At 42.2% G+C, this 71,791-nt stretch overlaps 5 long non-coding RNA genes across 7 annotated transcripts in view; all 5 read left to right on the top strand.

The window, feature by feature from the left end:
• Positions 1 to 8,076: 8,076 nt before the first annotated feature.
• On the top strand, positions 8,077 to 17,944 carry LOC311433871. Its single transcript, XR_014691014.1, has 3 exons — positions 8,077 to 8,312; positions 8,478 to 8,574; positions 17,871 to 17,944. It is a non-coding gene; the product is annotated as an uncharacterized lncRNA (long non-coding RNA).
• Positions 17,945 to 20,390: 2,446 nt separating this feature from the next.
• On the top strand, positions 20,391 to 44,211 carry LOC311433869. Its single transcript, XR_014691011.1, has 3 exons — positions 20,391 to 20,551; positions 42,067 to 42,293; positions 43,960 to 44,211. It is a non-coding gene; the product is annotated as an uncharacterized lncRNA (long non-coding RNA).
• LOC311434697 lies at positions 26,262 to 32,972 on the top strand. The gene is made up of 3 exons (XR_014691655.1): positions 26,262 to 26,368; positions 31,175 to 31,328; positions 32,869 to 32,972. It is a non-coding gene; the product is annotated as an uncharacterized lncRNA (long non-coding RNA).
• A 3,920-nt stretch (positions 44,212 to 48,131) lies between the features above and the next one.
• On the top strand, positions 48,132 to 53,971 carry LOC311433868. The gene is made up of 6 exons (XR_014691010.1): positions 48,132 to 48,335; positions 48,944 to 49,117; positions 50,513 to 50,690; positions 51,371 to 51,509; positions 52,206 to 52,351; positions 53,847 to 53,971. It is a non-coding gene; the product is annotated as an uncharacterized lncRNA (long non-coding RNA).
• Positions 53,972 to 61,011: 7,040 nt separating this feature from the next.
• The window catches only part of LOC311433895, a 22,378-nt gene continuing 11,598 nt past the window's right edge, over positions 61,012 to 71,791 (top strand). For 2 of the 3 annotated variants that reach the window (XR_014691043.1, XR_014691045.1), the window contains exon 1: positions 61,018 to 61,141. This is a non-coding gene — a long non-coding RNA (uncharacterized lncRNA). Of the gene's footprint in view, positions 61,142 to 71,791 lie in introns of all 3 variants that reach the window. The other variant, XR_014691044.1, reaches the window with a different exon arrangement.

Here is a 71,791-nt window from a genome sequence, read left to right as displayed (position 1 = left end):
TGGTCAACACTACTAAGAGCCCAGGAATGCCATTCTCTTCACCCCCGCCCTGGCAGGATCCCAACCCGCTTGCAGCAACATGCCAAAAAATACGCCAAGAAGGCTAAAATAGGGCCAGATCCTCAGCTGGTAGAAACATGCTGTCAATGTAAACACTTCTACCGTAGGACCGAGGAAGATTCAGGAGAAAAAGCAAGCTTCAGCATTTTAGCAAATGCTCCATCAAGGACAGCCTCATCAGATGTGTGTACATGTCCCGTGGCTGCCCACTTGCTGGCTGACATAAAGTCACACATGGCATAGGACCCACCGGTGGCACAAAGACAGAGTGCCAACCTTTCTTGGGCCCATCAAAACTCCTGTTGCCAGAAAATGAAGTTTGCAGCTGAACAAGGATGTTCACAGGAAAGAGACTGAACTCTTGAATACTTCTTGGGTTTGGAACTTTTCATATGATAGCTGAAAATCTCAAAAAGTTTTCTCTGAAAACTGGAAAAAAAAAAAATCAATTTGTTGGTAAATTTTGCCCATAAGGATCTGATTTTGGCATCTCTGCTGAAAATGTTATCCTTCTGGCAAAATTTAACTAAAAATTTTCAGTCAATGAAAAGATTTTTCCATTTTTTTTCTTGTTAATAGAAATTACACATAAAACACTCATATTTTTTTTTCCCATGTTTATGCTGCTGCATAACTAAATAGTTACTGATACAGGATTTGTTTTGTTTTGTTTTTTCTCTGTTAACTTCATTAGCCATAGAACAGTGGACTGTAAATCCCCATTTCCCTGCATTTTGCCAGCAGTGGAACTATGTTGCTCAGAGTGGAGATAAAATTATATTGGTTACAACAGCAGTGCAGCACACTGATTTCCTGAACTATTCAGGTTTGATGAGCTTTCACATCCCTGACACTAGAAGTGTTTTTGGTGGTATTATTCCCATTAGAGAAGGTTATATCTTGGTGGGGTAAATTCCAGCATTTCTCCAGAACCAGCTGTGTGCAGCTATCCAGCTCCCAGACGTTTTGTTCTATCCACATAAGTTAGGAAGAATAGAAACGCATGCCTGATTTTATCCGTTTTTCAGGTGATGGTATCTCTCCAGGTTTTGATAGGTCTTGGCTAGCCACCAGACTTTTGGGGGTGCTGTTATTTCCTTGCTTTTCCCAGAAGAAGAGAAGCCACATTTGCCTGCCAATTACCAGATTATAGCTCCCACGCAAATTATGGATACTGCAAAGTGTGAAGAAGCAACTAAGTCACGGTGCAGAAATAAATGCTAACATGGGCCAGAGCTGACTGGAGGACTGTCCCCGCTACAGCCCAGCTCCCAGCAGCCAGGGCCTCACTGCAGAGCTTCAGGTGCTGATGGCCCTGAGCTGACCTGGGCTGGTTGTAGAGCATCTGCTATGGCCTATTGTGCTCTGAGGTTCTGCAGCAGAAACTCATTTCAAGAAGTTTTTCTTCTTGTTGGCAATACTACATGTATATACATTGCTCTCCAGGCTTCACAAAGGACCAGCGTGCGGTTCTTGCCTCTCTTTCAAAAAGGCTTTGAACTGCAGTGAATCATTTAATGTGGTGTTTGAGCTCCATGCTGCATCTGATCAGAGAATCCTGGTGATGACTGACAATCAAACAGCCAGTAAAAGGAGGAAAATGGTAGTTTATAGTTCTGTTTAACCCAGAGATTTCTTGTAAGTCTTGGCTTCAGCTGAGTTAAACACAGCATGGAAATAGTAGTTGTCAAGCTACCTCACCATCTCCAGTCAAAACCAGGAAGATATTTTATATTCGTATATATAGGAAGTATTACTTTGCTGAGAAAAACAAAACAAAACAAAAAATATATTGATTAAACTTTTTAAAGATTGAGGAATATGGCTTTTGGATTATGACCAATTCTTGTTTTCTCTAGACCAATTTTATCCTCTGCATCTCAACACCACTATTCCCAGTTTTGTGTAACTCAGAAAGACATCTGAAATGTCAGCAGTGTGAGCAAGAGGTGAGTTGGTTTGTATAGATCTCACCATGGCAAGCCCTAATTTTTTAATTAAAAATTGGATCTTAATGCCAATATAATGCAGTACTCAGTAATACTGCTTTCTTGTTATGGTTTCTTGTTTTCAAACTTGTGGGGTAGATAGACGCTGGTCACATTTGACAGCATTTTTCTACCATCGTGAGGGCTGGAAATGTGTTTATTTGTTGCAATCATAGCTAAGATTCTTACATAATTATGTGTCTCTCTTTGGTCATAAGTTTTAATGCCCTGGGTATATTAGCAGATCACAAGAGGTTTAAAATGTTAACTTTTGCTTAATGCAAAACTACCACATTTTCTTGAAACTTCAATCCCCCCTCCTTGGTTCAAAACTAAGATTAAGTTATTGTAGCTCCCCTAAAGATAATTAATTTGCTATTCCTATCGAAAGAAACTCTGAGACTGCAAGCCGAAACATTAATACTGAATTACAGAAGACGTTCCTCAGCACTAAATCCTGGTTTGCATTGTGGCTTTGTGAAAAGGGGGAGGAGAATGGCTGCCTTTTGAAGGAGATGACCAAATTTCTTTTGATCTGTTTTTAAGAGTGCAGAACTTGGTCTAAAGGCCATCCTCAGGCATCACAGACATGACCAATGAAACACTGCTTCAAAGGGTGTAGAAGATAAAATTATAGCATTGCTTCAGATCCCTGTGCACTGAGTTATGCGGGAATGGTTTGCTAAAACTCATTTTATGTCGTCTTTAAATTAAAAATAAATACAAGGATGGATTATTTGGCAAACTAATTGAGAATTTTTCTTTTGGGCAATTCCTATGTATACCATGCTTTCTCTTTAGCTCTTTTTGAACTTCAGACAGAGAATTGTAGATTCTTGAATACAGAGCCTGGAATGACTCTCTTCTAACCTGTAGTGCTGGTCTCAGGTCCCCCAAAAAGCATCTAATACAGCTCCTGCACTGAGCCCACTAACATGTGGTGGACATGATGCCTATCTTTTAGGAAGACAGCCAGCTAGATGGATGGAGTCCAAATGAGGGAAATTCCGCAGCATCTCTGATAATCTGTTCTAATTTGGTCATATATGGGGCTGTTGATATCCAGCTAAATTGGCTAGTCTAGCATTAAAATGCATTATCTTTGTACCTAAACAAAGTTGTTGACATAACAGTGCTGCTAAGCTACCAAAACACCCTTTAACAGAGAAGAAAATTGTTGTATCTGAAAGTTTCTTCTAACCTGAGTACTAAAAGTTGATCAAAACATGATATTAGGAATAATTTAAGTGATTTATAATGAAACCCCATTGTTCAAGTTATAGGATTCTCCACATATCAAAATCAGTTTTATCTCATAACATCAGATTATTTTTCTTATTCAACTTCACTTATTGTCTTCAGAAGTGGATTGAACATGGATTGAAACAGCTACTTTGATTATTTTAGTTTTAGAAAATTCTGACATTTCTCATCTGCAAAAGCTTTCCTGTTAGCGTTGCCACCCTCTTCATCACAGCGGTTTGGTCTACTAACTGCTAATATGTACCATTCATAGACCTCAAGGAGCTGCAGCAAGCTGCTTTAGCACACTGTGCCTTTTGTAAACCAAAAGCTGGGGTCTCAGCTGGTGTGTACTGAATTAGACACAATTAGAAATGCTTTAATTGAAGTCAACAGAGCTACCTAAACTCACCACATTTGAAAACCCAGCATAGACTGAGCAGCACTTGCAGTTAACAGGGCTCAACTGCTGATTATGACTCATGTGCAGACTGAGAAAATAGGGAATTTTTAAACAATATCCCTTTTTGTGTTGCAAGCAGGTCAAATGCTGTCCTGCTTTTACGATCCTATGGGGAGATGGAGTTTAGGAACATACAAAAGCCTAGAAAAAGAGTTACTGTTGAGGTCACATTTTCATACCCACATTATTGAACTATACCTTTGAAAGACAAAAGAGCAGGCGATGTCCTAACATGCAGTTGTTGCTTAATGATTGTGTTGTCGGTCTGGAGAGGGCGGAGTGGTAGGTTGCTTAACAGCTCTACATTTTCCCATGGTATAATACTGGTGATATGGTTAGCTATAATTAAAGGGTTATATAAATGAGCCATTGGGAAACAAATTAATTTATTTCCTTGGTGGGGCTAGTTATGTAATTTGGGGCTTACACGTTGCTCTGCTTTCTCTTTGAAGCGCTCAGCTCCCCCCCAAACCCGGTCCTCCTCTCCCAATTGTTTTAAAATAATTTCAAAACATGTCAAAGGAATGCAGATGTTAAATGCGCTGCAGCTTGAACTTCCTTGAAGCAGCAATGCCCTTAATGAGAAAAAGCTGGAGAGCAGAGTGAGACCTGGCTTGTAAAACAGCTTTATGGTATGTTTAGTACTTTATCAGGAAAGGCCTCCGAACAGACTGAGCTGAGCGGCACGTGGTGCGGGGAGCTGTCGGTGCCAGTGGGCCACTTCTTGAAAGCAGCACAGACCTGCTGGCCTGCCCCCTTGAAGGCAGAGGAGGATCTGTCAGATCTCATTTGGGGCAGCTTTATTGATTTTGGTGGTGCTCAGCCTTTCTGTATTTACTCGGTATCTGGCCCAGTGCTGGGGATAGCAAAAGGAAGGTTAGGCTGGTTCCTACCCCAGTCAGAGAAATTGCCATTTACCTAGGAGATAATAAGATGCAATTAAAAGCCCAGCTTTAAAAGCAAAGCATAACACTAGTTTTTCCTCTCATAAACTCTTATGCCTGTGCTTCTTTTATGAGCTTATAACTAACATCATTAAACTACATCCCATTCTCTGAGCAAATCTTTATTTAATTATGTCTTTTATTTTTCTCTTTCTCTTCCCTAGATATGTAAAGCCTTGAGCATTAGAAATTTGAAAACAAATTCCTGAAGTTTAATTTTGCATACAAAGCTGTAGTACAGAAAACAAACAATTTCCATGAATGCTATTTGTACTAAAGGCTATATGAGTTTCCTGTAATAGACACCATTTTGGCTTCACAAGAAAATAAAAGAGGAAAAAGTATCATTAAAATGTCTTGACATAAAGACCATGGCTACACTTCAGACAACTCTTCCGGGCCCCAGCTGTGAGAGTCAAACAAGCTTCCCCAACTGAAGGGAAATGTACTTCTTTGATAATTCTAGTGTTGAATGAAAATACACAAAGCATTAGATTAGCTGTGGAACATGCTCCCTGCCTCTCCTCCTCTGACATACATGCCTCGTGGCAAAAGGTCTCAACCCTAACCTCTAGGACTTGTGGCTGTGGTAGGACCATACTGATGGAGGGGAAAGGCAGCGCTGGTTTTGTTGTAAAAGATTTTAAGATTTTCATTCTCGGGATAAATCCAAGTCCCAGCTGACTACAATAGTTTCCTTTTAAGCTTTTGCTTAATGTAGTGCAGTAACTTCACAGCATGTGCCTTAGGAATGAACACCTACCAAAACTGCTGATCGTGTTTATCTTACACTACAGGGAAGCCACTGATCAAAGCAACGCATATTTTAATCAAAACTCTTCCTAAAGTGGCAGCTTCCACTGCCAGCACACTGCCAGTGTGCCTCTGCTAAGGCTGCCCAAAGAAGAAAGAAAAACAGTCCTCCAATTAGCAGCAGTCTGGGGGAAAATTTGAAGCCCTCCAGCAGAGCTTTGCATCACTGAAGTGCATAGCAAGTTGAAGTCTAGGGTACGGTTAGACTGGGGCCCAGAGTGTGTTTATCTCTCCCTTACAGATTTTGGAGGGAGGGAATCTGGATGCTTGCTCATAAGTTGTCTGTTATTTTAGCATTTTGAAGACAAATGGCTTTGATTTTCAAATCCTAATAACAGACTGCAAATAAGAAGAGGAAATTATTGTGAATTAATTAATAGGACCATGTTGGTCTCGGCTCTTCTCAGGGGGTTGGTTAGTTGTTAAGGGAGCTTCCTACTCCTTGCAGTCAAGGTTAGGCACTGTGTGTGAAGAACAAGAGGTACGAAAGTTCAGTTCCTGATTTTTCTATCACTTTGTAGTACAGCTAGGCCCACAGCTCTGGTGTCTAAGTTTGCCTGTGCCCAGAAGTCACCTTGGCCAGCTGTTCTCGGGAGAGAAGATTTTTTGCCAGTTCATCCCAGTCCTCTCCTCAAGTTGAGTGTGTGTCCCCATTGTTCCCTTGCTTAGGTTTCCAAAAGGGAATATGAAGAAAGTTAGCAGTGTCAATAGTGGAGCAAGGCAAATGACAAATTTTAAGGCATTTGAGGGAATCAGATTGGGACTTGGGAGTTCAGAAATGGTGGTTTCCTATAAAACTTGTAAGTAAATTTATACAAATTGCTTAAACTTTCTGTCCTTGATTCTCAAAATTACCTAAACATCTGCATCAATCCATTTCTCCTCAAGAAACAACTTTAATAATAGTTAACTTCAATCATGCACTTGTGTCCCAATTATGCTAATAGCACTCAAGCACGTACTTGAGCATTTTGCTGACTAATGTTCTTCTGAATTGCAATTGCAGTGTCTTCCATTTCCAGGGATGCTGCACTTCCCCTGGAGGAGGAGAGCATATTAATGTGGCCGAGTAGCATCTACAGGACTGTTTATGTTCATTAAAACATGTTCGGTACTTTCAAGAAACAGACCTTATCTTGGGGTCCAATGGTACCTTTTTTTTGCCTTTTCTTTTCTTAAAGAAAACAGAAAATTTTTAAGTAAGCCAGTGAGTTTGTTTTTTTTTCAAAACCAAACCAAACCATGTTTATGATTGGGCAACACTGTGTATCTCTAATTGAAAAAAAAATGAAATATTTTTTAAGTTACTGCTGCAAGAAAAAAAGAAAGTCTCAAAGTGCTAAACATGCTTTTTATTTACATTTTGAAACTTAAAATGACTTTAACATTTTTTATTGAAGAATCTGGAAAATAAAACTGCTCTTTGTCTTAGACCTCATGGGTCACATTTCAGTATAGACTAAATTTTGCTGCTGACTTTTGGACCCCTGAAGATGCTGCTGTGCTTGGACTCTACACAACTCTCCTCTTACAAGAAGAGTAGCATTGTAAGCCATATGTACAATGCGTTTTTCTATTCGCTGTCGAGAATCTACTTGCAAAGGAAGAGCCAAAAATATTTCGAGCAAGGTTCTATTAGTTTACATAGCTGATTAATACTCGAAGCACTGTTTCTTTGTTGAAATAGTATCCACTATCCATCACAACAGCCTGCCTAAGCTGTAGGGTAAATCACCCTCTTGGCAGCCATGTTGTTAAAACTGAGCCTCACACTGAGGCGAGAAAATAAACCAAAGACCCTTTGAGGAAATTTTTGAAGACTGTAAACTTAATATCTTTATTATTTCTTGCTACAGCTGACTGGGTCTCCAGTTTTGTATGTCTGTTGAAACAACAGCACCAGCAAGTTCGCTGCTGCTGATCCTCGCTGTCACACAGGAGGAGCCTGCTGGGGCAGTGAGCGGTGGCGTGGGCTCTTTTGGCAATTCCCAACGAGATCTGAACTTTTGATCTTCTGACCTCTGAAAGGGGGCCATTTTAAAATTCACAACAAATACTCCACACCTATTATCCATGGGCAGATGTGACAGTGACACAGATGAGCCGCTGCCTTCCTAGGCAGTAATTATCATGCTCCTCTCATTGTGCAGGTGGCACACAACACGAGAAGATGCACCCTCAGGAAATGTTAGCCACGCAGGATGGGTCATAGTCCATCAGCAGTAACCGAGACTCCCTCTGTGGAGTGCAGGTAGGCCAAAACAGAAACAAGGCAAAGAGCAAAGCAGTTAATTATTCAAACTGTCTCAAACACCTCTATTAATACACAGCACATCAGGGAAGAAATGGGTACTGATTATAGCAAAGTCATTTGCTTCCTGTAGTGCTTGGCATTCCTTAATATGTATTGATGTTTTTGAATTCTGTCCTCAATTTCAGCATCAAAGAGTAAATAGTCCAAATATCGCCAGATTTGGTCATTGAACATTATCCTGTTTAACCTGCCCAACTCCCTTTCTTAGTCAGATAATGTTTTGTTTTCAGATGCTGCATCAGCAAAGGTCCGCAGAAAAAATGGTGCTTGCTGTAGAGTCACATCAGCCTCAGCTAGAACTGCATGGAGCCAGCTGTGGGCTAGCAGTGATCGCCAGGGCTGCATGACCACGAGTGACATGTGGGCTCTGGACAGAGAGACCTGAACAGCAAGCAAATGCTGTCCTGATATGCCACGAGTGAGAGAAGCTCAGCACCCAGTGAATGTCATTGCAGTGGAGACCTGGCAGAAGTTGTCATACCTTGAAGGTGATATCTTCCCATGGCAGGCTCAGGTAAATGACCAGGACACAAGTCTTCAGACACGTCTAGTAGTTCTGAATGCTGTAATGTTTTGAAATTAATTTGCCAGACGTGGTGAACCACAGAAGGCTGAAATAACCTTTCTTCTTTATTTCCTTAAACTTGGTACAGGCCTTCTCTCTTTGTCTCCTTGAATCTTCCCAAGAGATCCAGCCTGGCCACACTGGCTTTGTACTAACTGATGCCTAGAAAAATATAGAAGCACTAAGTAAGTATTAAGCTTTTCTTATTTCTACATCAAAGATATTTTCAAGTCACAGTTATAAGTCTCTGTTCCATTTGCCCTGCCTTATATTTCCAAGAGAATTCCACACCAAGTAAAACATTGATTTATTTAAAATACAGCTAATGAGCTTTCTTTGTCCTCCCTCTCATGGTGGAAAATCCCACCTGATCCCTAATTAACAAATTGATTTATTAAAAGTGTAGCTAATGACCTGCTTTTGTCCTTTCCTCTGAGCTGCAGAATCCCACCTGATCCCAAATTGATCTGACCACATGGGCAAAGCACTGCCCATGTCTGGTGGCCTTCCTTCCTCATGCAGGCTAGGCAGCCAAGAAGCACCAGCCAGAACAAGGGGAGCAGAGCAGCACTTGCATGCCAGGGCTGGTTCACCTTGGGCTCAAACTCTTGTAAACAGTTTGTGGCAAGCCTAGCAGGGTTTGGAAGTGTGTGTGGGCATAACAAGAGCTCACAAATACCACACATCAACAAGATCTGACCTTGGACTTGAACTGATATGGATATATCTGCAGGCAACACGAGGCCATTACATCTTGGTACGTAAACACTGAGGTATCCTTGGCCCTCTTCCCTGTGGTGTTCTGCAGAAACAAGCAGTGGGTCATTCACTATAGACAATGCCTCCAGAGACAGGAACTGAAAAATAATAGGCTGTTTTAGACGACGCAAGACAGAAAGATGTTGTTTCTGGCAATAAAGACAAGTGGTCACAGGTTATGTGAATTTCAGGCATTAAAAGGAATGGCAAAGAAATACCACAGATTGGTGTGCCAGCCAGATGATCTCCTTGTAGCATGGTACAAGCAGCAGGGCCCCATCCCATGCTGATAGCTGCAGCATCTATCTCCTTTTTCTTTTGACCTGGCCCTTCAGCCTTACCTTTTCTATGGGCAAGAAAAAAACAAAATCAGGTTAAATTGAAATATAAAAAAAGGTATGTCAGGTACTACTTGTCCCTTCTGTTCACAGACCTTATCCTTGAGACTGATAAGAACTCCACGTGAACACTGGTAACTCAATGAGCTCTTGAAGCTCTTTCTGACTAGCCTCCCTCACCAGCATTATGTACAGCAGCCATGTTCCAAAGAGACCTGAACAAGACCCAGAGCCTCTGTAAGGGAAATACTTGAAGCAGTGTCTGAGATAAAAGATCTGAGGTGTCAGCCAGCCTTACAAGAGGGCTCTCAAATTTCAGGATATGGGTCTGTGTCAAAGTTCATGGTGCTCTAGCATTCCTTGACAAGTGCTGGTGTTATCTCTAAGGTAGATGTAGTCTGGGAGACTACATCTTTTTGTCTTTTTGTTTCCCAGTCCCTGACTCAGATGTCCAGAACAGAACTGTAGTACGTCTGGCTCCATCACTTCATTGAGACCTTCGCTTCATTTGGCCAATGTCTCTTCTCAGTATCCTAATAGTGAGATCTCTTAGTTAATGCTATCCACCTTCTAATATCTCCCTTCCAGTCTCCTAGACCTTCACAGGTTTATTTCTTCAACATCTGTAGCTGTATTGCAGTTAGCAGTTGTGTCTGTTCCCCCACGCATTAGGAAAAATGCCACAGTCTAAATATAATTAATGACAGTGGGAAAAAAAAAAAAAAAAAAAAAGTGAAACAACCTATTTTATCTACTTTGTCGCATAGCTTAGCACAGTTTGGAGCAGGTAAGGAACTTCATTTTATTTGCAAGCATGCATAACAGTAACAAAAGCCACTGCTTGTTCTATCATACTTATTTTTGCTACCCCTGCTCCAAAAACAATCTGCACACATCATAGATCAGATAAGAGAGGAAAATGCATTTCCCATTTCATAGGGGAATTTAGGCACTTGAATTCCTCACACATTTGGCGTAATGTCTTGTGCCATTAGGACCTAGCTTTCATCTGCCTGTTTGCCATCATATATCCTGCAAGGTTCCCAGCTAGCTCTTCTGGCAGGTAGCTTTTTCAATGGAAAAAAAATGGTGAAACGAAGAGCAGCCTTTGTATGTAATAACCCATGGTTAGTCAACACGAGACCTGGGAGCCCCGGATCTGCGGCTTCCTTGCCTCGGGGTTTAAATCCATATCTTGTGCCGAGCTGTGGGCTAGGCTAGGATGGGTGTTTTTCCCAGCTCCGTCATGAGCTGTGCCACTGTGCTGAAGAGGTGAGTAGAGCCAAAAAGGAAAATTAATCATGGGTGATGAGGGATGCTGTCTGGGAAAGGAGGCACTGGCGACACTTTGTTTTGGTTTCTTCTCTCAGACTGTTTACATATTTTGTCTGAGGATGATTATGCTTTAAATTCATAATCATTTTCTGGAGAAGGAACTAGAGGCAGCTAGAGCCATTCCTGGATTCCCTTCCCCTCTCCTTGAAACCTTATAAAGATCCCAGGTGCCACCACCAGACACTGCTTGTATGTAGGCAAGGAGCCTCTCAGGTGCTTGAATTTTCACCCCAACCTCTTTTACTGTATGTGAAACACTCATCTGTTATTACAATTAACAAGGAATAAGCTACAGTTAATTTAAAAAGTCACCAAAAGCATGAAAGAAACTGTCCCTATGAAAATTTGTTTCATCAGTTGCTCTCCTCTTCCCTTAACTTCCATCACCCTATTCATCTCACAGAAATGAATTACACAGAAAATGTCAAAGGAAAAACATGACTGCCAAGCCAGTCACTCCAGGTATTATCTTATTAATCTTAATTGATGTTTCCTTGTTTGTCTCTTTTATTCTTCCTTGCTGCAGTTTTGCATAGCTTTTTCTAAATTCCAGGTGGTAAGCCCAGAAAAAGGCACTATTTATTATCTGACAAACCACATCTTAGTAGAAGATTGCCTTGGGCATAGTTAATACTGTATCAATGAGAAATTGTCCAGAAGAACATATAAATAATAACCAGTAGCTTTAAGGTAATGAAATATTGCATTTCTTCTTAATTTTGTTTCTAGCAGCTTAGTTCCAAGAATACGGTGTCTTTATCAGACAAACAACTCTACTCAGTCATACTGACTTTTTTTTTCAGCAATGGTCAGTATCTGATGCTTTACAGGAGAGTACATCCCTGCCATACTGGCAGCATCTATCTAGGTGATATTGCAAATCTCAGCAGTGGCAAGAGACATCTTTCTCTGGGTGGCAGTGGATTACAACTGAATGATGTTTCTTCCTCTCTTTTTGCTTAGCTCTAAAACTAGATGACACTGAGACAAACTTTTCTACCTGAGAAATTGCTTCTTACAAAAACTGGTTTCAACATTTTTTGTTTGTTTGTTTGTTTTGTATTATTATTATTATTATTATTATATTTAATATAAAGTCTTCAGTCAGAATTTGCTTTAGTTATAAATCAGACCTTAGTACTCGTGGACCAAACCTCTATGCAGATTTTCACAGGAGATCGAAACTTTCACATATTCAATAAAGTATGTTTCAGTTTTTGTTGTTGGTCCAGCCTCCCCAGAAATCAGACAAAGAAAAGCGTTTTTCAATGAGTTTATTTGGTCCCAACAATAATCCAACAATACTGTAGAAAATACCCAGTTACAGTCCCAGCCCTCAGTGCTTACTCGTTGAGAGACAGATACACTTCAATTCCAGAGACTCAAATTGCTCAAAAGCCTGGAGACATTTGGAAGAGGGAGTTAACCTATGCTGAACAAATCCTTTATGTTACCACATCAGCAGTGATGAAAGCATGTAGGCAAAGCTGCACTTAGAGAATTATTATGCTATAGAGGTTACCTTTTTTGGATCCACTGTTTGCTTTGTTTAAGCAGGCAGAATATTATTCTTGTCTTTGGAGGATCCAAAAAGAAAGGCTCTTTGTTTCACTGTTAACACTTTCTTTGAGCTCAGTGAAATTTTTTTGGAGAATTAAAGATGTTCTCCTGTGTAGTCATTTAACATTGTTCAAAACAGCTGCACCTGAGTGCCATAGGTAAGAACAAGTTTCATATACCTACTGGAAACAGGGACAAGGGAATGCCATTTACACTGGTAAAGGAAACAATTTGTGCATCTTCAAAGCTTGCAGAAATGCTTGCCTCATTTATATAAATTGACCATATTTAGAAGCAGGAGTATCAAAGCTGAAAATACTACCTTTAGGAAACAAACCACAGAGTCTAGGTGGTAACAGTTTACTTGGATGGTTAACCTTTGTGATCTCTGTTCAAGGCTTGCCTTCAATGTCAACTTTCTCTTTTATGTATTTCTTCTGCATGGGTATTGGCATGAGCTCTGTGTCTGTGGTATCTGAATGCTTGACAGTATTTTCAGGAAGTATTCTCGTTTACCAGGTGAAGAAACAGACCACAGCACTGTGGAAATCTTGCCCATGGTCGGTCAGCAATTCAGTGGTTCCGCCATGAATTCATCTCTTTAGTGCACTTTCTAGCAAAATACCCTTCTGTAATGTCAAGGTAATAGAAGAGAGAAATCTCTGCTCTCACATGATAAAGAGATGTCAGGGAATTGTAGAAAAACAGTAAATATGCATGCAGAATCCTTTATTTTCTGTGCTCAGATCCATCAGGAATGTAGACACACAAAACATCTTTATGTTACTCCTTTGGAACAATGGTTGTTTTGTAGGTGAAACTATTTTTCTTCCCCCTGATGTCAGTAAAATAGTTCAAGATCCTCAGATACAAAGTATGTTCAGTCAAAGTATAATGAATAAGCTTCTCTCACACAAATGATGTTAGTTTTGATTAAGTTAACTGAACAAACTGTTCTGTAATCATCAATATACTATACATGTATAGGGGCACATCCCAATTTGTTTCTGATGCTACATTTTGTTTTTCCATTTTGGATTTCTTTGGAAAACCAAATGAATATAAGGTAATAATTACCAAGTCAAGGCTTTCCTTGTGACATCTTCTCTAAGGAACCAATAAATCTACTTGGCCCTCTTCCAAACAGTTCAGCTTTGTGAGATAAAATCCTGGACCTCTTCATTCAAGAACCTTGATTTTGGCCCTCCAACTTAATAAGCAAAGAAACCTTTTTCCTCGGTAAGCTTTTTAAAATGAAACCCAAAGAGTTAAGTGATGTGTTTCATGGGAAAGTAAAGACTTGTTTTAACAGGATATGTTAGCAACCAGCCTCGTCATTTGCTCCAGAGTGAGCAAATCACATCTCTCTCCAGGGAGTTACAGGGACATTTCCTTGTGGTAGATGTGCTCTGACATTGCTTACCGGGAAAAATTAAAGTGTGCCAGCATCTGGCAAAAGGCTGCTCTGGTACATGTACACTTGAGGGGTATCAAAAAGCAAGTACAGAAACTTGTGCTTTCTATCAGCAGGAAAAGACATTTCTTTGTAATCAGAGGGTAGAAACCAGTTCCATTATATTCTCTTCTCATGTTTTAAGCAGATCTTTGACAAAGTAGAGAATTTGCCTCAGAGCAGTTAAAACAAAACCAAAAACCCAAGAGGTCTACTCCACAGGCATTTTCCTGGCATTCTCTGACATGCAGATGACTGATAATATCACCATAACAGCTGTTATCTCAAATGTCTGCCTCCAGGCAAATTAAAATAAAGAAAAGCCAAAATACTTGAAGAGATGAATACAGAAGGCATTTGCCAGTCTTTTACTGGCCTTGGATTGCTTGCTGTCAAAGTTAAAATGAAGCTTGTGTGCTTTATAAGAAAATTATAGGGCTGTCATTCATACAGCTTATATATGTAGAGTGATGAAGAACAACTCCATTGCCAGGACTGAAGGCAAAAGGGTTGTTGTTTTAACCAGAATCCAAAGCATCCTTTCTCAAGGACTTGCCTCCGCCTTGCAGCCAGGGAGCAACAAGAGCAGAGCTGCACCCAGAGGGGGGCTGAGATGGGACCTGAGGGGGACCCTGCAGCAGTTCCAAACACAGCAAGCAGATAAAATAGGTCTGGGGTCCTCCAAGGGAGTCCAGCCAGGACCAGCAGGAGATGGGGCTGAGGAAAATGTGGATGTGAGTTCAGGTAGGCTCCAGCCATCATCTCTGGCTTCTTGAACATGCTCCCTTGGTGCAGAGCTTCTAATATGGGAGATGCTACTTGCAGATTCCTCCCAGCCAGCTCCCATGGTGGCATGCTGGCTATGTAGTGGGAGCCACATAGCTAAGTGGTGTAAGTTATAGTGCCAAAATATATGTGCCTAAGCACTGCAAGCATCACTGAGTTGATGGATGCATGTAGTTTACATGCTGGATAACTTGGAGGGCAGGTAGAAAAGCTTGAGTCTGCACACATCTATGCTAGTAGGGGATGATAACTTTTTCTGGTGCTCTGGGGAAAAAGTGATTCATCTGACAGAGAACAGTAATTCTGAGCTGATCTGCCAGCTCAGGAAAGGTTTTCCACTCGGTAATTAGTTATCATCAAGCCTGCACCTGTTTGTTTGCTCCAGATACAGATCCTCGGAGTGTCCAGCCTGTGAAATGTGAAAAGCAGCATTCAAAAAAAGCTTACTGGACCAGACTGAAGGCAAAGCCACTGAGTGCTCCTGTCAGAGCTGTCAGGGAATTAAAGTGACTAATGATAGATAACTGAGCTGTTAGAGGTGGGGTGAGAGATTAAGGGCTATTGCTTTCAGTGTCCTATGAATATGCTGACCTCCACAAAAGAAAACCCACAAGTCTGTAGGAGGTTCCCATTCTGGACCATACCATATCTCGGTAAAACTCTGCCTTTATAAAAAATACGTCCCCACTGGATTGTTATCCATTTAAATTGTGTCCACATGTAACAAGCCTGGCTTTTGCATACTTTTGACAACTCTGGGAGTAGAATTACCACAGAAATCTGCAATATTTTAGTGGGTACTACTAACCATAAAGTTTATATTGAGAATTCATCTGTCTTCTGATTTGAATGCAGTTGGCTAAGGCAGACCAAGAAAGCCACATGGGCCCCAGGAAGAGAAGTACCAGGGGAAGGGGAAGAGAAGGTCATCTTGGTTTTGTTGGAGAGGAAGAATGAAAGCTTTACAGGTGTTGAGGGAATAGGAACATCACCATTTCAATGATGTCAACTAACTGTCTGTATCTGGGATGTTTACTTTTATATTAAAATCTTTAGCAGTAGAGAGTACTAACCATAGGCGAAAAGATATCTGGAAGAGGCTATGAATTGTCAAGACAGACTACATTCAAGAAGCAGCAGTATAGATAAGACAGTAGCGAGGAAATTAGTAAATCCTGCTTCTGCTCCTGCTTCTACTCATGGTTTGGAAAATGTCACTTTACTTCTTTCTCTCTCAAGCCTTTAGCATCTGTTTTACATTTGTAGCAAATCTTCCCACTAAAGGTGCCATCATCCCTGCTTACCGTGCCTGGGTTCAGCGGCAGAGCAGGGCCGAGCCTCATCCCATTGCCTCACTGAGGGAACTGGGCAGGACGGGGGGCAGCTGGGGACAGCCCCAACAGTGGTCACCTCCATAGGGATGGGGACAGGATGAGGTGGATCTGGAGAACTTGAGCAAATGCCCACAGAAGGTTGAATGTAGCCTTGCGATGTGCCAAAATTGAAATGTGTTTTGTGTCACCAAAGCCTTTTCAAGACCTGAAGGGGACCCACATGGTGTGAGATGGCAGACGGAGACCTGCCCTGGGATTGCCTCAGCTCAATCCTTCCTATGGCTGGTCCCTTGGGTCTCGCTAGGAAGGAGCACTTCAGTGAAAGGCACTTCCAGGAAAGACATTTTTCAAAGCAAAAGTCATTTCTCTGCTCCAAGAGTTAAAATTCTTCATTGTAATTCCTGGAAAGTGCTCCAGTCTAAAAAATCCTGGCTGTACTTATGGGGGTAAGAAAACAATCATGGTAGAGGTTGTGCAAAACAAATAATGAAGTTGGAAAAGTTTTAAATTCAGGAGTATGAAATTCTGGACATTACTGGCATTTTGTAAAAATGCTCTGACAGAGTTTCTTGCAAAAGTGTTTGTGAAACTTTGGGTAAACTTAGGCCATTTGACTCTTTTGGTTGGAAATAATACAAAACTCTGTGGTTCTTACTTTTCATCTGCCAAAATTAAGGAAACAATCGTGCTGCATTCCTTGTTAAGCGTTAGGAATTGCACTTTCCTAAGTAAGACTCTAGGAAGATTTAAGTACAAGGGGGAAGAAAATTTGCTTTCTCGTTTTTATGACTTTTGACATGTATACAGATTGTATATGCATCTCAGCCGTATTCTTGTGGTGACTTCTGGTAATTATTTGAACCAATGAGTCTGCAACCTGAACAAATAGAGAATTTTAAAATTTATCTATATGAATGTTTTGGGAAGCACATACCATAGGTTTGCTCAAACTCTAGTTTTGCTGTTATTTTCAGTGGGAGCCTGAAATATCCCTGGCATAATACTGGAAGTGATAACTAGTTGTGTATCTCAAAATTACAGTCAAGATGCTGTTCCAGCAAAGCAATTGGGATAATTAATTGTAGCAAATATAAAATTGTAACAGGGAGAATGAAAGAAAGCTTTATTCTCATCATCTTCTCTATTATTTTAGTACACAGCACCTGTACAAAGCTGTGGGGGCTTGTACAACTCATAATGTATTGATCCAAAAACATGTGCTGGCTGAAGAGAACATGGGTCCAGTGCAGTTTGTGTACCTGGGCCAGTTCACACTTTGTTTTCTCCAAAATGAAGTGAGCAGTGCAAGAAAATAGAAGAAGTTGCCCCGAAAAGTTTGTTCTTTTCAGAAATAACAATATTCACTAATCAACAACAGTCAATTCCCTTTTCGCCTGCCCTTATCATCTCAGTGAGACTATAAATTGATCTTTGTAACATGGCCAGGAGATTAAAAATAATCCAGGCTCTCCCAGAACGCAGAGACACGTCGCTCGCTCCAGAATTGAGAGGTCCTCGGGGAAATGCTGCTTTCAAGTTAAACCAAGATAACTTTAGCGTGAGTGTCGTGCTGATGTTGACTGTGCTGTGTCCAGGAAGTGATTCGTCGGGAATCAGTTTCCTAAAGTTTCACAGATATTGCCAAAGATAGTTTTCAGAAAAGAACAGAAGCAGACTTAGCACTGAAGTCCTTTCTTTGCACTGCAGTATTCCCAGTAACTTGCTGAGTGAATGGGTAGAGGCTGCGTCAACTGCAGAAGCAGAAATCTTGTTTAATATTGTTTTTTCATGCCACAGTGTAACATTTCCACACTCTCCAAGGAGGTCCTGTAAATATCACATAACAGTTTATGTGCCAGAATATCAATACTGTGGCTGGGGATTTTCAGGTTTGACATTTACTTTTGTCTCTTCAGATAGGACAGATCGATGTGCATTGAGCAATTCACAGCTTTACCAAAACTTGCAGCCAAACACCAGGACTTCAGGATTCAAACAGCCCAAAAGAATTGACCTGCAGAGTCTCACAGCATCCACCCTCTTCCTCAGGTGAGCTTCATGGTGCAGCCTTGCTCACCAGCAAATGTGCTCGGTACTGGGGCCGGTCCTCTTTAATATCTTCATCGATGATCTGGACGAGGGCATTGAGTGCACCCTCAGTAAGTTTGCAGATGACACCAAGCTATGCGCATGTGTCGATCTGCTTGAGGGTAGGAAAGCTCTGCAGGAGGATCTGGATAGGCTGCACCGATGGGCTGAGGTCAACTGCATGAAGTTCAACAAGGCCAAGTGCCGGGTCCTGCACCTGGGGCGCAATAACCCCAAGCAGAGCTATAGGCTGGGAGAGGAATGGTTGGAGAGCTGCCAGGCAGAGAAGGACCTGGGAGTGATGGTGGATAGTCGGCTGAATATGAGCCAGCAGTGTGCTCAGGTGGCCAAGAAGGCCAACGGCATCCTGGCTTGTATCAGGAACAGTGTGACCAGCAGGGCTAGGGAGGTGATCGTCCCCCTGTACTCAGCTCTGGTGAGGCCGCACCTCGAGTACTGTGTTCAGTTTTGGGCCCCTCGCTACAAGAAGGACATCGAGGTGCTTGAGCGGGTACAGAGAAGGGCAACGAAGCTGGTGAGGGGCCTGGAGAACAAGTCCTATGAGGAGCGGCTGAGGGAGCTGGGCTTGTTCAGCCTGGAGAAGAGGAGGCTCAGGGGCGACCTTATCGCTCTCTATGGGTACCTCAAGGGAGGCTGTAGCGAGGTGGGGGTTGGTTTGTTCTCCCACGTGCCTGGTGACAGGACGAGGGGGAATGGGCTTAAGTTGAGCCAGGGGAGTTTTAGGTTAGATGTTAGGAAGAACTTCTTCACTGAGAGGGTTGTGAGGCATTGGAACAGGCTGCCCAGGGAAGTGGTGGAGTCACCATCCCTGGAAGTCTTCAAAAGACGTTTAGATGTAGAGCTTAGGGATATGGTTTAGTGGGGACTTTTAGCGTTAGGTCGATGATCTTGAGGTCTCTTCCAACCTAGAAATTCTGTGATTCTGTGATTCCGTACTGACTACAAATGGGCTGCCTTTGGCCCTGGAGACTTTGCACTGCCCTCTGGGGGTACCGTGAGTCTGGCTCGGGCTATGCAGTGCATAAAGCTTTGTGCAAAGCTCTGAGGTCAGCTGTATCCTGGGGGAAGAGGGATGCCCAAGAAAGAGGCAACATGGTTGCAAATACCCTCCTGAGTCATTCAAACCATTCTCATACTTCTGTCACAGCAGCTTTTGGGGTCTGCATAGCTTCCTTTGAACCCAGTTTCTGTCCACACCTAAGATCAGGAGGCAGTGAACACTGATCTTTTAATAAAGTAAGCAAGACTTTGAAGCACTGAAGCACTACATAATGGTTAAAGACAAATAATTGATTTCATTAGGAAAGTAAATTCTGCCTCTCCTCTGAAATTTTTTTCCAAAAATGTACATGCACAAATCCAACTAGCACAATCATCCTTTTACACTGCAAGGCTTTAGACACTGTTTTCCTTCTTCCAGGTGACTTTCATAGCCCATTTGGGAAATAAATTACTGGGCAGTGCTGGAGTTAGCAAACCTACATACACTCATAAAAAGTTCAAACCAAAGTGTGATCATCAGGTGCCTACAGGTCAGTAATCACACTCTTAATTTTCAGAAATAATTGAGAAGAGATGGTATTATCTGGAGAAAAAAATAAAATAAAAAAAAAAAATTAAAAAAAAGGTCCTTCCTTTTCCTCTCCAAATATCCCATTATAAGCTAGTAATAAGTATAAAAAGTAAGGATTTGTTATGGCTGAATGTTTGTTGAAGGCAATGGAAAGTCTCTACTTAATCCTATGGCATTTTGGTGGGAGCCCTTCAAACCTTTCAGTTCAGAAAAGCACCTATGTCATAAGCACTTTATGAGGTCCCAGTTATACTGCCCCATTTTGGTGAACATGGGATCATCCTTGATGTTAATACTATGCTCAAGTACTTTATATAATAAGGATGCACTGAGAGCCAAGTGTAAGCACACAGTCTGTGTCAAACAAGACCTTAATATTTAGCAGACCACACTGTTTGCCACACACAAATCTTTTGCCAGTTAAGCTATGGGTATTCTGATTTTTGGAAAAAGTGTCTTCCAGCATGTTTTTCAATAAATGATGCTGAAGAATGTATCCCTAGGCAGCACGATGAACACTTTGTAAAGCATGCTGTTGTAGAAAGCGCTACAGTTATGTTGTTCTCCCAGTTTATTCTCAGGGCTTGCTGCTGCTGTGCATGAGTCTCAACCTTACGAACAAAAAGGTTGCACTGGATCCAACCGTCGTGACAACAAAGGGAGGTGTAAAGCTGCAGTCTGCTCCTGACAGCTTTTCTTTTCTTTTTTCTTTTTTTTTTTTTTTTTTTTTTTTCTTTCCAGTTGAAGAGTCTAAGCATGTTTCAGCGGTTCTGCGCTCCCAGCACACAAAACCATCTGCAGCAGCCCGAGTCAGAAACAGACTCTCATAGGCTGGCTCTGGAACAGGCAGTTTCTCGCAGCAAGACCAGCCGCCCTTCCAGCAAATCACAGGTGTTCTCCACATGGCGTGAGCAGGTGAGAGCGTGACTTTGCCAAAACATGATGAAGTTTGGTAGCTGAAATACAAAATCCAAGTTTGGCCTGAGATCTGAATCTGGCACTCAGCTTTATCCCCTGCTCCAAGCCAAATCAAACTGCAGCACGTCATGAAATCCAAACACCACTGTGCTCTGGGTCGCTTAAGATCTGGATCCAACTACAACCTCTGATGAGGAAGCTTCTCTCTATGCATGTAACAGTGGTGCCGGTGTACAATATATTCCCTCGTTAGGTGGTAGCACTCTGAGAGAAATTCAAGCAGCTGAAAATTTGTGCCTTAAACTCTATAGGGAAGGAGATAAAATGCTGAGAAAGCTTTGGGGTACAGTGAAGTTGCCATTCTGTGTAGCTTAGAAAAAAAGAAAGAAAAGAAAAAAAAAAAAAAGAAAAAAAAAACAAACAAGCAAGATTTATGGGTGCTTCAAGTTCTGAGGCAAAGCACCTCCTCCATCTTTTTGGCTTCTAAAATCTCTTATTATTAGTGTAAGAGCTGCCAGGCATACAGAGTAGTTCATTCAACCCACCTGTGCTTTTTTTGAGTGAAAAAAAATGCAAAGGATGTGTTCCATATTCTTCAGGAAGTGTTCTGCACTGCAGGGCCAGCTCTGCCGCAGCCTGATGAGCACTTGCATGACATGCAGCATGCCAAGCAGGCCATCCTGCTGCCCTGGCGATCCTGCTCTTGTGTTCCTGCTTGCACTTTTTTATTTTAATGGAGAAGGATTTGAATTTCTGTTTTAGTGTGTTTGGCACTTCTGGAAGTCCTTTGACATGGAAAAAGGCTCATCTTTCAAATGCCTGTGGCACTCCCTGTGAAAGGTGATTTTTAAAAAGCCATTTTATTTTGCTTCCTGGCAGTGATATCAAAGGAACAATCAGTGCCTGATTTGGAGCCAACAATTTATTTCCATTATAATAAACAGAAAACAATGGCATGCTGCCTTATTAGTTATTCACTTTCCAAGTCAACAAACTTAGAGGGTTGGGATGAGATCTAACCAGAGATATGCTTTGATGTTTTCAGTTTGGAGAATCAGTCTCCCAGCCAAAATGCTGAGTGATGCCAGTTCTTGGGGGAAGGAAGGAGGGACAGAGGAAAGGGAGAGCCTCTGAAAGCACAGGGTATGGGGTAGCTACTGTAAGGGCTGGGAGAATTGTGGCATGATGGTGGCTGGGTATAAGAACAGACTGGAGTGTTATTGTGGTACTGGGGAGTATGACTTCAGAGATGGCATGAGCGGAGCATTAGCTGGATTGTTTTCAGTGTCGTTACCTTCATTTATACCCATTGGGGATCTTGTTCTTAAGATGTGTTGCTGTACTACAGAAGAACAGAGCTACTTGTATGGTGTTTGCAGTGTGTACTGCTGAGGCTAATGCACCCAAACCAAACCAGATGTGCACAGCAGCTCTGGGTACTTGCCCTTCTCTCACAGGAGCAAGCTTCTTTCTTCTAGCACTATCACAAAAATATCGCTTCGTAGGGAATGCTGCTGGGCAAAATGAGTTTCAGCATTTGTCACTGTACGATGTTCTAGCAATGATTTAACGTTTGTATGGTATTTCAGGAGGGAAAACTCAGCGGAAAAGTACAAGTAAAAGTACTTTAAAGTATTTTGTTCTGTATGTCTATTGGGACAGAGGAGCTATGGAAAACTATTGAACAAACAGGTCTTGTAGGTGGGGGTAAACATGGAAGATAAATATCTGCTATTCTTTGTGTGTAGATAATTCTGATCCACTTTTGTTTTTTTCCATCATGATGCCAACTAGTAGTGAAAAAAATAAAAGACTCCCTTGAATACATTTCACCATTCCTGGATCAAAATATGTGTTTTTTCGTTTGTTTGTTTGCCTTTTTATTATTTTTTTTTTTTTTTTGTTAACAGAGCAAAAGCCTGAACTTAATGCAAAACAATTGATATTGGCTATTAATCATGTCTATCGTGGACAAGCCACCCTGACCCCTTTGGATTCTTTTCCGATAAATATGCAAACACATTAAAAATACATATTTTTTTTCCCACAGAATTGATGCTGTAAACTGCCTGAATGATTTATAACAGTAACAAGTATATAAACAAGAATAAAGACAGCACCAAGTGGAGAAAAGTCTTTGTGTTAGTGCAGAACTGCCTGTGCATTGCAGGAGGATATAGACCTTCCCTTCATGTGTAGGTTGTTATTTTAAGGCAATTTCTGTAGGGATTTTTTTTTTTTTTTAAACTGAGGAAATCACAGACTTTTTTTCAAAGCCAGAAGAAAACTTTCCATCCTTAGGAGGATCAAGACAAGCTACAACCTGTTTTAGAGAAGGTATCTCATGGTGATCATAAACCATTATCTATGAGGTAACCAAATACAGCACAGAAAAACAGAAATACCTGTTAGGAAGAAATGCCTCCTCTGAGCAAAGATGTTTAGTAATAGTTTTGTGGTTGTCATACTGCCTTTTAATAGCCAAACCCATAGGTATCAGGGAGGGGAAAATCTGAAGCAGATGATAATACATGAAGGATGACTTAATACTTCATTTGGTGACAAGAATCTGTGTGATGATGATATTCAGCAAGCTGAGGTATCATATAGGAGCTGAGCCTGAGAGAGTTTCTGGAACTGGTACTTTTCAAAATATCTGCCTGTAAGGTCCAACAGTGGCAGTGGCAGTAATAGTACTCCTTGCACAGGTCAATTATCAGTGCAGAATAGCACTTTCAAATCTTGCGTGAGTAGTTTCCTCTGCTTTGAACCCTCTTATTGCCAGATGCTCAGTCACAGTCTGGCCCTCATTCTTCCAGTCCTCCCATAAATGGAAGCAAATTTCCACCAGGAGCTTCCTTGGGGGCAGAAGGAAATTAGAAAAAGAATAGACCTGGAGTCCTCTCATGTAGCTAAAAGGCCTCCAGTCAGACACTGCAGCCAATTTCTCCTTCCTGTGCTCTGTTGCAACATGATCAGCTTTTTTTCCTAGCCTACAAATTCTGGCTTCTTGCTTTATTCCAGCTGATCTCCCTTCTGTAGTGAGGCATTTGATACCAAGCCTTGATCTTCCTACCCGCAGCAACACAGGCATCCTAGAAAATGGGCATACTTCCTGCCCTTCTGCATTTTCATGGTTGCCTTTTGGGCAGTTATAGGTGATACTGAAGTTCTTTCAACAGAGATACAAGCTTATCCTCCCCTCTTCCCTCCGTCAAGCACTGTTTTTCTCTTGCCTGTGCTCTTCATTCTACCCCATCAGCTTGGTCCTTCTGCTGGTCCCCACTCATTTCTCAAGCCCACAATCCATACATTTGTAGCTGTGAAGTCCTAGAGCACGTTATGAAGTCACTTCAGATCAGTGATGGCTGCAGCCAGCCTGGGTGCTGCCTCCCCCTTGCTAAACGGGGCTCGGTGCCATCCACAAACAGTTATGGTGAGGAAGCTGCAGCTGGAGCCATCACACAGTGTAAAGGAAAAAAATATCCAGCTAAATTAATTCCAGGAAAGCCTAAGGTTGATGTTTTGTAGGGCAATAGGAGCCATCTCTGATGCAGTCATCTTTTTATTTGTCCTTACTATGAGATCAGTAAATATTCCTATTAATCCAGAGAGCACCAAGCCTTTGCTGAGATAGGTACCTTGATTTATCAGTGACTGGCCTCTAAAATCTTGCATAATGAATAAGGCAGGCAAAGGAGGAAGGTTGTTCCTTCCATCCCACAGACACGGAGGGCCCTGCAACAAAGCATTGGGGTGAGGTCCTCAGGGTCATGCAAAAGATTTGCTGCAGAAATAGCAACTGAGAACAAGTCTTGTGAATCTTTAACTCCTGTACATTGTTCTGATGCAGTGTCAAATCCCACTGCTATGAAATCCCACAGAAGGCAGCGCAACTACGCATGGGCAAGCTAGAGAGACATTGCTTGTTCTTTTCTCAGTCATGTCAGATTTCCCTGAAATTTGTTTTATCTAACTGCCAGAAAAGCTTCTCAAATCTGCAGCCAGAGCTATTCAGTCAGGGCATGGGGGTGAAAAGCCCAGCATTCAACAGAGATTCCTTGGAGTATCTTTAAGATCTTGGATCACATAAAACAGTCCCCTCTCATAAAATAAATAAATAAATAAATAGAAATAAAGCACACAAACTTACCATTGTTGAGTGTTTCTTTAATAGAATCAGAAACAAATTTGTGACCTTGTGGCCCAGAGGTGGGAACACCATCTATAAACTTGCCCAGACATAGAAATGCATTCTGCCTGTCAGTAGGAGTTTGCCATTGAACATGTATATAAAAAAAAGCCGGTGTTACATTAGGCTAACATTTTTTAAATGCCACAGCTCACTTTATATGCTGTAAACCTTGTTAATGTTGCTAACAAGAAAGTTAAAAACTCAAAGCTATAAAAATAGGAATGCCACTGCTCACTAAATAAATATACGTGAGAACCAAATATTCTGATACAAGTTCTGGAACAGCTCATGTGTCCAGGGAGGAAAAAAGGAAAAAACACCAACCTAAGTTGTGCTGCTGATGTTATAAAGCTCCCTATAGTCAGACAGTATCATCTCCCATTCAGTGTTTGACTTAATTTCAAGTGGTTCTAGAGAATTCAAAACCATAGCGTGGACAAAGCTGCAGGTCCTTTCAGAGGCAGGGCAGGCAGCCACAGGGACCATGGACGGGGCAGGGAAGGAGGGAGGGAAGGAGGTTTCTTTCTGTCCGACTCAACAACGGATTGTTAACGTGGCAGCAGTGGGGAAAAGGTTTTCTTCAAAACAGGCCACCTACATATTCTGGCCTCTGCTGCTGGCACCAGATCCGAGTTAACAGACACAGTTCGGGCCTGTTATATGCAGTCTGGAATGTATAGGGAATCCTTTTGACAGGCTGGACTCCGTAGTGGTTCAGGGGCTAGAACTTCCAGGAATTATTTTTGGCATTTATACTCTAACCATATATATTTGAAGTTGCTTATTGATGCAGCCTTTTAACTCTATAATACGAGAGTTGAGATCTACTGTTGGGCCTGCTGAGTTGTGTGGGCTCCCCAGTCTGCTTAGCATTGGCAAGCTAAGCTTTTGTGTGTTTTAGTTTTTGCTTGTAAAAAGCACCCTTTTTCTTTTCCTAACTTATTTCCTTCAGGAAATTATGAACGAAATCATAAAATATATGATATTTACTCACATGTTGGACCTTTGTTTACAGACTTTGGCAACACAAAACAATATCAATGCATATAAATCTAGTCAGGGATATACAGAGAAGACAAATGAGAGAGAGAGAGGTATTATTTCCACCTTTCTGTGAATGCAGGCTTTGGCTTTTTCTAAGAATAGATTCTGCACTGTCCTTTTATCCCATTGGCATGTGGAGTGTTGTATATTGTCAGGCAGATATGAAGCAAACTTGTATTTACGTAAGCATTGGTTTCCTGATCCCAACACTAAACTCTGTTTATGGAAGTCCTGTGAACTGTAAATCAGCTGCCAAGAGAGGCAAACACAACTGCTCTCCCAGTGGCATAACCCCACAAACAACAAACACATCCTCCTCCCCACAAGGCTCTGCAGGAATAGAAACAGCTTGTCGTGACCCTGAGTGCATTAACAGGCCTCGGCTGCCCTAACCAGCCCCACCTGGGGCCACCAACCACACCTGAGAGCCCCCACCTACGCACCCTGTCCCCATTGCTCTGGGGATGCGTTTAATCTCAGGCTTTGGTAACTGCTCCTGGGGGAGGTTCTATGGCTATCTAGTGTTAAAACTAGCATTGTAGTTGTTGAGAGACCCTCAAACGTATTTGAAAGAGGTAGGTTCCTTGCTACTCTGCCTTATCCAAGAAAATTTCTGAAAAATAAAAAATTAAAAAAAAATAAATTATGTGAATTAGAAGAATCAGCTGATGGAGCCCTAGAATTGCAAGCTATTATTTCAAGGCATACGTAGCATAAGGAGGCTGGTTTGTGAAGCAAGCTGTGTTTGCCTGCCATCCTGGGATACCTTTCAACTACCAAGAAGACTATCACAAAGTTTTGTCTCTGCTCTACTTGTTTGTTTATCCTTAGTTAAGTGGAGCAAAATCACTTCAGGACAAACAGGAAGGTTGTGCTGAGGATCTACTACATGCTAATGTACTTATTGACCTCCTATTTGAGTGGCAGGAAGGTTGTGGTGGGGAGAGTTAAGCTAAGAAAGAGTTTAAGATATCGAAAGGTTTGTTTCCTCTTTTGATGTGATGAGCATTAGGGTGTCAGAAAGGTAGTTGGGATGAGAAACACTTGTAAGCTCTGTCATGCACTGCGTGACCACGTCCATAGCTGTAAATAATGTTGCTGGCAGTGGTTTCGTGTGCAATTGTGCAGTTGACATGCACATGAGAGCAAGATGTGCCAACTGCAGGTCTGGGGGATGCTTACAGAGGTATGTGGTCATAGCTCTTAAAAAACAAACCGGTTGCTTGGCTTCTGTGTGCTACTGCACTTGAAACAAACTCTGTGTAAGCAAACCTTGGAAAAGTTCAGTTAAGACTTTGTGGGTTTTTTGTTTCTTTACATATTTACTCTTTTCCTTTCTGACATTGGACAGGCCACCTCTAGGGTAGCTAATATCCACTGGGTCTGGGGAGTTGCTTCATCAAAAGGCCAGATTTGGAAGCCAAATTTAGGGATTTCCACCAGTCAAAGTCAAAAGACGGAAGAAGGAATATATTTGAATTCTGAGAATATATATATATGTGTGCTGGCTGTATTAAGGCAATTATTTCTATCTAGGTCACTTCTTGACAATGTGAAACACTCAGTTCAGGTCAAGTCCTGAAAAGACCTGAGCTTTCAGCATCTCCAGGGGATTAGCAAGATCAGAGGTAGCTCAGCAGCTTGTAGAGTAAAGGCCTTGTTGGTTGTTAAATGTTCAGGTTCTCAAATGTCATTATCATAAGCTTCATCTGGGCTGACAATATGTGAGTTGGCAGTACTTGGATTCTCCTCTGTCTTCAGCATCTAATTGTGAGGACTTTTTTTTCTGTGTTTACATTGCCTTCCCCTCCATGTTCAAGTGATTTTTTTTTATTATTATTATTTATTTTTTTTCCTGTGGTGAGAGCTAGTAATTTACCTGTCACGTGTTTGGATATTTTCACTCCTCTCCCTCACCTGGACCGTTTTCGTCCAGACCATTTGCCACATTTCGCTGTTTTTGGTCAGACATACCAAGCCTTCCATAATGAGGCTACAGAAAAAAAACTGTTTTCCAGCATGGCATAACTAAAGGAAAGAGTCTTTTGGGTTTTGAAGAGGATTTGGCACAAGGTCTTAGCAATGATTATATATATATATATATATATATATATATATATATATATATATATATATACACACACCTACAGTACATTGTTATATTTCCTGCTCAACCCTTGATTTTTGTAGCCACCTATGGGTCAGGAATGAGCAATGGTTGGAGAATAGCATGAGGCTATGTACAGAGAATTCCGTGCTCACTTTGTCTTAAACATAGCCAAAAGAGTGTATTTTAAAACCTTTGTACATTTATCTAACTTCCCCTCTGCAATGACAGAAAAAATTACTAACGGATACTATCCTGGTTCTTGTGAAGAAAAAAGGAAAGTTCAGGGCTATGGTAAAGCCTAAGCATTTTAAGAAGTTGGTTCTCTTTCCACAAATAGAGATTATGTGCATAATTAACAATTGATAAGTGATTAAGTTGAATAATGGCTGAAAATTTTAGTTTACTTAGTAAGAGGGGAATGATACATTATGCCTATATTCTTGAGGAGTGAGGAAGGTAGATAATCCAAATGAGGAATGTATTCTTTTATTACATGGCTAATAAGAATAATAAAAAACTACAAGCAAACAAAAATCCAGCTGTTTAGTTTGGCCCTCTAGAATTTCAATCAAATTTTATGAAACTATTTGGGCTGTTTGAAGTAGTAGCTCAGTTATGTACAAGACTCAATGTATTATGCTCACTGGAGAAAAAATGGTGGGATTTTTAGCAAGAGTATGTAGTTTTCAAGGGCTACTGATTACAGTTTGGTGAGAAGTTTTCCATTTTATCCCCTCCTCAATCTTAGTCCTGCCTGTAATTTATTATGCTATCCAGGATAGCATGCTGAGATACTGATTTTGTTGGAAGACCACACTCAAAATTGCACTGAAAATTGGATGTAGCATGGGAACCATCACAATCAGGACTTTGCCACTGAAGTCTAGGAACAATTTTGCAGTGGGTCATGTTGCGTCTTGTCTAGGGCTTTCACAAATTAAAAATCTATTTATATATGAATTTTAAATCAAAGCACAAACATTCTGTGCTTTGATTTAAAGCACTTACATTTTTCTCTTCACCTCAAATATGGACTGTGTTCAGCATTCTCATTTGAATATACACCAGCGCAAGTCCTGGGAAAGATGTTTTCTTCAGCAGTCAAATAGGGTCTTTGTTCATGCTGCTAGATTTCTGACATAAGAAACCAGATGAGACATGAGGATGGCAAACTGTTGAACTGTTGTCATTTTAAGCCCTCCCAAGAGGGGAGCCAAGGCAAGATGCAAGACCTGAACTTTCCAAAGGGATATACTGCTGTAGACAGCCTTTCATCTATTTTCCCATTCTCCCTTGCCTCAGGATTTTTCCAATTGGGTTAGGCAGGACCAAGTATTTTTGCATGTATGAGTTTTCTCTGTAGATTTTTGCCTGTTCAGGCTGCAGCACTAATGTAAAATTTTAATGATAGAATAATGTCTGCTGTTGAATATCAAAGGGAAAAAAATCTATGGAAAGGTAAAATAGAGGAAATATATACTTTTTTTTTTTTTTTTTTTCTGGGTGATTTATATTTCAGGAGCATTGAAATCACTTGCTTTTCAGGTAAATATTTCAACTTCAGATGCAAGTTGGTTTGAAAGCAAATTTGATGTTAAGTGGGATTTTCTTGTGCATTGCAAGAGAGCCTGTGAAATTTCTTTGGTTATAAAGCCAAGGTGCTTTATTTCATTTGGAAATTCTCACCAGTGGCACCCTGAATGTTCTCCAGGTGTTGCAGTCTTGAGTAACATTCCCATTAACTGCTAATTTATAGTGCTCATTAGCCAGGAGGTAGCAGGGGAAAGGGTAGAGTCTGTTACTGTCCCTGTAGCTCAGTAGCGTTTTTTGGCACATATAGGTCAGTCATGGCTTGGGTCCTGCTCAGACCTTGTAACGCCTTGTAAAGTCTCTTGCTTGCTATTTCTTCACTATAAATAATACATATGAATATGATGCCTAAATCCTTTCTGAAGAGTTTTAGAAAATTCAGTCAAAACTTACAGGTATGAGCACCTCCAGTGCAGCTTACCTCAGTAATGACTGAATTATTATTCTAGAATCTCCAGAAACTGGGTCTCTTCCCTTGATTCCTTTCTCTATTCAAATAATTGCACTTTACATTATTTGGTGGCAAACACTCTTCTCTGGTTGTAATCTACAAACCTGTACTAGACTGATCTCATCTCTAGACCAGAGATACCCCTCTTCCAATGCCTTCATTCTGAGATTCATGAAGAGCTTTGTTTCAACAAGTGAAATAGTATCGGGGCTAAATTCAGGATCAGTAGGCAAAGGAACAGCGAGGGAAGGCAAGAGTTTTGAATTGACAGATTTCTTCAGACATCCACCAGCACAGTCCAGACTTTAGCACATAGGAAGGCATTGCCATGTAGACTGAGTCCAAAGTTATCTACAACCAGAAAAACAATATGAAAAAATGTTCGTGGTTTGGGTTCATCTACTGATACGGTTTTCTTCTGTATCAAGCTCATGGAACTTCACAGCATGCTGGGTGGTAGATAGAAAACACTAGTTAATGCTCAACCAAGCTATTTTTCTAGTGCTGTGGATGTTAAGTTACTGAAATTCAATGATATATTAGCAGTAATATATATTTGTGTGTGAATGTGTAGAGACGTGTTCAGCGTAAAGGCTGTTTGGGTAGAAGGAGAGGAAAGCCTACTCTTTATGCCTCTGGCAAACTTCCATAACTGGCTCACCCTGACTGGATAAGATTTGTTATTTGTAGAGTGGTGGCTGCCTGGAGAAATGCTGTAGCAGCGAGCTTAGCCTGTGTGTCTAGCAGCAGCCTTTATTAATTGCAGCAGTGGGTGGAAAATGCATTAGGCTCATATATTACTGCTGAGGGGTTGATGGCATCCATTCTCACAGGATTGCTATATGCTCCGTCTTCCTATATGGAATTCTCTTCAACCTCTTCTTTTTCCTTTCTTTCTCTTGAGACGTTGCTTGTGGTACCCTCATTTCCTGCATCCTTTGCTAGTCAAGGCAAGGGATGGAAGAATCCTGATACCAGCCTGAGGTCCTTTGTGATGCCACAAAATGGGGAGGTTGTTTTTCAGTAGTCACTCAATAGCTGCCTTTTTATCTGGTTTCAAGAAAATAAAATTAAAAAAAAAAAAAAAAGAAAAAAGAAAAAAAAAAGTGGAGAATGAGAATTACTAGTAAAAGTAAAGTAACATTATTCTCCATAAAGTATTTGCAGAAGTTTCTACTTTCCTCCATCTTACCTTCCTTTGAGATACCTGGAAACTTCCCTCTGTTTCAGTACTGCCTGAGCAGTTCTACAGACATGCCTGCTCACTGAAGATACAGGGAACAGCCTAACCTGCCAGAGCCTTTTTTATACACCTGCCTATATCTGTCCTCAGCAGAAATGTTGCTGGCCAAAGCGTGCTAACATTTTCCCGGGGGTTGCCAATGTGAGTATACAGGTGATACTACAATGCACAGGGTGGGGTTTCAGAAAGAATAATTTAAAGAAATAATTCAGGCAGCCCCAGCTGGCTGCGTCATGAAGTCTGCCACTCCAGCACAGCTCATCTGGATGGATGGGAACCAGCCTCGGAATAGCAAAGCTCAGCACTAACTTCCCTAGGGAAAAGTTGTTCATGCTGTGTACCTGCGAGGCATTTATATAGCATTACTCTGTGCATAGTGCATCCTCCTGCTTTCTGGTGCTACTAGTAACAGAGAAATATTGACTTAGACGTGCTGTGGGTAAGGTCACACCCTACTGGCTTTGAAGGTTAAAACATCCTCTGCCCCATGCAAGCCTACAAATAGGGTGTTTTGATAAGTATAGCTGAACCTGTGTTGCCTTTGAGGACAAGGACCCACAATTTTCTTTATATTTGAAAATGCACAGGGAATGCACTGTAAATCGTATGACATGAACTGAAGAAACTTTGTCTCTCTTTTTGCTCTTCAGTCTGTCACAAACTTGTGACAACATGCATTCTCCTGCAAGTGTAGATGGGAATTGTGCTTGTGAAGGGCAAAACTTGACTTCTGTCTATGCACAAACTAAAAAGGCTTCTGGATTTCCTTATTTTGGGGGAGGAACCTGAATATGGGAGCTTTAAGCTCCTAAATTTGGGGAGAGAACTTCAAAAGCAATATTGAAACCTTATAACTTCCTAGTTTCCAGATCTGTCTTGAGAGCTCCAATGCTATGGGGTGGTAAGAGGCAGTAAAATTTCAGGTAAAATATATGCAAAATTAGCATAACTTGAAAACAAATCCTTGCGCTTCAGATGTTGGACTCTGTTATAAACCAGATGCAGTAACACCGGTAAAGAAAGCCCAGGTTCATTTCAGCCAACATGTGGGATGGTTTGCAAAGCATGAGTTTGTCATCTGAGCCCCCAACTAATATTTGGGCTTACTATTTCTAGTGGTGCTATGTGCCATTTCTTAACATAAAAAAAATTGGCTGTTATCTGTAGAGGCTTAATCAGGAATTTGGTTTAAGGGAAGGCTGTGCAGGTTCCCTTGCCAGCATAACTTGCTTTGTTTTATGAGTGCGTGTGATGACCTCTGTGTCTTCATATGGGCTGTTTACAGCGTGACCACAAAGATAAATGGAGATGGTTAAAGCTGTTAAATTCCAGTGTTCCCTTGTTGCACAGTAAGAAGAGAAGAAAACAAAAGAGAACAAAATAAGTTGGGGAGAAAAAAAAAAAAAAGTAATCTGAAGTGCATCTAACACCCTTCTAATAAGGACATGTGATCATTTCAAGAAATACTGTCCATTTTTATGGAACTGTATCTGTTCATGAAAACTGAATCAAAATTGCAAAACGTTCTATACATGTTGACTGAAACAAATGGTTCTATATATTTATGCTTTGTCTCTTTTGGTTTCTGATAATCAAAAAATATATTTCATGGAATTCAGATTTAATGTACATTTAAAAAAAAAAAAAAACTCCTCTGAATATTTTTTTTTTTTTTTTTTAGCATCTCTTCCCCAGTTCTGGAAGAGGAAATTCTGCAAACCAAATCTGAACTCAGGAAAGGGAGGTACTAGCAAGCATTCTGTGCCAAAAGAAAACACAAAAGGTAAAATATAGCATCATCCAGAAGACTCCCCTCAGTCACACATCTTTGAAAGATGTAGCTTTTGTCCAGATCACAGCAATTTAACGCGATACAGAACACTTTTACCAAAGAGCAGAAGTTATTAAGAGCTTTTACAAACGAGCATTTTAAAAACTGCTAATATAAAGTGTTCTCTTTGTATCAAAGCATCAATGGGTGGAGTGTTTCCTTTACGTTTTCACAGATAAAGTATTTGTTTCTTACAGTGACTCATTCAGATTAGCATTTCAAGAACTGAGCCAAGGTGAAAGAATTTGTTCTGCTTTTTCTAATTCATCTGTTAAACATGTTTTTTTCTATACAACTTGTGCATTGAGTAACATTTACTGTACTTTATTACTATATTCTGCTTAGTCTTCTTTTCAAGCTCAACCCCTGGCAAATGATTAAAAGTTTTAAGTGACAGCTAGTGCCCTATTAAGTTGCTAAATCTTACAATAGCATCTGGAAATGATATCTGTCTCTTTAGGTGAATTCTTGGAAGAGAATTTAACTGTAATTCCCCCTTTACCTTCCTTTCCGTCCTTATCTTCTTTCCTTCAAGAGCTGACAAGTAAAGTAAAGACAAGGTATGAGACTGTGATATAAAACCTGTGTACATGTAAATCTAAGTTACTGCATATAAAAGAAAGAAAAACAAAATCAGAACTGCACTGGGAGTTGTGATGGGAAATATGGAAGATTTCTGTTCCATCTTGCATTTGTACATAGCGCGAGAAAATTGCAGTTGATGGGAATCTTGATACAGGCAATGAAAAGCAGTGATGTACAACTCTGTTCTAGGGGTGAGAAGAGCCAGAAAGAAAAGTTAGTGAATGTTTTTGCTGCTTTGAAAGGCATTAACTTCATTAGCATCCTACAGACAAAGGCTATAGTGTGGTCAATCTATAGACAAAAGCACCAAAAGGAGTTAATGTTATACAAAGTACATGCATAGATCTTTGCATCAAAATAATACTTTGTGTTTATGCTTCAGAGTTAGTCATTACAGTTTGTCAGCATGTTTTGCGTGGGTTGGGATAATGATTTCTGCAAGACTGTTATAGTCTAGCTGGGAAAAGCAGCGCTTCTCTTGTGAGTTTTGTCACTTTAAAATTTATGCAACTGAAAAGGCCTGAAGAAATTATTGGCTGTAGATAACTATATTTGGTGATTTGGGATGGTAAAGAGAAGGCTTAATAGTTCACATTCTGTTTGTAATATGTTTGCAATATTTACTGTACGTTGAACCCACACAAAGGTAGAACAGCTGACATAGCTGGAAGCCGCTTGGATCCCACCACTGAAATTGAGGTAAGGATTTATATCTAATCCCCCATGTCCGAAACAGAAAACATACACCTTCATGTCAGGACATGGGGCAGCAGCTTTCTGGTCATGATGGAGGAAGCTGGGATGTAACACTGTTTGAGTATCTTCTTGTGGTGTTGTAGGGAACAACGCCAAGCTGTTTTACTTCTTGCTTGATCTAAGTTGTTCTTCAGCCTTATGACCTGCACTGTCTTACTACAGGGGTAGTAAAATCCCAAACATGTGGACCCCAGTATTAGCATAGCCAGGCTCCACGTAAAATACTCACAGTAAAACAGCCTCGCTGCAGCCAAACCACATGTAAAAGCAAGCTGTGAAACAGACTCAACACTGCCAAACCACATGTAAAAGCATGCTGAAAACCACCCTCCGCATAGCCAAATTATGTATAAATTGGTGATGAACAGTCAAGGTCTGCATGTTTATTGGAACGACTCAAGGCTGTGGAGAATCCCTCACACAATTCACCTTGTCCCCCACCTATTGTCCAAGCAAAGCCATTCAGCGATGCTCTGAACAGTCCCGTTCCCAAACCTGGAGTTACCAGGTAGTGGTTTGGTGGATTCAAGATCGAGCTGCTCAGTATTTGAAAGTAGTAAGAAAAAGAATCAAGCCCAGAAAGAGTAAAGGGATAATTTTTCTTGTCTCGTTCAGACAGAACTGATATTGCTGGGCTATTCCTTCTAATATATCTTATTAACCTTTCTGACCACAGTGAGAAAATCAGTCTGTCAAGGGATGGAAAGAAGCATCTGGTTCTTGTGATTAATCTTTCTAGCTAGAAATGAGTGAGATACAATTAGGAATCCCATTTTCAGTTGTACTGACTTCAAAAAGTAATCTTAAAAAAAAGAAATCATTACAAAAGAGGGATAACTGGAAGAGTTGAGCTACCACTTCACCGATGTTTCACAACCTGAAATGCAGAGGGCCTTTAAATGGTTTTGTGATGCATTTCATGTGTTATCATTGCAGTTGTTTTTCCAAGAAAAAAGTATTTGGGGGTTTTACAGCCTCTTTGTTACAATAGGTCTCAAAGCACCTCACGAAGGAGCTCAGTATCATTATCCCCTTTATACAGCCATAAAAGCTAGCAGGGAGACGTGAAGGGACTTGCCCAGTGTTGTGCAGGAGGTCAATGGCAGCCCTCAGTGCAGAACCTGCATCTTCTGAGCCCACTTTTCTGGCTTTTAAACATCCTTCTTAGTTATCCAAAGAGGGCTTGCATTGGAAAAGGCTGCTCACAGAAACTGGTAGAAATGTGTTTAAGGGTATGCTCAACCAGTGAGAGTTAGTTTTGTTTTTCTCTTGCATGTTTTGTTTGAACATGTTGTTGTTTAATATGCCATGAGGGAGTTTGGGAACTGACTTCTGTGGGATAATCCAGGATTCCCGGCCTTTGACACACAGTGTAGCTGTTGAAATCAGGGGTCACGGCTTCCCCGGGTGCAAAGCAGAAGGGCTTGACAGGCTTAGGTGAAGAAATTTCAGTACATACAAGCTGAGGATTTAGCTAGGGGACCAAACTCACATTCAGTGTAAGGAGGGCATTAATCTGATAAAATCAGTTCTACATTTTAAAATTAATAAGTTTTTATCCATTTCCAGCTGAGCAGTCTGTCAGTATGTAAATACCATATCTTATTTACACATTTTATATTCTCTAAATGCTGCCTCGTTTTTCTGTTGCTCATTCCAGGCTCACCTTTGCAGTTGTGCCTGCCTGAAGACTACCAGCAGGCCGAGGCATGGGGCTGGCTGGTATGGAGCAGTGTGGGGTTACAGGGAGGTGCATGGCTGCTCGCCCGCTGCCCCCAGTCTAGTCACAAATGTTAGCTATTGCCAGGTGAAAAGAGAGATCAGGAGCAAGTAAGTGCATTGACCAAGCTCTCCACGCTGCACCTGTCCAGCTCTGGCAGAAGTTGGTCCGCTTGGCAGAGACCTGAGCATCTCACTGTCAGTGAGAGACATTGCGGAGGATCTGATGTTTCAAAGCAGAGCAGAAACACTGCAATATGTTAAAAAGCTCAGTATTGTTTCTAAAAAGTACCAGCTAGTGCAGTTAAGATAAACATGTGACACATCTGACTCATACAAAGTATTTTCTCAGGACTACACTGATGATAGTAAAAATGCCTAAAGCAATATATGAAATAAAACAGCCCCACATATCAAAAGTGATCTTATAAAGCCCAGTTATGAGTCCAACTAGAGGGTAAAAAACAGAACAGGGCAGCAAGGGAGGGAGGGGAACTACTGCAATACAGCATGGGGATCCAGGTTAAATCCTTAATGTCAGTTTGGCTATTGGTTTGAATTTTTCAAATCATTTTGAGAGCAAATGAATGGGGTGGGAGGAGAAGGTATGAAAATATTTAAATGCAAGGTTTGATTTTTTTTTATCAGCGATTATGTATTTATATTCTGTTCATTGCTTTTATGCTATTTTGCCGTTCTCTTACATCCCTATGTATGCTTTTACATCTCATTATCTGATGTACTTTAACAAAATATGTGAACTTAAGAACAAAAAGCCAAAGCCCACATTTGCTCATGCCAAATCTTATCTCTTTAAGATAGAAGGTTAATCATGTACACAGCCACAGTGTGGTTAAAAATAATCCTTCTGTCTCTGCGAAAATTATACTTTATAATCAGCTTTTAACTAGCTCCACCACCACCACCAAATCAACATGTGTATGTATATTCTGCCTTATGAAGCTAGAGGCTCTGCAGATCATGAGGCAGATTGATATCTCCCGAAACGCTTGTCACTTCAATACTCCATCAAATCGCTGTGGATGGAGTTAGGTTTTCCCACTTGGAATTCAGTGGGAAAATCTTTCCTGGATTTCAGCAAACGCCCCAAGCCAGGGACTGATTTGGCAAGGTCAGACTGAAAACATCTTTCCACACTTACTTAGAGCAAGGCACGGCTCAAACCCGGCTTTGTCCAGCTGTCAAAAGCCTGAAGTGGGAAGTTAGTTCGGCTGCAAAGACATAGAGATTGATCAACTAGAAATATATCCATCGGAACTTGGGAGCTGAGGTGTCTCGGGATCCTTCTCCCTAGGCTTTTCAGCAATCATCCCTGCCAGAAATACAACAAACACCCATTCTTTTCTTAGCTCCTTTGGTATCTAGTAAGACTCAGTTTGACAGCTCCAGCTTCTGGATTCCTGCTGCAGCAGCCCACTCCTGCTTGTACGCTCTTGAGATAGGAGTCAGTGGGGGCAGGACCTGCTAAATACACCAGCACCAGGAGAAATGGGTTCAGAAATGTTTCTTCTTCAGTAGCAGCTGGGAAAGAAAATTTAATTGACATACTCCACCCCTCTAAGGCCAATAGGGAGAAAACCCATCAGGATTACTTAGGACCTTAGAGCCAGATAACTTAGGAGTTCAGAGCTACTGTGTCTGTGGAAGAGCAAGGCTCCTTTTGTCATGCCCTGCTTGCCTTGAACAGACTCAGGAATTAAATCTGTGCCCCTCACAACAGATCCTCCATGGTGGGAGTGAAATCTGAAAGAGAAGGGGCACAGCCTGAGCCTCTCTATCTTGGGCAAGAGTCAGAGAGGACATTTTGCAGGGGAAATGAAGTCTCCTGATGTGTGAGCTGAAAAGATGAGGTGGGAATTAAATAAATAGGACAGTCCATAAATAAATAAATACATTAAAACAGTATGCAGACAATTTTCTGACTTTTTTACAAAAAAAGGAGTTACAGGAGGCTATTGAAATGGCAGCAAATTCCCATTTCCACCTAGCCACTCTTAAAGCCTACAAGTGCTAGTCTTGTATGTAGATGAAAGGAGAGGCTCACTGAATTTGTCCCACTATAATCAGGCACAAGAACAGAACAAGTACAAAAACAGTTGTTAGGGGTTTCCTCCCCAGTTTAAAAATATCCTAACCTCATCAGTGACCCTGGTACAGAGAATTTCTTTCACCTTAAGCCCTCCAATTTCTCAGCCAGTCATTAATCCTTAGGTTATGCCCTTTGCCTTCATCCTTACTGGACAATCCAACCTATTTCTTGCCTGCCTTTGGGGCAGATAACCTCAAAATATTAGCTCTCAGGAAAAATGAATGTATTCGCTTCCAGGAGGGGATACTGAAATTAAATAGTAGAGCTTACGTAAAGTACTGACTCTAATTATCGTTGCTTCTTTTTTAGTCTTTTCCATTGTTTCATACAGAATTATCATATTTCCAGAAATATTTAATGACCCCATTCTTATTCTTGAACGGTTTTATTTCTAAGTCTCTATCTTGTATTCTGGGCAATCCTGAACAATTGGACCCCAGACTATCAGCTCCTTGGAGATTTCTTTATTTTCTGTGCCTTACCAACATGTATTCTGGAAAGATCATCACTGGACCCACAAGAGATAGAGGAAAGTTTGAAAGTGGTACTTCAATGTGGTATTTTTATAGTGTTCCCGGTTGGTATGTTTGCAGCAGTTAGGAGAAGGGAGAAAAAGAACAACAACAAAAAAAAGTAATAAAGAAATGTGCATCAATCAAAGCAGCTAATCAGAACAAAATGCTGATTTCTGTCTCCTGTTCTGTTTCTTTTTTGGATGGAGTATAGTTGCTGATATGTATGCTGGTCTTCTAATCCTTTAATGGGGGCACAGGCTTTTGAAGACTCCCTCTCAGAGGTGCTATTACCAAATATATGCTTCTAATTTAACTTCTCATGCCATATTACAGTAGCCTGAAGCAATTGTAGGTGTTGGGTTTGTGAGAAAAGCCCAATGTTGATGTTTATCAGATGACCTTTTAAAGGGTAATGTGGGGGTTATCCATTGGCATGATTGAGACCATATGTAGATCACTTTTCCCAGGCATTTCTTACTGCTTTTCAAAATCCCATCTATTTTTACCCAAATTCAGCCAGGTACCTTTCATCTCTGGTATGTTTATGGGCATTAAAAATGAGACTGAAACAAAATGTTTGCTTTTTTGGAGTAATTTCTATCTGAAAAGTCAAGAAGCCTTGAATGCATAAATATATTGTCAGGACATTGCTATTGCAGATACCAATAAGCATCTTTCTTTTATTTTTGAACATTTAGATGTATACAGCAGTTCATTCTTTTCCTTCTCATGTCTGTTGTCCTTCCTTACAAAGGTTTCTTGAAACACTACAGAGAGAGAATTTCCTCCATGAGATTCAGCTGTCAGTGTTGAATTTAGGCACCGAAACCTGAGGCTAGGTGCATCCAAGCAGTCCTTGTGCTCAATCTTAGGTTCCTTGTGCTCAATCTTAGGTCCCTTCTCAGAGGTAGGGCATATGGGTTTGGTGCTGAGTGTTCAGGCAATGACCTCACAGTGATGTATTGCTACAGAGATGCTGAGATCTGGGGTTTTGGTAAAATCCATTATCCCTGTTACAGAAGAGAAGGACAGAAGATGAATCTGTCTCAGTGTTGTGCATCTGAGGTCATCCTTTCTGCTGCTTTAGAAGTTCAGCGTTTTCCTGACAGTTCATCACTTTGGTAGAGTCCTTGCTGAAGACCAGCTGCCAGTGTTTCGTGCAAGTCTTCAAAAATGGGCTATTACCAAATATTTCTGTTTTTTCTTTCAAGAAAGGTCTTTGCATTAGCAGGGGTTGAAGAAAAGTAGCACCGTAAACTTTACCACAAAGCAGAGTTCAATACACTTTTTGTTGAGGTAAGGTTTGTCTAAACCAATTTAATGTTTCAGGCAGTTAATGTTGAGCACCTGCTGGTATTTTGAGTTTTTGATGTCCCAGATTTGTAGTTCATTATTGGGAAAACTTAATTACTCCACTAGTACTCAGACAGGCTTCAGAGGAGCATGAAGTGAAGAAACGTGGACACGGAGGTTATACGTGTGCTGCCATCACAAAGAAACTAAGGGAGGAGCGGTGAATGGTACCACAAAAAAGTACTACTCAGGGAGAAAAGCTTTTCATTCCTGTGGACTTAAAGTTTTTTTCTAAGTATCAGATACTTTTTAAAGTTTGGCTTACATGGCAATATCCTTTCCTTAAACTAATTATTGTACTCAATATGAAGATGGACAGTGAAACACTGGGCCTGTGGCATAATGTATCAAAATGCAGGGAGCTGATGACTAACTTCCTCTTGAAATGCTATGAACTGGCAGTGTCTTTACATCAAGAAATTGAGCACTTGTTTCTCTGGGGTTATGATACCTGTGTCAGGGCCCTGGGAGTGCTATCAGGCTGTAATGTTCCTGCTCGGCCCTATCGGGGCTTCCCACAGCCTATGACCCCATGTTTGCCCAGTTCCATCAGTTCCCCATCTCATAAACATGTGCAGCTTCGTTACTGTCAAGTGTCAGACCCAGGTTACGGAGGGCTCACACTTGAGCTATTGTGCATCAGGCACTGCAATAGCTGCTCCCATAAGCCCTGTGCATGGCAAATGCAAAATCATGACCTCTCTACATTTCTTCCCTTGTGGCGTAGAGCAAGTGGCACTCCTGGCATGTCCTGCAGGCTGAGAACATGCACACGAGCAGTCACCACCACGCAGCCAACACGCGCTGACATGTTAAGCCACAGGAATTTGGTTGAGGCAGAGCTTTTCATCAGCTTGTACTACAAAGACAAAATGCTGCCCCCGTTGAAGGCAGTGGCAAAACTCTGGTTGGCTTTGCAACAGCCAACATCTCGCCCTTCTGGCCGCTGCCCTTGGAGCTGGAAAGCCAGGATGTGGATGGTGCCGTTCACGGCTCACCTGCTCTAGAGGAATTTGAAAAAAAAAGCTTTGAGATTTTGGAGGCCGTCGTGGCAGTGCAGTAAGCATGGAGGCAACCAGTCAGGCTTTGATTTTCCACTGCAGTCACAATAGCTCCTTCTCCTTGAAAGCGTTACCCAGGTTGGGGGTTTTCTTGGGAGCATTTATGTATCTCCCTTTAGTCGAAATGTATGAATTACGTTCAAATAGCATCGGAATGGCTTATCCGTAAATTCTAGTAATAACTGCCATGAATAATGCTATCTAGCCAGTTGTACTGCTCTCTCTGCTTTCGTTCCCCGGTAGCTTGCAAAAGCAATCAACGTCAAATTTCGAGTGGATTTAGCAAGGGGATTTGGACTTCTTAATGTGAAAGACGGCTTTGAAAAACTCAGCCTTAGCAAACAGCAGCTAATAATAATGATAACAATAATAAAGATAAGCCGATTCATATCTCCCCACCCAAAACATTTATATAATGAATTAGTTAATTGTATTTTATCTGCTCCTAATGGGTGGGTTGCTAGCCTTTGCATTTCAGCAGACCTGGGGGAGCTCTCATGCAGTCTGGTGCCAAGAATATGTGTTATTTCATATTCTGTTATTTGCTTTGAGTTTAAGGTGGTGAGAGGAAATTCCCCAGCAATCAGCTATAAATGGTTTCACAGTGAGCAAGTCTTTTCAGTGCTTGAACATCTCTCGTTAAAGGAAGAAAAAAAAATCTCTTTATCTGCTTTTTGTAGTTCAGTCATTTACCATGTATCTAGGTAGAAGCCTTAAAAAAAAAAAAAAATCCAACAGCTTAAGCATTAGAACATACAAAAACTAATTCCTGTGTCATTTTATCTGCCTAATTGGGCCTAAAAATAGCCTGTGGGAAGGAGGACCAGAAGCCTTGAGTGTCTGAGGCAATTTGTATCAATTATTTCCCAATGTACCAGTCACAAGTGAAAGCCCTTGCCTGAGTGCCTCCATTAGCCAGGTGTCAGAGCTCTCTCTGTTTTCATTTCAGGCTTTTTGCTGGGAACAGGGTGTGTGCGGGCTGAAACGCACTGAGGAGGAACTGAGGCCATGGCTGATCCAGGAGGGTGCCCAGAGCAGCTCTGCAAGTGAGGTTAGTGCCTTCACTTCTCTGTCATCACCAGTCCTTGAGAGCAATCACCACCCACCAACAGTTCCTCAAGATAAGACTGAGCCAGCTGGGAGAAGAAAGCCTTTGATATTTTGCTGCCTCGCTGAGTAAGTATGCCATAACAATAATACTTTGAACTTTTACAGCACCTTTTCATACCAGGGTCTGAGTGCTCTACAAACATTCATCCACTAAGCCTGATACCACCTATTGGTAGAAGCAACTTTTTATTGAACTCCTTTTATAGGCCAAATCTTCCAAAGAGTTCAGCATCCATTTTGTCTACACCAGAAAACTTTCTTGCTTTGCATGAAGTACCTGTAAGTTTCTAGGTTTCCACTTTAGCCACCCATGCCCAGCATTGGTAAAGTCTGTAAAACCTCTTCCCCAAACTGTTTAAGTCCCGGGATTCTGCTGATGTGCCCCCATAAAGCTGAAGCTCTTGTAAACTGATGATCTCCTGCTTACAGCTCGCGGGGACTTTCAAGAGCTCCTGATGAGAGTTTTGCTGAACAAAACAAAGCTTTGTCAAAATGCCAGTGGTCTTTCTGCTCTCTGTAGCTGTGTTGTTGGCTAATGTTGAATGCTACATGAAAAGTAGTTATGTTTGTTTTCTTCATCATCAAAACTATTCTCTGTGATGCTATTATATTTGGAAACAAAGCAAGAATATACTTGTCACAGTTACATACAAGCATACCATAGATGAATTAAAAAGAGACACTACATCCCAGATAGGCATTGTATTTTCATTTGTAAAGCATGCCACAGAATTAAACTTTGATCTTCATTTTCTGTCTGCTTTCTCAGTGAGAGAATATAGTCAAAGCCAGTTCTGGAATTGATCTATCTCTATGGAAAGTTGATTTTAAACTTGTGCCAAACGTCGATGGAGAATCACAGTTAAGGTTTCCATGCATAGAAAAACACTGGCTGATAAGGAGGATAGGCTAAGAGTGCACTCTGCAGCCCAGAGGACAATGTACATGCCTTCTAGTTACTGGTCCCTTCAGGGAGTTTACACATTTACAATCCAACACCAACACTATTCCTATAGCATTCAGGGTCTTCATCTTTACCCCGTTCCCCATGACTGGCCACAGCATCCAAAAGGTAAAGCATTTGAGGCATTACATGGGACTAGAGCATTTGAGTCCTGCTCCACAAGTCGAACAATCCACTCACTGATGCCTTCAGCTCTTATTTCTACTGTTGCTACTGAAAATCAAATAATTCCCTTGGCTACTTTAATTTTGAGGCATTGTAACTGTGTTGATTGCACCTGAGGCAGTCATCATCTGTTCCTGTTGCTGACGTATGCCAAAGCCTTTGGTTATTCAAATCCCATGAATTCAAGGTGTGGAATTCATATGCTTGTTGCAGTGACCCTAATCTCTTAAAACTGAGAAGTAAACTTCCAGCATACAGTTGCTTTTCTGAGCCAAACTTCTAATCTTTTTAGACTCGCACATCACAAATTGTAAGTGCAAAGTGGAGAAAAAGAGGAAACGCAAAGTGATAGTCAAGCTAAAATTTGTCAAATATATCATCTCTTCAAGTAAGGCTGTACTAATGTGGAAGGTGGGAGGCAGGGTGATGACTGGCTGTTCTTCCTTTATTTTATACTCCTGGGAAAAGAGAGAGACACTGAAGACTGCAATTTATATATATGTGTATATATATATGAAGGTATTAGAACTGTTTGAACTCTTTGAACTGCTGGAAAGACATGCCCTCCAAATCACTTTCTTAACTTTTCCTGTAATTCAACAGCTGCATTTCTCACAGCTCATGTCTCCGAGTAGACCAGCAGAGGTGACTGGGCATATAAGAATAACATTGGACAAACGGTATGTATGGAAGGTGCTAATCTTTTGCCATGCATATAAGGTATGCAATCACTTGGGAGATAATCTCTAATTTTGAAAAGACAGTCATTCGTTTTGCAACAAATTAAAGACCAAACGTACTGTTTCTGTGAAGCCCTCTCCAAGCTTAGAGTTTAGCTTTAGCTCTCAAAAAATCTTCTTAAGACAAAAGAAACTCAGCTCGTATAAACAAGCATAGCCTCCCTTCCTTGCAACTAAGAATGCAGCTGAGCATGAAAACTACAGTGTACGTTGATGTCCTCTAACTGAGCTTTGCTGCCGCTGAGACCGAATGGTGATCATCTTCCCTCTGGACAGCCGCTTCATCAATAAGGCAACCAAAGGTGAAATGCTAGAAATCAATCTGCTTCTCATTAGTGAGACAAATGGAACTATGCTGGGGAGAGAGATCGATGGAAGGGTGAGAAGAAGTGTTAAGAATTAGTTAAAAGAGGGATTGAAGGAGGAAGTTAGTATTTGTTCAGATAGTTTAGATTAAACTTCGGAGTGCTTTTGGATAAGTGTCTCACATGAGCAGTGTTACATACATTCTGGGTATACACACTTCTAGATAAAATGGGTTCAGAAGAGATGTCTCATGTCAGAGCAAAGGGAAGCAGGTGCTTTTATGTCTTCATGGATTTTATAAAATATAGCTTTAAAATAAAAAGGTACATTTTTCATATACTGAAGAGCAGAATATATAGGTGTACTGAAACTGAGTCACGGAGCTTGCACAAGTCTTCTGTAGGGAGAAGATATTTGTGTACTTACACTTCTTGTGTTCAAACAGACACAAGTGCACACAAATAGCATGCATATAATTGCATGAGAGCCATTTATAAATATGTTTCTCTTTTTACTTCTAGTTAGCATGCTCCTGTATTTGTAGCTCAAATTACTTTTCAGGAGCAAAAGGTGATTCCTCTGCTAGCAGAAATAGAGACGAGGAATTTTTCACTCTGGATACAATGACAAGGATATTATTGAAGTAGTTCTGGAGCATCTAGGGGGGCACAAGACATGGTATGGTTGTGCTGCTGGCTAGCCATTTTTCTCAGGCCAAGCACCTTGCATTTTTCAAAACACAAATACAGTTTTGCTGCTTCTGGGACACAGGCCAGCTCATTTAAATGCAGCACTCAAGAGATGGAGGAAAGGCAATTTGCCACAACACCTTTTCCATCTTGCTGCCTAGCTCACTGCTGCAGTTACAGATGGCCAACATTTGTGTCTTAAACATTTATCTTGCAAAATATAGACTTCTATATAAAAAGTATTTAGTGGTGCAAAATATTTCCCTTAAATTTAAATTTTCATCTCGTTTCAATTTTTAGGAAACATTTTGAAATTTCAGATGTTGTTTTTTCTCCTTTTCATCACCTTCCTTCTGTCTCACACTGTGAATACTGTAGATTTTTGCCAAGGTTAGAAGATTCGGGCGGGGTGTGGGGTGTTCATTTTCTTTTTGCCACTTATTTAAAACTACCTGTGTTGTTACTAGACTGTCTTCAGACCTTGGCTAACACGATTTCTCAGTGTCCTACTACACCTCATCATGAAGTAAGTACACTGTGATTAAAGGCTGCATTAGAACCAGCTTCCTTTTTCCTTTACCTGCTCTGTCAGTTTTGTGAAGCTTGCAAAATTACAAACTAGATATGAAAATAGGTAAGCACTTTTTAAAATTTGGACACTGGGGTTTTTCTTGCAGCCAGTGGCAGATGGGAATGATTAGCAGAAAAGAAACAGAAGTGAAAAATTTTACAAATATTTTGGGTGAAAGAATGCACTTTGTCCCAGTTTGAACCCTGTGAAATATAAACTGCTTCAAAATGAAATGACTCTTTGAAAGACTCCACTAATTATCTCTGTGCCTTGCACATGCAAGTTGAGAGCAGGGTCTTGACAGGCTTTGGCTGAAAAGCAGGGTTTCAAGTTCACAAGAAACCAAGAAACCTCATCTTTTCACATTTGGGTTACATTCCAAGTCCAACTGAAGTGAGTAGCTTTCAAATTCCTGGTGAACTGGCGTTTCTGAGAACGTTTTATTACAAACACTCCAGTACATGCTGCTTCTGAATTAAAGTCTGGTTCCTGGGAGCTCCAGCCTCCTAGGCCTGCAGCAGTCCTTGGAGAAGCAAGATGTAAATGTTCTGCTGCTGAGTGCATTTGAGATGTGCTGGTTCATTGCTAGGCTCAGTGACAGCACATAGGATTCAAGACCGTGAGCTCCCACAGTGGAGTAAATTGGTATTTTGCAACTTAGCGTTGCTTTCTCAGAGAAGGCTAATTCACCTGTCCTATAGTGGCTGGACTTTGCTCTCAGCAATTTAGAGCAGTGAAGATATATGTTTGAACAATGCATTGGAGTTTTTCATTAATTTCCAGGCTTGTGCCGGAGCCTACATGTGTCTCGTGCTTTTGCTTCATTATTTTATAGCAATGCAATTTTTTTCAGCTCCTGCAGAGGTACTGTGAGAAAAGGGACTAATTTTGAGTGTTCTTCTAAAAGGTTTGCAATATTAATAGAAAACCTTGCTAAGAGGAAGAGCATGGATCTGGTGAGGAGCATTTATCCCCATCAGGTAAACCTGCAGAGAAGTTTATCAGCTGCTCGGACATGCAAGTTGAGATCAGGTTTTTATCAGGGTGTTACTGTGACACCTTTGGGCGAAGTTTTCTGAGCTGAGAGCAGTTCTAGAAACTTGCATTTCTTAGCATCTGCGTGATTTATACTGTGCATTTAAGGTGGCTAATGACTGCATTTGCCAGATTCTTATAATTTGTGGCTACTCTGAGCAGCTGACACTTTCTTGGCCATCAGTTCGAGGATCCAAAAGGCTGCCAACGGTCAGCTCTTTCCATGGCTACCCGCAGCAATCAGAGGGCACCGTGCTTTGTGTCGGGGTTTTTGAAGAGTGCAGCAGCAGCAGGCTCGCCACAGGGCTGCGCGGGAGGAAACGAGAACAATCGGCAGGGAAATACAACCCAAAATAACAAGCTGGCCTCCAAAAAAAAAAAAGGTCACTTCTTGAAAGCCACCGTTTGAGAGTGGGGGGTGAAAAAGAGTAAGCAAATGAGGGAGACTCAATGCCTCTGGGGTTCCAAAGAATTCCTTTATATAAGCAAAACAATGCTGGAGAACAATGCAAATACTTGCAGTGCTTTCGAGGCAGTAGATTAATATTTTTTTTCCTTATAGAAAGTAAATTGGAACTGCTTCCATAAACAATAGGCATTGGCTACAGAAGAAAGTGTGAGCTTTTGCAGAGATTTAAAAATAACCAGAAGTAAGGAGCATATTGGCAAAGTGTTCTGTTTTCTCAGAATAGTAGGGAAAATGCAATGCAGCCTCAACATTTGAGAAAGAGAAAGGGTAAGAAAGCAGATTGGGAGACATAATGTGGTAAACTATGAATATGCCAGATTTTGTTTTAGAAGCCAATGTTTGGTGATAGATTACCTCATGATGGGAATAGTGATATGGATTGCAGACTTTGACAGCTCTTTCTCCAAACATTTAAAATCTTTCAAAATATTGTTCTTCGGTACACCAGTTTATTCCAACTAATTATACTGGCATATAGTGTGTCCCAATTCAGTTTGGTGCTGAAAGCTGCCCAAACCTGAATATTCATGAATTCCAGGCAAAATCATGGCTTGCTCTGTGTTTTCACGCAGCACCTGGAACAGGGTGCAAAAGCACAGCACAAATAATAAAAACAATAACCAATGCATCAACCTCAGCAATTTTATTTATCTTTGCTTTATCTAGCACTAAATAAATAAATAAATAATGTTAGTGGTGTTACCTGATTCCTGACCTCTGTAATTACACCAGTGCTAAAGATACGGCAGCTGCAGTTCTGTTGTTGGAGAGGGCTCTTGTACTGGTAAAGCTCATTTGATTTTCTGAATGAAAATAAGCTTCTCAGTATGCCCCCATACACAGCAGTAAAACAATGGCTGCACTAAAGAGGGTTTGGTGCTTAAAAACAGCTTCTCTTTTTTTTTTTTTTTTTTTTTTTTTCTTTTAGTGTAGGTGAGTCTCTAATGAGGTAATAGGCACAAAAATGTCAATGTTACAGCCAAAAAGCCTTTATCTGATATATGTGGAGGAATAAGAGACACCAATATTTTTGTGCTGGCTATCTGGCTTGATAAATGCAAGTTTAATTACTTTGTATAGGTTTGACTTGGATAAAGTGGCTGCATGCTTCTCTCTTTCCTTGTCCCACTGGAAGTACAACATTGCTGAGAAACAACTGAAGTTTATAGGTATTTCAATATTAGTCTTCACCTTTCGTGTCCCTTGCTGCTGCCCATCAGCATGTGCATTTTAGTTTTCTTTCGGCCTTTGCATATAAACTTCTTTGAAGTTCTGTATGACTTAGAATGACTCTTGGGACATATGTTTTGTCTTGTAAAGTTTCCTGGCAAACTGCTAGTCTGCACCAGCTATAGCTCCCGGCAACTGACCATCTGAAGCTTTACTCCAAACAGGGATGGCTATAACTATGTTTCTTTAAAATAAACCTCAGGGATCCAGGTAACTGAAGGGATTTGGAGCCTCTGAGGGCATGTTATACTCCACAACCTACTTGACTCGTGGTCCTGGCCATGGCTGATTTCTGGTGCACAGCTGCCCCTAAATCCAGGATCAGACCCTTTGGGCCCCTCTGGTCAGCACAGGGACTCCCTCAGAGTCCCTCCCTTGGGTTTGTATGGATGTAGCACATCCACAGCCTTCTTCCCTGGGAAAGAGCAGAGAAGCTAGACTCTATTACAGTTAGCAGAAAATTTGAGTATTTAACATCAAAGTTTGTGATTCGAGCATAGGCTTCAGTGGCAAAGCAGTCTAAAGGTTTCACTGAAATCTCTTCCAGGCTGGTACAGCATCAAAGACCATCTGCACTGATGGGTGGAGGTACACAGGCCTCTGCTGGCCAGGACAGCAGCATCAGCCCAGGACCAGATGAGCAAGCACATCTTCACTGCTTGGATGGAGACTGGACCAACCCCTGATATGTGGAAAAGGTCCTCTCCTGCTTCATCGTGAGGTAAATTTTCCAGTGGCTAATGGGTTATGAGTGTGTGGTGGAGGAAACTGGAGGGCCTTCAGACCTCCAGGGCTAATGGTCTCGCACCCTCAGAGGTACAGGACCACTCAACCTGTTCTCAAGCACGTGACTGTACCTCAGTGCCCCTCTCGGAGGTCCCTAGCTGCCGTGCCCCATGCACTAAAAACCCTGGCAGGTAATCCAGTCGGTGTGAAGAGGGCTGCAAGGAGGGAGCCATCAGGAGAGCACGAAGGCTGCAGTTGTTTCCAGAGTCTGAAAGGTCCCTGCTCAGACCTCAACAAGAGTAAGCACAGTTATACTGGCCATAGCTTTTATGATTTAAGATATTTTTAGTGATTCACTGCAAAAGTGGGATAAAGAGCACTGTACAGGAGATAAACTCTTTATGTAAGACATGGCTCAGGGCATTGTGCCAGCCTATCACTGCCAGATTTGGAAGTATTCAGCTTTTTGTATGCTATGATGGAAACTTCTGAAGAATAGATTTCAGTACGCGAGTGACCCCTGGCATTTTGTACCCTGCCATCATGGTAACCTGTACTCCTCTCTTTTCCTCCCTACTTCTGTGTGCACAGCACTGAAACAGCAGTAGGGACAAGCTGTTTTGCTCCAGGAAAGCTGTGGAAAAGAGCACAGCTTGCATGGATATCTCAGCAACCAGTCTGCAGACTCTAAACAGGACCAAGGGCTGTATGCACCAGGGCCTCTCAAAAATGCACTGTAACAGTTGAGACCTGAGGGACCCAGCAGTGTCAGCTTTGAGAACAGCAATGATTTTCAACAATCTCTTCTTCTGTCTACACTTCCAACGTTAAATCAGTCTAATTACTTCTGGGTTCTTGCCCATCACGTTATGAAATGCTTCAGAGGTTAAAGAAAAAAAAAAGATCAAGCCATGGTCCAAACCTCAGGAGGAAGAAGGCATCTGTCAGGACAGGCTCTTACCAGAAATGGTAGAAAGAATCCTTGTTTACTAAATCTTTCAAGTCTGTAGCTAGTTCAAAGACACCTCACAGTCCTCCTCATTAGAAGAGCAAAGAACAAGTGAAAAGCCTTCAAACTAACTAATTAAAAGCAGTAGCTGTGTGTGCTGTGGTGTGGCAGGGATTTTTGTTTGATTTTTTTTTTAATATCCACCAATGGTAGAAGAAAGTTCCTTCCAAGGTGATAATTCTGCCCCTGCATTGAAATGTGAACAAAGGGAAACTTTCTCCATTTCATTTGGATTTATTCCCATCATTTGTAAACAGTGTTAACATAAAGATAATTCATGACACACTCACTCACTAAATGTGTTAGCATGAGTGATAAAAGATCTTAAGAGTTCTCAGAAGGCAGTTTGCTCTTTAACATAACATGTTTTTTTTCCTGAAGGTGTGTTCTTGAAGAAGTATGTGAGAGCCGAAAAGAGTTAAAATAGCATTGTCATCCCCTGAATAGAACATACCTAGGAAAGTGAAACACAGCTGTGATGTTCACCTGCGACACAACCAAGAGCATCAGTAAAGCGAAGAGGACAGTGTTGCAGCAGCTCTTGCATTTAGCAAGCATGGTAATAACAATGTAATAACATCACTCTTTTCCTGAGAACAGAGATAGGGATGGGGACGATAAATAAACAGCAGGATGCCAAACAGGGGTTTGACATTTCCTACAGTCATTTCTCCAGAGTCCCAGCTGATGTGCTGCCTTCCCCAGGATGATCAGCTCTCACTGATTTCAGTGAAAAGTAAATGGTGTGCAGCCGTGTTGCCAAAAATGCCAGCTTAGGTCCCACTGAAGCATGGTGTTGGCTGCTGCTCTTGGGCATTCCTCCCCCACCCATTCCTTGTATGATCTCTGCAGGGATTCATTACAAATTAATTCTTTCCACTCTTTTTTTTTTTTTTTTTAATTTCCAAGGAGTATCAGTTGACATTCACAGCCATTCACAACCTCTCCTGTGCTCCTCAAGCTTCATATTACACCTGAACAATTTCACTGCCTGAATCTGGCCTGTACTTCAGCTTAAGGGGAAAGCTAAACAGTGCTTGCATTTTGGAGAAAGACTGGAGCCTTTGGCTGTAAATTTTTCTTTTGGCGTGTCTCCTCAAGGTCCATTCACATTATACTTTTCAAGTGACAAAACAACACTGCTATTTATTAAAAACAATGGCGCTCTCATAATTTTGATTAAAAAAACAATGGCGCAGGGGTGATGATGACTAAATATAACTCCCACGTGTTCCCCAGGGCCTGGGCAGAGTGAGGTGGAGCTCGGCGCTGGAGTCTCCCTGATCCTTCCACGGATATCGGCATCTGCCACACCTGGGGTCCACGGCAAAGCTCTTTCCTCCAGAGGCCAAGAGCTGAGTCTACAGTTTCCAGCAGGGTAATCACCTTTCCCAGGCAATAACGAGCACTTCCTAAGAGCAGCTGTTTAAGATGGCTCAGAAGCGAGGAGAAGAATGTGGTTAATAGTTAAGGCCGTGAATCTGGCTTCCGTGTGTGGCAAGGAAAAGCTACTTTTTGATAAAATGCCAGTTAGATGCTTGGTATTTTTTGTGGCTCCTTTTTGTGTTCAAAACTTAATGTCCCCTTGCACTATTATTATTATTATTATTATTATTATTATTTGCAATAGAATATACATAGGTAAATTGTGCTTGTTCAGTGAGAGCCATATTTTTAGGCTCTTTAAAACGCAGAGGATGTTTTTTAAGGCCCCGTAAGCAGAATTAGATGAAAAACCAAGAGCTCTAGTGTTTGCACTGCAGTTAGCTGAAACACTGTGTTTGTGTTTTTTTTTTTTTTTCTGTGCTAGTGAACTGTGCCTGGGGTACTCAGTGGGCACATTACAGGGAATGAAAGGAGCACACCTCGGGAAGGTGTAGTGCACTGCGCACAGTGCGGCAGAGAGCTTTTTGCAGTCTGCAAATGCTGTCCTTACTCTCCAAGCTGGTCTGCTGTTGCCATCTGCTGGATAAATCCTCCTGTTTTCAAATTTGATGATGAAGAGAGCGTCTGTTCTTATTAAAGAAATACTTGTGTCTTTTTATGCTTTGTAAGACAGGCCTTTTCCCTGTAGGTCCTGTATGATAGAGCATCTGCACTGGATAGGTGCATGGTGAGCATGCTGTGGCTGGGCAAGGACTGCACAGATCTGGGGGCAGTTTGCTATTTCACATACTCTTACTGCACTCTGCATAGTAAAACACCTCCTCCAAGACGAAGGTAAGATCAAAACCACTCCTCCCTGAGACATCTTCCACTTTTTTAAAAAAATAAATAAATCTCTCTTGCAAGTCTTCCATTCCCCTTGTTATTGTACTGTGCTCACAGAGTTGTGCAATGCCCATTCTGCATATGTTCACACAAGGATCACACAGAAACTTTACACAAGGAAGAGACCTAAGAACCCTATCCATCCCTGTATATTAAATCTATAATTTATTTCTATTTTGCATTGTTTTCATGTATTTCTTTCTAAACTATATCTGGAGAAGTATTTCTGCAGTCTGCTTCTGTGAGATTTTATATAACCTCCTTCTCCCTTGGGTACCTTTTACTTGCAATAGGAGTCTTAAAAAAATAATTTCCATTTCTTAAAGATTCTGTGGCTAATTATGGGACAGGTAAAATCTTATGCTTGCAACCAGCCTTAAGACAGACAGGTTGCTGGTTGCCATAGATATCCTTAACACCATGTTATCAGGTCCCAGCCTAAGCTACAAGGAGTAATTCCCACGGTGTTAAATCCATTGCTGGTGGCTGATCACCTCCAGCTTGCAGGATTGCAAGAATCTGAGCTAGTGCTAACAATGGCACAAAGGTTTTAGAAAATGTCTTTGCTGTTGACAGGGTTTTAAAATCTTGTACTCAGAGTAGAAGTCAATGGGGTGTGAATCCACCCACGCCAAAGCTGAGAATATCAGGACCCGTGACTGCTGTGTCTCTAAGCTCCACTTACATACTGCCTATAAACAGTCCTGCAACGTGCCTTTGCATACCAGAGCAAGGGATATTTAAGCCCCTGGCCAGAGGTGCTATGGGCTTTTTCAGGTATCACAGCAAATTGTTGTTGCCACTTTACCAGGTGGAGGAGGTTTAAGGGCAAGGCATGTTAGCCCAGACCTGAGACAGTATTATGTTTATTGGCTTCTGGTTGGCTCAGCCTGGGGACAAAGACGACTTGTATCTTCTACAAAGCTGTTACTTAAACATCCTCTATTAACCCATGTTCTCAGCTTCACTGGCAGAGCTAAGCATCTTCAATTATGCTGATCCACTGATTTCAAACATCCACAGATCCCAGGCATCTACTGTGGCTTGTAGGACTCCTCATAAAATAGCAGACTTCACAACCTCTCTGTGCCGTGCCCTTCTTTTGATCCCATTGCTTTTTTTCTTTTACTGCTACTTTTCTTGTAGATATCAAACGCTGCATCAACACTTGTTATTTGATCCTGCCAAGAAAGCTAATGAAGAGGTACTTGCTGCTCAGTTCAGAAGTGCCTGTGACCTGTTTTACCCTCCACTTGAGGACTATTTTAATCAATTACCCATCTACATCCTGAACTACATCTTCAGGGCATACGTATTTCTCCTCTGATGCCTATCTTGACATAGCTAAAATGCATAGGGAAAGCTTAGAAGTATCAGCCCAGCTGCTGTTTTCAGTCTCCTACTTTGTGCTGGGATAACAAGGTGTTCAAATCGGTTCTGACAGGCTTTCAAACATCGTCTCTCCAAGCAGACCTGTTTCTTCTGGTTAAAGGTTAAAGGAGGCTTTCAACAGTATGCCTAGCATGGAGTTACTTAACTATTTTAAGTGGAAAGTGGTCTGTCAGCTTCTATGAGTTAGAAAGTCTCTTGGGAGCTCACTGTACCACTGGTAAGTACTCCTCATTTAAATCTTGTGTTAGCTGAATATGAATGGACATTCTAAAAATGTTCTTAAAGCTAATTGTGTGCCTGCTTTGATACATCAGGTCATTACTACAAAGATATCAGGTGATACAGATCTACTAGAGCAAATTAATCCTGGATGCACTTCAGAAGTAATGGTTCTTTCCCCTGCACTGTTGTCTGCACTGATTTATCCAACTAGACTTCTGTGATATATACATAAACTGCACCTGGCATTTTGATCTCATTACAGCAAATCTAATTGTTCTTGTGCATAAGCAACAGCAGTAAATCTATAAGCAAAGGTTTAGGTGTGCAATCAAATATCATTTCCACTTACCAAGATTTAGTTGTTTCATCAAGCAAACTGCTCAGAGACCACATAACTAAATAAAAAAATTCCCAAGACAGATTCTTTATGTCCGCACTTTAAGCATGCCATTCTTATTGTTTGATATCCTTTCATTCATGTTAGGAGAGACAGGAGCTTCTTCATGCACTATTTCCACCACATCTGCCCATCTCTACTCCTACCACTGACTAATTGGTTTGGCTGCCTCAAGATGACCTTGAAAAGATGTAACCTTTGAACCCAGGGTAAGAACTTGATTCTCTCCAAAAGACATCTAAAAGAAGAGGATGGAAAAGAATAAGCAATTATATTTTGTTCCTCCAAAAATACAACACCCCCACTCCAGCAAAATTCTGCTTTCCAGCCTGACGGTGCTGGCCCAGCTCGCTCACAGAGCTGCAGACACCACGTTCCTCCAGGTTCTCGTTTCCTCTAGATTGCTCTGCTGCAAGTCAAGGTGATTGAAGTGTGGGGGTGTAAAGTAATCTGCAATGGGTCAGTAAGCTGTTGCAAGTCAGTGTTAGCTGCTAAGATTTGATTCCAGACCCATTGACTGCCTGACACAACACGCTTGTCCAGGAGAACCATGAATCAAGTGCTATAAACCATGCTAAATAAAAATATCTACCATGCTTTTATTCTTTGGTTACACTTAAAACATTCAACTTATTTATTTGGATGTTACATTACTGAGTTTCAATTTTTATGCTTCTTTTTGGGAATCTTAGGCTCTGTTTACTCTCAGGGTTCAATTTCCATGTCCAGAATAAGTATCAAAAATGTCCTCCCAGAATCTGAACCTGATCAGGTAGGAAACGTTTAGATGTAGAGCTTAGGGATATGGTTTAGTGGAGGGCTGTTAGCGTTAGGTTGGAGGTTGGACTCGATGACCTTGAGGTCTCTTCCAACCTAGAAAATTCTGTGATTCTGTGATTCTGTGAAACATGCACTGGTCTGTAGGAATATAATTCTGCTCAGAATCTGCCCACTGTAAGTAGGAGGAATCAGTCCCCTTCTCTTTGCCCTTTGTCCTTCCTCAGCTTCAAATATGTAGGGCATTCAGCAGTGTCTGCTAATTATTTTGGTCTTGTCCTATTCAGTTTAAGCTTTCATTTGCCGTGATAGAAGATTTGGACAATTTGTCTGTTGTTTTGCGTAATGCTTTTTAAGGTTGCGTCCATACTACTGCCTGATGTGGAAGCTGTATTGGTGACATTCTCAAGGCATGTCCTCAATGTGTCTCTTGTTATCTCGCCATTCGTGATGCCTGAGGTTGCCTTGTCCTAGTTAGATTCATGATGTAGAGGAGCTGACTTGCCAACTCATATGGAAGTTTGCACTCACTGTGGAGTGACTTATCTTATCAAATTTCTGCTGTGGGTTTCTGTGGCCCTGCTCCATGAAGAAGAGCTGACATGGTCCCGTTGATGGCAACTTTTATTTCTGGATCAGCATAAAAAATATTTTTAACACTACTTAATAAAAATACTTTTAATACTACTTAATACTATTTTTAGATGATGTTTTTTTTAAAGTTTAGAAGGTGATCAAAATCATTTGTTTGGTTTTGATGTTTGGTTCCCTGATATTCATTGCTTCACAGTTATCCCAGAGCAATATTGTCATCACAGCATTTCTTCTTCCATAAATAAGAATTTGCCAGTAAGAACTTCTCCCTTTGGTTATTTTCCTGATGCTCTTGTCAGTGCCCTGTGGAGCCATCAGTGATCTCACCAAGGAGCAGTGGGGGCCGTTCTCTTGAGCTGAATGGTGACAACAGAAGGCTGGCAGAGGTCAGTGGAGCTTTTGTTGGCACCCTCAGCCTTAGACAGCGTGCCTTTGGTGACTGTTCCCCTGCACTGAAATCTTGTAGCATGCAAGTGCTGTTGGAAAGCAACCAGGAGATATCGCACCTCTGTCCTATGGGTGACCTCTCACCTCTTATAGCATCAGAGGCAGAAATCTCTGTCGGGTTCAGTGTGAGCTGATTTAGGTGCCTACATACCATGGAAAAACTGGATGCAAGCTGCACACAACAGCAGTGGCTTTCTCCCAGCCCAGCAGAGCTGGATTTCCTCTGGGAAAGCTGGAACAGGGGAATAAACCACCCCTCCCCAGCTGGAGCACAGGCAGCTTGCAAGCTGTGCCAGGGCCTGTGAGGCAGGAAGGCCCTTTCCATCAGAGGGCTGATGGCTCTGAGGCAGCCCCTGCAGGAAAGCCAGAACAATGGGAAACCAGTGTTAACCTCACTTCTTCAGGCGGATTCGTGGATGAAATGGAGGAGGAGCAGCGCTGGCTCCGTGCCACAGCTCTGCATGCGGTGGGGATGGAGAAGCTGCGATAACATGGCTCCTTGGCTGAGGCTTTAAAAAGAAGGCGCTCACTTTTTCTGTTGTTTTCTCAAGCATTACATAAAAGTTCCCCTCAGAAGGCCAAAGGCGGCTGTTTTCTTAGGAAAAGGAAATCAGGAAGAGGCAAAGCAGGCAAAAACATCAGATAAGTCTGGGAGAGGAGGAAAAAAAAAAAAAAAAAAGGAAAAAAAAAAGAAAAACTTGGCTAACCTATTTTTCCCCTCTCTTAAACAGCCAACCCTGAAGCACTCTGCAGAGTTCTGTCTAGGAGGAAAAGCAGAGCTGACCACTGACGAGGATACCCATGCTCCGGTGAGGACCGCTGCTCTCCCTCCCCTCTGGGCATCCCAGAGGAGAGCCAGGTCCAACCTGAAGCTCCAAGGTTGAGGGGTTTTGGGGTTTTGCAGTTGTAGCGCCTTGTCACAAGGTGGCAGGGACGTGACACTTTCTGGCAGGCTCCCGTTCAAAGCCTCACTGCTTTCTTTCTTGTTAGCTCTAAATATATGGAGTTAGCAGCAATCCTCCGTCATTTTCTTTGAAACTGTCCTTGGGATAGCTCAAAGGGAGGGTAATTAGTTATTTCAAAGCTTCAATATTTCACCTCTTTGCACTAAAAAAAAAAAAAAAAAAAAAAAAAGAAAGAAAGAAAAATGGCTTTGGTTTCTCCTGCCTGCAAGGCATAATGACATTGGGAGGGAAGTTGTGTGAGTTCTGGCTTCCTGGCGTGGATGCACAGCTTTGGGCTTCTGGTAGCAAACGTCTGCACACATACATGCATAGGACCAATTCTCTTCCTTTTGTGTGCTTTCCACTGATAGCTTTTACCCTTTCAGAGGCCAGGAGTTTTTGTGATTTTCCTGCTATGCTCTCCCAAAGATGTTGCAGGCTGCTGTGGCAGGGAGTGGAGCTGCTCCTCGAGCATCTCCAAACAGAATTCCACCTGCCATGATCAAATTAGGTTTGTGTTAATAAGCTATTAATACACACCAGGTAAATATTGAGTTAATCGCTGGAGTCCAAGCTGATCACTGTCTCCTTATGTTTGCTCGCCTGGCAGTCTTTAGAGACGGGAGATTGTCAGGTTTTTTTATCTGAGGTACACACGGTGAGAGATTACTTAGCTGTCATGCTGCAGAAAATGTCCCTATCATCCAGCAGGAGGTAACAATAACAAATTGCTGACATACAAATTCAGCTTTGCACAAATAGCAGTGCAAGATGCCTGCTGCCCCCTGAGTAGGAACCAGACCACTGCGAATGAGAGGCATTGGCACCGGAGAAGAAAATGAGCTGAAAATGCACCCGAGTAGAGCAGGTAGCATTATAAAATAATTATCTCTGCGCTGCTGTTCACTGGAAAATATTTCACTTTTTGAGCACAATGCGGCATCCCAAGGAGGTGTTTTTGTGGGTCAGACAAATGTGCTTCCTACCTCATACTGAGGCTCTGAGATTTGTTTTCCCTTTGAGCTGAGGCTCAAATTTCAATTTATGTGAACAAAGAGTAATTAGAATTTTTGCCAGCTATCTAAAGCACAGACTGCCAGAACCAAATGAGCTTGAGCCCTTACATCCTTATTGCGCATCTTGAACTATACGGTGGGTACCAATATTAAAGTAAATCAAAATTTTCCCATGAATCCAGTATCAGCCTGAATGGTTCCATTCATCTTCGGTACAGCTTTAAAATATTTAAAGGAAAAATACAAAATAGCAAGGGCTGTTAGACTGCCCCAGGCTTCTGCAATTGGGAGTAGGGTAAACTGTTAAAGGGTGTGTTAGCACTTTCTTAGGAAAATGTCTTCCGTCGTCCTCTGAAGTTGGCTGCTGTCAGAAACAGGGAATTGGATGCACAAAACCCTTGTGTCCATTCCTGACTGCCAGTCCCTGTGTCCCTGAGGCTGTGAAGAAGACTTTCCTAAGGGCTCCTGAGGCACCTCCCAGGTCCCTTCTGTTGTGTCTCTAGTCGCAGCTCTTGGGAGAGTCCCCAGCTTCAGGTCAGGTGTTTATCATCAAAATGAACTTCCTTGGGAAAATCCCTCCCAGCCCTGAATCTGCTGCCAAGGAACAGGCTCCAGATGGCAGGCAGGGCTCCTGAAGGTAATTCCAGTTCCTGGTAGATTTTGGACAGAAAGGCCCACCACACCTCCTGGAAGAACATCAAAGAAATTGTCAGGAGAAAGCAAAAAATAGATCTGATAAATGCTCTATTTTCTGTGACTTTATATTTGTTTGTTTTTAGGCTTGAGCATGAAGAACTTGTCTGCAGATCTCTCACCAGCCTGGATACACAGAGGTATCCTGCTCACATCCTGGAGGAAAATCTTTCCCTTTACTGAATTTCAGCTATTTGCAGCCCAGCTTGAAGTCCATGATCTGAACTTTGTGCTGGAGCCTTTGTGATCTGTTGGAAAAATTGATTGATTTGAAGCATTGTGCTAAGCTACCACCAAATGTTTTTTTTTTCTCTGTTCCTAGGAACCCTGCTTCTCTGGCTGCATGGGAGAAGCAACATCAGAAAATGCCCTGTGCCAGCAAGTAGGAAATAGAGAAATATATGATACAGGAAAGCAAGGAGCTATATATGGCTGAGCCCAAATCCAGTTCTGAGAGGAGATTTTCCAGTAGAGGATGGAGACAGACTGGGGTAAGAGTACCAACGAAGTCAGGGACGTGATTTGCCTCAGTGCTTTCTGACATAAGCCTTTCCTTCACGCTCGTTTCCCACCCACCATTTTGCATGTCAGATTTTTGCAGGTACCAGCGCAGCTGAGAATCCCTCTGGTGGGTTTGGTGCCCCGGCCAGCCAGACGGCAGAGCTGTGTGTGTTTATTTCCATGTAACAGCTTGTCAGTTTAACAAAGACGGCGCTGTGAAATCCGAGAGAAAAAAAATATGTCGTATCTAGCCACTGCATGTATGTATTACGTTGAAGAGGAATTCATTGCTCTTTTCCTTTGACAGGACAGGCTTAGCCCATAGCTCTGTTTTCACACTGCTAGAGCTATGTTAAAATCATCGAGGGGTCAGCTGCAGGCCCACAGCACTGAGGCAGTTCACCTCTAAATACAGGCTGTCGACTCTTCTCACTTACACAAGGGTGGAAAAACCATCTCCAACAGCAGATTTGCTGCGTTTGGTGTGGCTTTTTTTCCTTCTTTTTGCGTATTCATAATACAAAAAAGGGGAATTAAAAAAAGGTTCAGAAAATGCACTTTTTGTCCAAGATTGTGTTGCCAAGTTCCAGCCTGCAGCTATCGGCAGCTGAGCAATACAGCCCTAACTATATGCTTTATAATAAAAAGCTGACAGACCTTTAATTTTAGCCACTTTTGTTCCCAATATACCAAATGCATTAACATGCCCAGTCCACTTACAGAAGGCATATCTAGGCCATTTTCTTTCACATTTTTAGATAGAGAAATGTGAGTTTGCGGGTCCAGGCTCTGTGCAGGCTCAGCAGCAGCACTGCAGGAAAACCCCTCCGGATGGGGCTGGAATTGTTGGGGATGTTGTGTCATGGAGAAATCAGCACAGACCTGGCTCAGAGTCACAGCTGACATGCAGTTTCCAGTGCTGTCTGTTCCTTGAAGGGCACATATTGTGGCAGGCTGATTGCTCTCCACTGGAAGCCCCACAGCACTTGTGTTCCCGTCACTTGCAGCAGGAGATGCGCCCAGCCAGCTGCATGCTGTCTGCTCAGGATAGGCATTGGCACACCATAGCTAAAGGGCGTCTTGTTCCCCAGAAAGGCAACGCTCCCCTTCCACACCAAAAGGAAATAAATCCACTGAATTCCAGAAAGCAAACAAACAAAAAGCAGGCTGCTGTTCCCCCTTGCAGTGCAGGGACAGTGGGATTTTTTTTTTTTTCCTGAATATTTCTAGGTCATTTCTGTTATTGCAGCTGGGTGCCTTCTCTCCTTTCCTGCTTGCCTCTTTGCAGCCCTTATGGGAGCTATCTTACCTCTTTTTCACAGGTGGGGAAACCAAGGCACAGAGATTAACCCAGCTGCCAAATCACCCAAGGAGGCTGTATCACAGCATCAGCCTCCAGAACTCATAAAAGGTTTTAGCAGCATGGTGAGTGTGGGGCCAGCACCACTAGCATATGCTCACTGTTTTCTGTATGCAGTAAGTATTTTCTTTGTGATGTTCTGCCTTTGCTGAGTTGGTCTTTCAGTTGCTTCCTTTTTTTTTTTTTTTTTTTTTTTTAATTAGGAAGCCTGCTGGGAAAGCTCTGCAGCAGCTCTGGTCACAGCTGGCTGGGCACCTGGCTTGCTGGGCTTGGAGCTGGCTGAGGCTGGTACCTCCAGGATGGGGCTGCAAGCATTGGCTCTTGAGGTCTTACAGAAAGGTGGCTTCCCTGCAGCTCTGCTCCTTGCCAAGCTGTACTTTGGCCAGTAATTGAAAGGTAAAAAGTGTTATTTTGTTGTTTTGGGTGTTCACTGTGGTCCCAAGCCTATAGATGCAGGGAGGGGAAAGCAACCCCATTCTTTCCTTACAAGTCTATAGGGCTGTTAGCACAGACCGTTCCTCTCCTTTTGCTGGGGGCTTGCTGGCGAGCTGGGTGGTGCTCTAAGTGAAGGGGGATGCTGCAGCTCGGGTTGTTTAACAGCTGAAGCATGCAGGATCTGTTGTCCGACCCCGGCACAGCTTCAGCACTGCTTACGGATGTCAGATTTGTCACGTCTCTTCTCCCAGGCACCTCGCTGCTGTCACAGCTCGGCGTCTGCCATATGTTGCAGCCCAGTGCTCGGAGGTATGTTTTCCTCAGGGCACGATGGAATAAGACTGCTTAATTCTGGGCCTAGCACTGTGTTCTCTGGCTTGTGCCCCTTTCCCAATGCAGGGCTTAGGTAGCTCTCTCCAAGCCCTGCAAATGCATTTAGGGTGGCCTTACTCTGAGGGACGTTGTATACCACATGTAATATGGTAACAACCATAATTAAAACATTTATCGATGATGCTTGCGTGGTAAACGAATGGTAAAACCCAAGGAGCACTAAATCACGTGGAACCTGTTGTGCCATTCCCCTTCTGAACGGTAATCCCTCTGGGAGCAGAGACTGGACCAAGCCCAGTAAGAGGCAGAGTGGACCAGGGCACAGCAGGAAGGGGGCTGTGGACTTGCATATCTGTCTTTTCCCCTGCAGCCAGAATGTTTTACAAACTACTTCCTTCAAAATAAATATATATATTTGATGTAAGGAGAACTACTTCAGTCTCATGTTAGCAAAATATTTACTTTATAGCTTGGAGCATACAGAAAGTCCAGCAAAGTTGCTTTCTGTGCTCATAACCTTGAAGTTAGGGCTCTAATGCGGTGCTTTGCAGAAGCAGATCAGGCTCAGGCATGCTCAACTTGTTTTGACATTAGGAGAAGCGAAGTGGTGAAGCAATGTGCCCAGAAAACCTCTCAGTGGCTGCATCAAGGTTATTCCCATCCCTCTGGGTTCAGCTGGGTCTGTTTCTCCTCTGCTCAGGCACCTTTTATAGAAATTAAAACTATCCTGTAGTTACAGAACACGAGGCTGTACCAGGTCTTGCGAAACAGGATTTGTGCTCAGCATCAGGCTGCAAGAAGTTTTTGCAGCACTATCTGAGATGACAATTTGGACCCCCATGTAGCTTGGGGTTTGCAACAAACTCAAAGCTCAGGTCTGGGGCTTCAAAGCAAGTTTTGTGGGAAAGTGGTTCCAAGTACTTTTGTCTCCAGTTCAAAAAAAGAAAAAGGAAAAAAAAATAGCTTCCATGGGAAGAAGCTGCTACTAATTTTAGTAGATGAATGGTGTTACGTGGTGGGTGGCCAAGGTGATTTTACTTTTTTGAATGGCACATCCCTTGTTTTCTAAATTGTAGTAGTGAGTGGCAGTAATAGCGCTATACATAGTTCTTCGGGAAATGCTGATACGTGAATGTTTGCAAGAGCAACTGCATCCAGTCGCTACTCTTTAATGTTCATTTAAAAGAGAAAAAAAAAAAAAAAAGCCCTCAAACAAGTAACTCATAAGCAGATCTAAGCAAAGTGGAATCACCTCAAAGTAGCGTAAAGTTCGCCAGCCTTCTGAGTACACCTGGGTCGTGCATGCCTTTATCTTCATAATTATGTATGCTTTTGATATGGAAGGTGAAACTTAGCACTTTGCTTGAATTCAGCTTGGAGACTTGGGATTTGTTTGAACCGCTCACCCCACACTGATCTCTGGAGCTGCAAATCTTGCAAATCTGGGACAAGCACAGAGAGAGTGGTTAGCAGGCAAAACGTGTGCATGCTCTTGTGGTCAACAGCTTGTCTGCATCTAAGCTATGCAGATGCTTCAAAAGCAAAATATTTTTAAAAACAACTCCCTAGAGAATGAATGATACAAGAAACAGTGGAGCCATTCTTGCAGTCCGTGTGCATCCTGGTGTCGTTGCAGTGCTTGGAAAGATGGACGGGTTTCTGCACAGTCTGCTCGGGAGAGACATCCTGCTTGCTTTTCCTTGGCAAAGACAGCACACTGCTATTCTGCTGTGGGAGGTACAGCTCTCCCCAGGAGACTGAAAGGCAAGGATTTAATTTTTTCAGGAGCTTATTATAAATGACTGTGACTAACAGGCATGTCTTCAGTCTGGTGATGGGTGAGTGCACTCTGGGCACATGTTGCCCTGTGACTCCCTGTCTCCCAGCTGTCCCTTCCCAGGCTGCTTCCCAGTCAGAGTAAAACCTGGCCACGCTTCCCTCGTAACATGTTTTGAAAGGAACCTGTTAGGGAAGAGGTCAGAAGAAGCAGTACTGGGTGGCTAAGATGCTTTCTAATGCATCAAGGCATTTTGATAATGTTGACAACACGGGTGGTGAAGAAAGTGAGCAAGCGTATAGAAAACAAGAAGCGAGGTATTAGTACTCATGCCAGAGTTCATTGCTGAAATGACTTAATCTGTCACTGAAATAAGGTCTAGAAATGTTGTCCACATCAAAGGAAACGTACACTTTGATGGGTTTTGGAGGGTGTTTTTCCTTCGGAAAGCAGCATGTGGTAACTGAGCTACTGACATGCCAGTAATTCAAAGGAGAGTTTTGCATCCCTGCTGTGAGGCTGAATGACAACATAATACAGTTATTAAGGGGGGAAAAGGAAGTCTCAGTCCCAGGTCTTCTGCACTTTACACTCTGTAACAACAACAAGCAATGTCAAGGGAAAAAACAAAACAAAAAACTCATATCTCTTATATCAGGCAACCTTGAATTTCTACAGCAGTTCTCAGATTGGAACAAAAGTGAGGGATTTGAAGATTTTAAGTGAGAAATGACTTGCTGGGTTTTGCCAGCCAAACTTTTGGAAATGTGTTTGTTCCAGAAGGAGTTATATTTAACTTTTGTTTGTTTTCAGTCTTACTAAAAATGTCTGGCTGTAAATCGCTGGAGGAGTAGGCTTTGAGTTTCTTACTCTCGCCTCTCCCACCACCTCCCAGCCACCTTCTTCCAGGTAAGAGTAGGAGCAGAAAAGGAAAAAGTGTGGGGAGGAAAATGCACAAACAGTGCTTTTGAAAAATCCCTGAACCCACTGAAAAGATTATTTCCTACTTTAAAATTTTCAACCTACTTTGCTCAATAAAGAATGCGGTGTGAATGCTTGACAAAAAAAATCAGAGTCACAAGTAGCATGAGGAGGGGCTGCACCTAGAGGCACTGGGCCCTGCTGTCCCCAGAGCAGCACGGGAGGGATTCGAGGCGGCTTGCTCCAACCTCTGAAGGTGAACTTGAGTCCATTGCTGCCAATGTTAGTGACAACCATCAATGGTAGCTGTTAGAGAACATGCTGTTGGAGGAGGCGTAAAATGTATTCACCCATTCTCCCCAGGCACTTGGGAATAGTTCAGTAACCCTGGCGTGAATTTATAATCCATCATTTGGGTTTCAAAACGCAACATGTGAAGAAAAGGGAAGGACGTGATGTATTCCTTTAATCAGATCTTTGCTAAGGTTCGAGTGCAGCGGGTTAAGTGCCGCCTTATACATGTGAGAACAAAAAAGTGAACAATAATGGTGTGAGCACAGCTCCACTATCCTGTGCTGCTTCTCCCTCTGCCAGACAGAAATAGCATTAAGAAGTGGCAATGAATTTCAGTGAAAAAATATGCTTTTTGTTTTTCTTTAACAATTAACACAATTTGCATGAATTTTAATTTCAAAATTTAACATCTTAAGTAACAGTATCTCAGCTTTTGCTATGGTTGCCTCATTAATGGAACAAGTGAGTTACTGTCCTTTTTTTTTTTTTTTTTTTTTCCCCCCTACATATTTCAAAAAGTTAAAAGACAACCAAACCAACAACTTTTCCAAAGTGTCCACATTCACAGAATGGCAGCCAGCCCCATATCTATATGATTGCTACTGACATATGGGTTCGGTCCTTCAGGCTTTCCCAGAGAACGTGTTGTCTTGTGGTATTTCTTGTCTAACCAGAGAGAGTAATGGAAACAGTGTGAGGAAAAGCTGTTCAGATAAGTGTTTGCCAACCATCTAGTTTTATGGTTCCTTGGAGCAATCTGCTATGTATTCCTCTTTGTGAATTGTATTTCTCCCTATAAAGAGAGTTTGGTTAAGGCACGTAACTTTATGTTGCACTGTCAGCCTATTTATCTGTGCCCGGGGCAAGATGTCAGCTGTCTTTGAACATGAAAGGCTCTAATTTCTTATCAGCTTTATGGAGATGATCTTTTTCTTACATCTTTTCATCAGAGCTGAGTAATGGCTGTGTGCTGACAAAAGTCATAACCCAAATGACGACAGCGTGTAGGACTCCAAACCACAGCTATTCATAGCAAATGATCCCAAACTACTAACGTCTGGAGCCCTGAAGACCCGTGTAGGGATAGACAAATCTCCTGACTAGCTGTAAAGACACCAGCCAGCAGCAAATCGCCTCCCAGGAGCAAGCAGCCGTGTAATCAGCTGAGCATGGGAACCACGGGTTCAGACATCTCTGGTTACCAGAGACAGGCTTGGGCTCTGGCCAGCTGTTTGGCTCAGGTTGGGAGTGGGGCAGTGGCTGTAGTGCTCTGGGAGTGCTGGTGGGAGGACCATGAGGATGAAATCCAGCAGTCACCATCTGGCCCATGTGCTCTGAGGGGGTGCCGAGGGAATCCCGGGCACGTGCTGCTCTGCCTGCTGTCACCGCTGCCTTACTGACAGGGAGGCACCTGGAGCTGAGGCTTTGTCTTGTTCTGCTTCAAAACTGCAATTTCAGGGCAACTGAATCACCAAAACTTTCAGGTGGACTTGTGTACATTTGCTTTGCTTGGGGAAGAACAAAACCTAGCAGAGCATTTAATTTCAACACTTCCAAAATGAAAAATTCCACTTCGGGTCAAGTGAAATGTACTTTTAAAAGCAATTACCTCTGTTTTAATTTAGCTCCCCTCCCTCCAAAACAAAATGTTGAATTTGAACTCCAACTTAAAAAGCTACTGTAATTTATTTATCTATTTTATATATCATCTAGAGGTGAACTGTGCTTCCCAGGCTGTGGAGGGGAGTCACTACTTGGGACTATCTGTAGTTGCAAAGCTCCCCATCTTAAAGACCCTCTGAGGAATGCTGATACCATCAGCCAGCTGGGGGTCTGGGGCAATGTAACACTGATTCAGCATTTCTTTAGGTTCCAGATGTTGCCAGCCCTGGGAGGACATAATGGTGCAGAACGTATAAAATTCCGATTTAAATGTGCTGTATGGAGGAAATGAGCGTAGCAACTGCTGTTTCATTCCACACGAGTAAGCAGTAAACTTCACACCATCGCAAAATAATAATCACCTGCTTGTGGCTGTTGTGCACACTGATATTGTGAAGAGATAGAAGCACACCAAGAAATATTTGGCAGCTTCAAATATGACTGACATTGTTCTTCTGAAATCCTGACGTGTTTGCATGGTATTCACCAGGTAATTCACCAGGGAGGGCTACTCGTGTGATGTACATGGTGGAGCTGCAATGTGTGGATATTTACATTTTAATTACGGTGATTCAAGGAGATGTTATTCTTCTGACTTAGGGGTGGATTGTTATTTTTATAAAATGGTATTCCATGATGGCAGGGAAGAAAAATGGGAGTGGTGCTGCCTAGCTTGAGGAACTTGAGAGCAGACCTGTGCTACGCCACTGGTTTTTACGCAGCCGTGAACAGCTGGCTTGGCCAAGTGGCTGAGGGAGAGCATCGTGTGAAATGGGGACACGTGCAGGAGGGGTGCTGAGCCAACTGGTGTGTGCTCCCACTGGGGCTCTTGCTGAAGGGGCAGCCTCTGGAGCTTTTCCCAGGTCTGTTGTCCCCAAGGCCAGCATCTGGGCTTGGGGCATCCCACAGAACTGCCATACGGTGGCTGTGCATGTCTGTAAAATTACGCACACCTGAGTCCTGAATGGCAGCTCCCTAGCTAAAGAGCTTGGCTTGTGCAATGGTGTGGCTGAGCTGTGTCTGTATTTTCCTTTTATTTTTGACCACTACTTCAGACTCGAAGTCTGAATGCCATTATGTGAACTTGCAAAATATTTTCTGTCTAATGTCTTTCAAGGGTGTTGACAAAATCCAGCATTTTTGGATATAATACACCATGCTTGCACAGCACTGAGGTGGCTAAAGCAAGCGAAGCTGATTTTTAACAGAACTTTTTTTTTTTTTTTTTTTTTTTCCAGATTCTTATTTTATCCTGGCAATCTAATATCCATAATTAACAGCAGCGCCTGTTGTTTTTTTAAATGCATAACCAGAAGCTGTTAATTAGGCAACAGTAGGAGAACAATAACTGAAAGTGTAGGAGGGAGGCAAAAGGATCAGTGTTCCTGTTCTGCTGCATTTGAGCACCTCTCAGTAAACAGCTAGAGAAAAAGAAAGAAGACTCTCTGAATAGGGTTCGTTTTCCTGTGCTTGTGTTTGGATCTACTAAATAGACGGATATATTTGCGCCCACATGCATGCTACAATAACAACCGTCCTCCTTTTATAGCATGCTAATCATGCAAAAAATGTTGATAGGGCTAAGTATTATAATGCCTGAGGGAAAAGAGGAACAAGGTGTCCTGCTGTTGGGTACCGTGCAGACCCTGCCTGGCTGTGAAAGGCAGGCAGCGGGTGTGGGGAAGGAATATAACACAGTTCCTGCTGTTAGGATGGAGTGGAAAACTGCTGCTCCCCGATGGTACACAGTTAATGGGACATTTTGGAGCAGGGCAGGGCAAAAAGATTGAAATAGAATAATTGTTTGTACACTTTTACACAAAAAGCCTTTTGGAGTGGACTGGCACCAGTTGGAAATTCACACTGAAGTCTTTGAGCTGTTTTAACGGGATGCAAAATGTTGGAAAATAAGAGCTCTCTACAACTGAGCATTGTTTTTTCAACCCTACACACATGACTAAAACATACCTCCGTTCAAATAGCAGAAATGTTTCTTTCTACCTCTACTTTAGTATAATCCTCAGTTGCACTATGGAAATCTCTCATGAGATTGCTGATTTGGAATGAAAATAAAACCTCTGTCTTCAAACTGCACAACAGCCGTGTTAGAGAAAGCTTTTACCTGTAACACAGTAATGGATGACGCGCTCTCCTTGAAGAAAGTAAGGGAATCAAGGGCATTTTCTCACCGTTGTAGCTGTTTTTGCAATGGATGTTTAGAGACTCTCTAATGAGGCATAACTGTTGTGATCGGATATGTGAAAAAATGTTGGGGGAAAATTGCTAAGCTGACAGCAAAAAGGCTTTGGAAGCCGGGTTAATAATACTTGATTGCATGAGGGGTGTTTTGAAATCTAACTTCTGCCTACAAAACGCTCTTCAGATTTAAGAGGAAAGCATGGGATATTATCAGGGAAAGACTATTGAGAAGGTTGTCATCAGCAGTATCTGAGCTGACAAGCTGGTGTTCTGGTCCGTGAGACAAGCTCTGTTTGGATGGTCAGCCCTGCTGAGGGACACACACAGTGTTTGTGTTCGAGCAGGTGGTAAGTGGGCGGAGGTACTTGATTTACTAGGGAGAGTCTGGATCTGTGGTCATGGGAAGTGACTGAAGAGTCCACTTATTTCGCCTAAGAAAAGATTTCCATCAGAAAAAAACAATCTAGGGTGAGGAGGAGTACAAGAAGTGCACTGCTGGCTGATCCTCTGCTCTTCACAAGTCGTGTTCCTACCATCCTGTTCTGAAGGATATATAAATAAATATATATTTATATATCTCCCCAACTGTACAGCACATCAGCTATGTGGTATAGCACATGGGCACCTTCATCAGATACTGGCATCAACCTTGTGTCTTGACCTTGTTTAAACCTCTTACCACACACCTAGCGAGCTGGCAGTAACAAAACCAGAGCTGGAGTTGATGCAGGTGTGCTGCCCGGGTATAATCACCCCGATTAACAGCTCCCTTCCCCCTGACACATCCACACGGTGCTTCGTTCACGCAGGCAAGTCAGGTGCTAGGTGAGGGATTAGGAAAAGGTACTGGGGTTAGCAGTAGCTTCAGAGTCAGCAGTGATTTCTGTTTTATTTTTCAGTTTGGTTTCCGTTTGTTTGTTTTCATTTTAAGAGACAAAAATATAATTTCTCTCAGGGAAGGTGTGAAGCACATTCCTCACGTGGCCACTGGCTGACTCATCGGATGGCGTGGCCACACCTGGAGCCTTGCGAGTTTGGATGTTGTTGTTTGCAGTGTGGGAACAAATATTCCCTCTTCAGACATCTTTATTATTGTTCCTTTCTTACATAATCCTTGGAAAGAAGCTGTGGCAAACAATCCTCCCTCTGCCTCGTTCTCTGCATGTGGAGTACGGGAAGGCAGTGTTTTCTTAGGACTCGACATCCAGTGCTGCCTGATGTTCCTGGAAGGAGGGCTTGCCTCCCTGCGTGACTGCCTTTGTTCTGGGGTGGCCTTGGTGGTGGAAATGATGCTGTCTGTGCTGCGGGTGCATGCGGGCTCCCTGCCACCAACTGAGCTTCCCCTCAGATGTCTCTGCTTTATCTTTTGTCTTTTAAATTGCATGCATGGATGATATATAGAAATCCACACTCTGGGTTCCGTAAAATTCATTTCAGGGTTGCTGGGAGGTTTCTGCCAGGTTTGGAGCTCCACCAGGCCATGCTCTGCTCTAAATTAGACCTGGTGCCAGACAGCTTCTGGGCAGCCAGAGCACACAGAGGGAATCCCAGAATTGCAAAAGTCAGCCCCTCAAGTCACCCAGCCAATGCTGGCAAGATGTTAGCCATCTCAAGGCTATTGCACTTTTTTCCATTTTTTTCTCCAATTCTCAGAGATTATAACAGAAACTGAGCCACTCTACAACAGCAAGCAGCGTCCCATCACAGAAGCACCAGCTGCACAGGAATTTCGGTGGGCAATGGCAAGAAGGATGCACAGTTTTGGAGGTGACGAGGCCTTTTTGCTGACCTTGACCATTAAGAGATGTCCTGTCTCGCTTTGCATTGCAGCATAGGTGCAGAAAGCAGCCACCTTCCCTGTGCACTTTTGAAAATAAGAGGGCAAAGCAGCCATGAGCAGTAGCTTAAGTCCAGGTGCTGTTCAGCTGAAGCCTGCCCATATGACCTGCCTGCTCGGGAGTGATTTGGGCAGCTGGCTAGGCAGAGCTGCTCCTCTCAACTTTATTCTCTCTAATAAATGTGCTCTGGCAGTGCATCAGCTGCCTTATCTTCCTGTAAGGACAGAATCCCTTGGAGAGGCAGTCTCCAGGCTCAGCGAGGATTATGCTAACTCCTCTGGGTGAGTGCGGCTGGCTGTGATGCTCGACACACTGGCTTTGCCTTTCTAAGACGCACTCACTTTGAACTTGCTCCCACTCTCTATTTCAGGGGAGCAAATTAGCCAAGGGAAGTAGCCTTCTATCTGTCTTAATTAAGCACTAATACAACCTGTCACTGACTCTCCCCTGCAGTCACCAGTCAGTCAGTGATATATGGTATTTCAGTCAATCATCTTCCCCTCGGGGTCACTGCAGGCTTGTCCCAGCCATGCTGAAGGCGGTGGGAGCCCATTTGTTGGCATCACTTGGGCTCTGCTCGGTGCTGTCTTGTATGTAAAATGCCTTGTGATATTCAGAAGCAGAGATGTTACCCAGCAGCACATCCCCTCGTGGTTTAAGATCAATCAAAAGCCTCTCATGCATCTGGCTATCTGCATAGAGAAGGGCGTCTGTGCCCAGAAATCAATTAGCTGCACCTCTCTATATGCATTGACCTAGCATCTGGTCCATCCTGCATGTGGTTGAGAGTGATGTTCTCCTCCCCTGGGGAGACATGGCCAGGCGGAGGTTAAATGGAGTGTGAAGGCATGCCCTTAACAGCCAGAGTAAAGCTGAAGTCAGTTCTGGCACCAGGCAGTTAAGTGTGGGCTGAAGTTTGGGGTGGAGGGAGCAAAAAGTTCATGGTCTAGCGACCTTCACGCCTTGGCAATTCGGGTGGTCAGGCTGCAGCTCCGGATCCAGAGGTGGAAGCGTGTGGCCATTTCCTCTGTAGGTTTCTGTGTGTTATGGACCTCGGCGTCTTTTGAACCATCTCATGGAAGTAGAGGTGTGTGTGCAGAAAGGGCTGCAGTCATGCTTTGCTGTCCACACAGATGCACGGTAACAAGTATAGGTTGGATGCTCATTGGTATGTGACTCAGCCAGTATATAGCCAATGGAATAACTATGGAAAATAAAGCCCACGTTTTTGGTGGTGTGTGAGAACGGAGAGTCTTGTACAGCTTGAACTTTATGCAAATGAATTTTTGCACATCCTTGGACGAGTTAAATAAAGATGCCGTGTGAGCTGGGGAAACAAAGTGACTATTGAGTAGATCTGGACATGTGCATTTGCTACATATAGAGCATTTTCAAGACAGGGACTGCAATGGCATTGCTGGGTTTGGCTTCAATGGGAGCCTGAAGAAGTTCAGTCTCTGTAGCTGTCCATTTGGTCTGTACTGAGAAACGCGTGGAGGAGCGGCCTGGTCTTCAGGTGAGAACGGACAGGGCATGAAGCTTGTGTTTGAGCAGAGGTTTTCAAACACAGACCCGCTTCCTAGCCAC

The sequence above is a fragment of the Aythya ferina genome, assembly GCF_964211825.1.
Source record: "Aythya ferina genome assembly, chromosome: 3".
NCBI classification, from domain to species: domain Eukaryota; kingdom Metazoa; phylum Chordata; class Aves; order Anseriformes; family Anatidae; genus Aythya; species Aythya ferina.
This window is presented reverse-complemented; position numbering and strand designations above follow the sequence as displayed.